The sequence below is a fragment of the Vulpes lagopus genome, chromosome 2 (genome assembly GCF_018345385.1).
Source record: "Vulpes lagopus strain Blue_001 chromosome 2, ASM1834538v1, whole genome shotgun sequence".
NCBI classification, from domain to species: Eukaryota; Metazoa; Chordata; class Mammalia; order Carnivora; family Canidae; genus Vulpes; species Vulpes lagopus.
Genome location: NC_054825.1, coordinates 165792931 through 165861441, shown reverse-complemented (window position 1 = coordinate 165861441; position 68511 = coordinate 165792931). Strand labels below are relative to the sequence as shown.

Below are 68511 nucleotides of genomic sequence, written 5' to 3'. Positions count from 1 at the left end.
AGAGAATAGAGTCACCACCCTCCATCTGTGGCAGACACATTCCAAGACAGCCCCCAGCGGATGCCAGAAAACACAGATAGTACTGAACCCCAGATATACTGTTTCTTCCTATCCATACATACCTGAAAGCAAGTTTAACGTATGAATTAGACACAGTAAGAGATGAACAGCAATAAGTAACAATAAAATAGGACAATTACAACAACATTCTGTAATAAGGGACGCCTGGGTGGCTCAGCAGTTGAGCGTCTGCCTTCGGCTCAAGGCCTGATCCTGGAGTCCCGGAATCAATTCTCACATTAGGCTTCAGGCTTCCTGCATGGAGCCTGCTTCTCCCTCTGCCTGTGTCTCTGCCTCTCTCTGTGTGTTTCTCATGAATAAATAAATAAAATCTTTTTTTTAACTCTGTAATAAAAGTTATGCAAATGTGGTCTCTCTCAAAATATCTTTTTTTTTAAAGATTTTATTTATTCATGAAAGACAGAGAGAGGCAGAGACACAAGCAGAGGGAGAAGAGGCTCTGCTTCTTATTGTACTGGACTTACTCTTCCTCTTTTGTGTGTGGGTGTTCCAATAAAAAAGTATTTGTGAACACTGAAGTTTGGATTTCATATAATTTTCTCATCACAGAATATTCTTCTGGTTTTTTCCGAGCACTTAAAAACAGATAACCATTCTTTGTTCCTGGGCAGTAAAAAAACAGGCAGCAAGCCAGATTTGGCCTGTGAGCTATGGCTTTCTGACCCCTGACCTAGGATATTAAGTATCAAGAAGGCAGGAACCTCACTCATTATATCTATTATTATTATTATTATTATTATTATTATTATTATTATTGGTTTTTTTCAGGCGGGGGAGGAGCAGAAAGGGAGAATCTCAAGCAGGCTCCATGCCAAGGGTGGAACCTGATGTGGAGCTCTATCTCATGATCCTGAGATCATAACTTGAGCTGGACACTTAACCGACTGAGCCACCCAGGCATCACTCCCCCATCCTTTAAGTTTTTTATTTTAATTCCAGTAGAGTTAACATACAGGGTTATATTAGTTTCAAAAGTATCACTCTTCCTCCTCTTGGGATGACGTGAGCCAATAAAATGTCCAGGTGATGAGACGAAGTGAAGGGGAATGAGCTAGGCACGTGATGTAATGTTAGGCTACTCTTGACCTCCGACAACACATCAGAAGGAGGATCATCTGCTTCTGGGTAAGAGGGGACTGCTGTAAACTGGTGTTGCTCCAAACCAGTGAATTTGTGGTAATTTGTCACAGCAGCCATAGGAAACTAATACAGGCCCCAAATGTCAACAGAGTCGGGAGTGAGAAAGTCTGTCCTAGAGTGGCACCCGGCACACAGAAAGATCCCCAAAGGCATGGATGATTGAAAGCTGGATCTGTACAAATGATTTCATTTTTGTGGCCAAATATGCTTCCCGGCTGGTCTCTTAGCCAATGGCTTGTCAGTAAGAGGTGCCACCCACCATAGTCACCCTGCTGGCATTTCATCTTTGACCTTGAGGCCAAGGACACCACAAAACTTGCTTCACACGTGTGCTACAGGGAGGGGTGTTTCATTATCGTGCGGTTTTGACAGGGACTAGAATTTATTCCTCCAGCTTGTAAGATTTAAGCCCTGATGGTATCATCACTAATCCAGTTATAATTAACTCGCCGCTCACAGAAATGGTGGAGAAGCTCCTGGAATTAAGTAAAGAACCCCTGAGCTGTCCTCCCCCGCCCCCTGCCCCATTATCAGTTTATGTAAGGAAACATGAACTTATGTTAAAGCAGTTTCAGGTTCATTGTCAGGTTTTATTGAGATACAACTCGGGTCACTTGGGTGGCTCAGCGGTTGAGTGTCTGCCTTCAGCTGGGGGCGTGATCCCGGGGTCCTGGGATCGAGTCCCACATTGGGCTTCTTGCAGGGGGCCTGCTTCTCCCTGTGCCTGTGTCTCTGCCTCTCTCTGTGTGTCTCTCATGAATAAATAAATAAATAATATTTTTTTAAAAAGAGATACAACTCACATCCCGTACAACCCACCCTTTGAACATGTACTACTCGATGGTTTGGGGTATACTCACTAAGTCGTGTAACCATCACAATCCATTTGAAAACATTTTTACCACCCCAAGCAGAAATGCCAAAGTATTCCAACAAAAACTGCAAATGTCCATGTTCTTAGAGGCATTATGCACGATGGCCAAAAGGTAGAAACAACTGAGATGTCCATCAATGGGTAAATATATAAATAAAGTGTGGTGCATTCACACAATGAAATATTATTAGGCCATAAAAAGGAGTGAGGCACTGCCACACGTGGCAAGTAGATGAATCTTGAAAACATTACACTAAGTGAAATAAGACATACACGGGGAGCCTGGGTGGCTCAGTCCGTTAAGTCTGCCTTCGGCTCAGGTCATGACCCCGGGGTCCTGGGGTACAAGCCCCACATTGGGCTCCCTGCTCAGCGAGGAGCCTGCTTCTCCCTCTCCCTCTGCCTGCCACTCCCCTTATTGTGTTCTCTCTCTCTCTCTGTCAAATAAATAAAGTCTTAAAAAAAAAAAAAAAGAAAGAAAGAAGACAGACACAAAAGACCACGTAACACATTATTCCACCTACATGAAAAATCCAGAATAGGCAAATAATCCATAGAGACAGAGCACAAGTAAATTAGTGCTTGCTAAGGGCTGGGGGAGGTGGGATGGGATGTGACGACTTCGTGGGTACAGGGGTTTTGGGTAGGAGTGAAGAGAATGTTCTAGAATGAGATAACAGTGAAGGTCATCTGAAATTGTACTGAATGACACTGAACTTACGCTTTAAAATGGTTAAAATGGTACATTTTGTGTCCTGTCGGCCTTCCCACTATACAACAGAGAAACGCTGCAGTAATTAGCAGTCCCTCCCCCACTGACCCCCACGGGTCTCCCACAGTCCCAGCCAACCACTAATCTACTTCCTGTCTTAACAGCAGTTTCATTTTTAACCACAGGGCAGAGCCTGGCACTCGGTAAATTCTACATAAGCTGGGGCTGCAGTTCTTGCCATGATTTTCATTTGTATTCTAACCAAAGGCACTCCTTCGGGAAGCTTTCAGCACCCACAGTGGCTGGAGATGGGAGGAACCCTTCCCAACATGGGAACTGGCTTTTCAAATCCAGTCGGATCTGGGGTGTTCTGGTTTCCTGTCTTTGCCTGGAAATTCCAGTGCAGCCCCTACCAGAGGCTCCCCCTTCTAATGAAAAGCCACACATTGCAGCCTCATGCACCAGAGCTGGCCCACAGATGAGTTTTTTTTGCCCATGCAGTGTTTTAATTTTTTTTTTTTAATTTCAAGATTGGGAGATGTCTCTAAAATGGGAAGACCTGCAACCTCCCAGTTAATTCAAGTACTCAGCTGGAGCAGCTGTAAACGAAACATGACTTCACTGTTAGCAAAATTGCTTCACTGTCTCCTGACCTCTAGAAATCATCCCCCCTCCTTTTTTTAAGATTTTATTTATTATTCATCAGAGACACACAGAGAGAGACAGAAACACAGGCAGAGGGAGAAGCAGGCTCCCTGCAGGGAGCCTGGTGCAGGACCCAATCCCAGGATTCCAGGATCACAACCTGAGCCAAAGGCAGATGCTCAACCACTGAGCCACCTAGGTGCCCCTTACCCCCACTTTTTCTCCCCCTTCCCCACCCCGACATCCTTTTCTCGCTCTTGCTCCATCAGCCCTCCCAACACTGTTGTAATAAATTCCCTGTGTTAAATTCCCTCTGTTTGAAATACCTAGACTAGCTTCTGTTCAGATGCTGTGGCTCCACAGAACCCAACTTCTGGGTGAGGATCTCTGTTCTGGGTGGCTGTTCTGATTGCCACAACCAAGGAAGAATTCTAGGCAAACAGGATGTTTATCTCAACCCTGCCCACTCAGGCTGATCTGGGACAACCTGGTTCCAGGCTGTGTAGGGGATGGCGGTGGAGGAGCTCTGAGCCCATAGGCAGAAGAAGGGGACCCAAGTCTTAGTCTTAGTAATAAAATACAATAGGCCAGGGGCCTTAGACAACAGATATTTATTTTCTCACCATTCTGGAAGCTGAGAAGTCTAAGATGTTGGCAAATTTGGTTCCCAGTGAGGTCTCGCTTCCTGGCTTACAGACGGCTGCCTTCTCACCATGTGCTCATGGGGGGGGGGGGGGCGGGGGGAATGAACCGTGGTGTCTCTTTCTCCTCTTATAAGGACACCAATCCCATCTGGGGATCCCTGCCCTCGTGACCTTATCTATACCAAATTACCTCCCAAAGGCCTCACCTCCAAATACCATCATGTTGGGAGTTAGGGCTTCAACCTATGAATTTGGGTAGAGTGGGAGGTGGGACACAAAACTTCAATCCATAACATTCAGGCAAATAGAAAGCAGTAATAATGATAATTATTGTTCAGTATGCCCAGACACTTCATGTATATGATCTCACTGATCACAGTCCTGAGTTGTGTGTCAGCGATCTCTTGCTATGTTACAAATCAGCCCGAGACTTGGCACTTCAGAGTAACAGCAGCAAGCATTTATTATATTTCTCAGAGTCTGTAGGCAGGAATTCAGAAGCAGCTCATTAAGGCAGATCCAGCTCAAGAGCTCTCACGAGGCTGCAGTCAGGTGGTGGCTCAGGCTAGGACTGTCTTGAAGCTTTCTTAATCCACCTGTCTGGTGCCAGCGGCTCCCTGGCGTCTCTCTTCTGTTCCCCATGAGGTGTCTCCAGTATAGCAGGGCTCCGAAGGCATAAGTCCTGAGAGAGACAGAGAGAGAGAGACCCAGGCGTGACTGTGTCACCTTCTCTAACCTAGCCTCAGAAATAGAGCAATCCTTTCTACTGCATTCTCTTTTTAAAAAAGATTTTATTTAAATGAGAGGGAGGGAGGGAGAATGAGGGCGGAGAGACACAGGGAGAGGGAGAAGCAGACTCCCCACTGAGCAGAGAGCCCAACACAGGGCTGGATCCCAGGAGCCCAGGATCACAACGTGAGCTGAAGGCAGCTGCTTAACTGATTGAGCCACCCAGGCATGCTCCCCAACACTGCATTCTATTCATGACAAACAAGTGAGTAGGGCCAGCCCATATTCAAGAGCATGGGGATCTTAGAGTCTGCCTTCTTATGAGAGGACTGTAAAGAATCTGTGAGCATGTTCCAAAATCCTCACAAAGAGGTACTATTTTATGCCCACTTTATAGATGAGCAAACTGAGGCCTAGAGAAGTTAAGTAACTTGCCCAACGTCACACAGCCCGGGATTCACATCATGAATCACATTGTGGCTCCAGATCCCACATTCTGTGGCATCTCACGTTATCTGGCACCTCTGCCTGTGGCCACGCTGAGCAGAGCTCTTCTAAGGAACAGTGAAGACAGTGAGGAATGACTGCATGGATATCTATAAACTGTTGAAAGAAAATGCTCAAAGGTCTGCCAGTAAAAGTGAGCTCCCCAGGCCTGCCTTTTTGCCTGTGATGCTAACAAGGAAATTCAGAAGGAGCTCTTTAAAATGCAAGACTCCAACTGTTACTAAAGGGAGAGCTACAAAGTGACTAAAAGGGTTCTTTTTAACAAAAATAATTTTTTAAATGTACAAAAGAGAGGGCACCTGGGTGGCTCAGTGGTTGAGCGTCTGCCTTCCGCTCAGGTCGAGATCCCAGGGCCCTGGGATCTAGTCCCGCATCCGGCTCCCCAAAGGGAGCCTGCTTCTCCCTCTGCCTGTGTCTCTGCCTCTCTCTGTGTGTTTCTCATGAATAAATAAATAAAATCTTTTTTAAAAATAAAATAAAATGTAAAAGAGAAGTGAAGGTGTTCTGTGTTCCCTGCAGCTACACACGACATACTATCGTGCATAATCAAGCTCTTCCACAAAAAAAAAAAAAAAAAAATCTGCCTCCTAAAGTAACAAACTGAGGACATTCCCAGCAACACCCATCTTGTGTTCCCGTGCAGTCCTCGGGGCTCGCGTTCCTGGCACCAGCCTGGTCTGTTCATCTAAGACTGTCCTTTGAAAGGCCCATTTGAACAAGAGAGTCTGGGAGAGTCTCCTAGAAATTGTTGCTATCTCTTGAGAAAAATAACTCCCGGAGAAGCCCGCAATTCTGATTGGTTGTCCTCTTTGATCATTTGTTGCCATGGTGATAACATCATCTTTCTATTATTAAAAGGCATAGATGCTTGTCGGGCCTTCCCCGCCCCCCCTTTCTTTCTCTCTCTCAGTCGGAAGAGGATCGTTGCACGTTTCTCCCACAAACACAATGGAAATAAGAGCCTGCGACTCTGCTCGATTTCTTATTTTTAACAAAGAGGGTGAGAGCCCTGTGTCGTTTAAAGCAACCGAAGCCCTCAGTCCTGAGCACAGTCAGATCCGCACAAAAGGTGCGAGGAGCTGCGATCTTACCGTCGCCAGAGCGCCCACTGGTGGGAGATGAGAGAACGACAGGGCTGGCTCTCCCAGGACTGCGCTTCCTCTCTGGGCGACTCGCCGCGGCCACCCACCTGGCCCGGCTTGGGGTGGAAGGAAGCCGGGGACAGAGATGCCTGGGAATTCTGCAGACAGTGGGGGAATATTCACTCTCTCTCCCAGCACACATTATGGACACGGACTGTATGGCGGGCACTGTGCTTTGCCCTCTACGCTGTTTCCATCCTCCAGAAACGGAGAGGTTAAGTCTCTTCTTGCCCAGGATCACACAGCCAGAAACTGGAGTTATTTAAACCCAGGTGTCTCTTGGGACGCCTTGGGTGGCTCAGCAGTTAAGCGTCTGCCTTCAGCTCAGAGTGTGATCCTGGAATCCCGGGATCGAATCCCACATCTGGCTCCCTGCATGGAGCCTGCTTCTCCCTCTCCCTCTGCCTATGTCTCTGCCTCTCTCTCTCTCTCTCTCTCTCTCTCTCTCTCTCTCTGTCTCTCATGAATAAACAAAATCTTTAAAAATAAAAATAAATAAAGCCAGGTGTCTCTAGGCAGAGAAATTTAGCATAAGCCAAGTGTGGGGGGACCCAGAAGTCTTCTAATCTTCTTTCAAGAGGGGACTATCCAGTACTGATTGGGTTTATCAGCAAGAGACTCTCAACATCCAGCTGCTATATCACAGTCAGGGTAAATCACGGTGAATAGTTACCGAGCTTTTTCCCCGTGTTCGTGGCCAAGCACTTTAGATGTATATCTCACTAAATCCTTTGGACAAGTTTAGGGAGAAAAATATTATAAATGTGTCAGTTTCACAGAGGAGGAGACAGAGAGTCAGAGAGGCCCTTTACATTGCCGAAGGTCTCACCACCAGAAAGTACTGGAACCAGGATTGTGAACTCCTGTCTTCCTGGCTGTAAAGTCTCTGCTTTTCTGCAAAATACTATTTAGGAAGAGAGGCAGGATATGAGGTTGGCCCTGACTCAGTGCAGAAAGTGTTTTCTGGGCCGGGGCAAGAGCTGTGCCATTTTCTGATGAAGCTACTTTGGGGGCTTTCTTCCCATCTGTTGCTGCATCACAATTCACCCCCAAAACCTGGTGGCTTATAACACCATTATTTATTTGACTCACAAATCTGCAATTTGGAGAAGTCAGTGATAGTTCTCTGCTCTGTGTGGTGTCAGCTGGAGAGCATCAGAATCCACTTCCCAGGGGTGCCTGGGTGGCTCAGTGGGTTAAGTGTCTGCCCTCAGCTCAGGTCATGACCTCAGAGTCCTAGGATGGAGCCCCACAGTGAGCGCTCTGCTCAGCAGGGAGCCTGCTTCTCCCTCTGCCCCTCCCCCTGCTTGTGCTTACTTTCTCATGCTCACTCTCTCTCAAATAAATAAGATCTTTTTTTTTTTAATTTTAAAAATAGAGACACCTGGGTGGCTCAGTGGTTGAGCATCTGCCTTCGTCTCAGGATGTGATCCCGAGTCCAGGGATCGAGTCCCACATCGGGCTCCCAGCAAGGAGCCTGCTTCTCCCTCTCTGCCTGTATCTCTGCCTCTCTCTGTGTGTCTCTCATGAATAAATAAATAAAATCTTTTTTTTTAAGTTTTTAAAAAATAAAATCTTAAAAAATAAAAATCAATAAAATATTTTAAAAAATAAATAAAGGCAGCACTAGTTAGAGAGAAACTGACCACTCAGTTTCTCCTTACCCATTTTCTGGGAGGAGGATAGGAGGCTGAATCCCCTGCATAGCCTTGGCCTCAGAGCTCTAGGAATACAAAAATCTAAGAATGGTTTTGGGAACAGAAAGTATCATTTGGGGAGAGAGTATCTCTTTGGGGAAGGTATTTAAGGATCCATAGGCTGGACCAGCCTCTTATTGGGTGACTTACCAAAGATCTTGTTAACTCAGTGGGTAATTCTGGAGGCAGAATGACACAAACCCAAGCTCTCAGCCTTTGGGGCCAAACAGGCCAGTGTCCAAATCCCAGCTTTGTCACTATCTGTGTATCCTTGGTCCATTGCAATTGCAGATTCCTCATCTGTAAAGTGAGAATCAAAATAATATCCAGTGGGAGTCAGGTGATGCCTGCAGAGCCAGATGTATGGACCAGAGCAGGATCCGGAACAGGACACAGAATCAGTGTTGCTGGCAGATGCCTCAGGCCCACTGTGGCTGGCATCTATTTCCACTGGTGCCAGAGCCACTACCTGCCCCTGTGGGCACACGAGCTACTACAACTGGATCACCCAGGCTCACAGTCCCTGTCCCCATCAGAACTGCCCACAAGCTGGGACTGACACACTGTGAATGGTATAAACTACATTAGTGTAACCCAGAACAGCACACACCCCAAGGTGGAACACACACAGTGAGCTCACAGAATACAAAGCCAATCTCTCCAGAGAGCTGGCATCTGTGACACCCTTTCTAGAAAGGAATAGGCAGGTAGCAGAAATCTGCACCACAGCCTCCTGGTCACAGACACCCATGGGGAGCCCTAGAGGCATCTTTGCTGACCACAGTCCCTGCCACCTGTGTGCGGGGAGAGGGTCATAAGGGGGTTGAGATGAGGTCGTCCTACATTTCTGGATGAAAAAGATATGATTGAGGGTTACAATTTATATAAAGTCAGAAAGGCACTAATGAGAGTCCTGACTTTGAAGAGCTCTGTATATTGGAGAACACTGTGTTTAGACTGGCTGCTTCTGGAGTAGCAATCTGTACAAGAATGAAGTCATCTGAAGTTAGCAGATGAAGGTTTGGTGAGAACTGATATTTGCACAGGGTTGGAGCAACCTCACAGATGACTTATAAAGTACAAAAGGATAAAGAATAACTTTAAGCAGAGAAGCTCACCGTCATCAGTAACGGGACAAAGTGACATCAACTGCCTGCTGATAAGATACAGTGAGGACTGAGTTATTTCTAGGATATTCTTTTTTTAAAAATGTATCAGCTGAATCTGGTCCTGAGAAAACATCAGACAAACGCAAATTGATGGACATGCTACAAAGTAACTGGTATAAGATTTTCAAAACTGTCAATTTCATAAAACAGAACAAAAGACTGAAGAACTGCTCCAAACTAAGGCAATATGACAGTTAAATGGAACAAGTGATCCTGGCTGGAGAAGAAGAAGAAGAAAGGAAGAAGAAGAAAAGAAGAAGAAGAAGAAGAAGAAGAAGAAGAAGAAGAAGAAGAAGAAGAAGAAGAAAGAAAGAAAGAAAGAAAGAAAGAAAGAAAGAAAGAAAGAAAGAAAGAAAGAAAGAAGAAATAGAAGGAGGAGAAGGGGAAGGAGAAGGAGGAGTGCCTGAGTAGCTCAGTGGTTGAGCATCTGCCTTTGGCTCAGGTTGTATCCCAGGGTCCTGGGATCAAGTCTCGCATCAGGCTCCCTGCAGGGAACCTGCTTCTCCCTCTGCCTATGTCTCTGCCTCTCTCTGTGTGTCTCTCATGAATAAATAAACTAAATCTATGAAAGAAGAAAGAAAGGAAGGAAGGAAGGAAGGAAGGAAGGAAGGAAGAAAGGAAGGAAGGAAGGAAGGAAGGAAGGAAGGAAGGAAGGAAGGAAGAAAGAAAGAAAGAAAGAAAGAAAGAAAGAAAGAAAGAAAGAAAGAAAGAAAGAGGGGCGCCTGGATGGCTCAACGGTTTGGCGCCTGCCTTCAGCCCAGGTCGTGATCCTGGAGTCCCAGAATCGAGTCCGATATTGGGCTCCCTGCATGGAGCCTGCTTCTCCTTCTGCCTGTGTCTCTGCCTCTGTGTGTGTGTCTTTCATGAATAAATAAATTAATTTTTTTAAAAAAAAAAAGGAAGATAGAAAGAAAGAATTCCTTTTCCTGTAAAGGACAGGGTTGGCACAGCTAGCAGACGTTGAATAGGCTTGTATGTTAGATTGTTATATCAGTGTTAAATTTTATGATTGTGATTATTGTACTGCCATTTGATAGGTGAATGTATTTGTTCTCAAGAAATTCATGTATAAGTACCTAGAGGTAACGTGGCCATGAGGTCTGCAACTTATTCGCAAATGATTCAGAAAACCTGATACGTCATCATATATATGGTTGATAGTGCCATATGTACTCAGTTCTCAGCTACTAGTTTTAGCATACCTGCTAGGGCAGAAATTATCCAACACTCATCAAATCTCACTTCCTCCCCACCTTCTTTTTTTCTAAGATTTTATTTTTTTATTTGTCAGAGAGAGAGAGAGAGAGAGAGAGAGAGAGAGAGAGAGAGAGAACAAGCAGGGGGAGGGGCAGAGGGAAAGGGAAAAGCAGGCTCCCGGCTGAGCAAGGAGCCCCATGTGGGACTCTATCCCAGCACCCTGGAATCACAACCAGAGCCAAAGGCAGACACTTAACTGACTGAACCACCCAAGTGTCCCTCATTTCCTCTTCTTGGACAAACAGCTAGTTACATTCCCCAGCCTCTCTCACAGTTATAACTGGCCATGGAGCTGGGTTCTGGATTACAATCTGCAATTAAAACGCATGATCAAAAAAACAAAACAAAACAAAACAAAAAACGCATGCTCTACATCCAGACAATTCACCCACATGGTCCTCGGATGTTCTTTCTTCCCCCAGGTTCTCACTAGGCCATGGATCCAGAAGAGAATTCTGAGTATGCGGGGGACCGCAGAACCACAAGAGAAAAGGAAACTGGATCCCGGAAGGCCATCTGTGTAAAAGGAACCACGAATAGACATTGTGTGAGTGAGATATGCACACTTTTTCGCTGTGGTAAGCCACGGAGATTGGGGAGCTTATTTGTTACAACAGCTCACATCACTTCTGTAAGTAGTGACAACAGTAAGTGTCCTTCTTCCTTACTTTCTTTTTTCTTTTTCTTTTTTAAAGATTTTTCTTGGGATGCCTGGGTGGCTCAGTGGTTGAGCGTCTGCCTTCAGTTCGGGGCGTGATCCTGGAGTTCTGGGATCGAGTCCTACGTTGGGCTCCCTGCATGGAGTCTGCTTCTCCCTCTGCTTGTGTCTGCCACTCTCTCTGTGTCTCTCATGAATAAATAAATTAAATATTTTTTTTATTTTTTTTAAGATTTTTATTTATTTATTCATGAGAGACATAGAGGAAGAGAGAGAGTCAGAGACAGAGGCAGAGGGAGAAGCAGGCTCCAAGCAGGAGCCCGATGTGGGACTCGATCCTGGGTCTCCAGGATCAGGCCCTGGGCTGAAGGCAGCGCTAAACCGCTGAGCCACCGGGCTGCCCTAAAATATTTTTTTTTAAAGATTTTTCTTATTTATTTGAGAGAAAGCATGAGTGGGAGGGGTAGAAGGGGAGGGAGAGGGAGAAGCAGACTCTACACGGAGTGTGTAGCCCGACTTAAGACAATCCCAGGACCCTAACATAATGACTTGGACCCTGGGATCATGACCTGAGCAGAAACCAAGAGTCAAAAGCTCAACTATCTGAGCCACCCAGGCACCCCTCGTGTTCGATCTGCCAGTGGGAAGTGGCTACAGCTGTAGCAGCTGCTTGGATGCGGACATGGAAGCCACATGTGGAAGATGGCGGGGCCAAGCCACCAGCCCCGGATGACCTCCCTGAGCAATGCTGGTGCAGGATCTGCTGCAGGAAACGACTAGAAATCATTACAGGAGAAAGGTGAGGTTTGAGGAAACTGCTTTTCAAGAAAAACTTGGGAGAAAGAATAGAAATATGAAAAGAGAAGGGGATTAAGAATGGTTTTCCAGGGATGCCTGGGTGGCTCAGCAGTTGAGCATCTTCCTTTGGCTCAGATCATGATCCCGGGGTCCTGGGATCAAGTCCCACATCTGGCTCCCTGGAGGGAGCCTGCTTCTCCCTCTACCTATGTCTCTATCTCTCTCAGTGCTCTCATGAATGAATGAATGAATGAATGAATGAATAAATAAATAAATAAATAAATAAATAAATAAATAAATAAAATCTTGTTTAAAAAATAAATAAATATAAATGATCTAAACACTCTGATTAAAATACAGAGATTGTCAGACAGGATAAAAGGGCAAGACCCAACTACATACTGTCCATAAGAAACACACTCTAAATATAGAGTCACATCAAAAATAAAAGGGTATGGGCAGCCTGGGTGGCTCAGCAGTTTAGTGCCACCTTCAGCCCAGGGCCTGATCCTGAAGATCGGGGATCGAGTCCCACGTCAGGCTCCCTGCATGGAACCTTCTTCTCCCTCTGCCTCTGTCTCTGCCTCTCTCTCTCTCTGTGTGTCTCTCATGAATGAATAAATAAAATATTTTTTAAAAATAAAACAAAATGGTAGGGACGCCTGGGCACCCAATAGAAGCAGTTGAGCACCTGCCTTCGGCTCAGGTTGTGATCTCAGGATCCGGGATCAAGTCCCACATCGGGCTCCCTGTGAGGGGCCTGCTTCTCCCTCTGCTTGTGTCTCTGCCTTTCTCTCTCTCAGTCTGTGTCTCTCATGAATAAATAAATAAATCTTAAAAAATAATAAAAATTAAAAAATAAAAGGGTAGAAAAAAATATACCATGCAAGGAGAAAATAAGAACCTGGGGTGGAAAATAAGAACCTGAGTCAGACCAAGCAGACTTCAGAAAAAGGAATATTCCCCAAAATAAAGAGGGTCACTTCAATACTTATGAAATCATTTGTCAGGAAGACATAACAATCATAGATGTAGATGTAGATGTACCAAATAACAGAATTTCAAAATACATGCAGCAAAATTTGACAGGTCTAGATAGGAAAATAGACAAACTCACAATTACAATTGGAAATGTTAACACTGCTCTCTCAGTAGTTGTTAGAATAAGTAGGCAAGAAAACAATAAAGACATAGAAGACTTGAGCAACACTGTCACCCAATTTTACCTAATTGACATTTATAGACTACTCCACACAACCACATTCTTTTCAAGTGCTCATAGAATATTAACCAATATATGCCATATATTGGTGACCCATAAAACAAGCCTCAATAAAGTTCAAAGATTGAAGAGTATATTCTCTAATCATCATGGATTTTTTTTAAAGATTTTATTTATTTATTTGAGAGAGAGAGACAGAGAGCACAAGTAGTGGGAGGGGCAGAGAGAGAGGGAGAAACAGATTCCCCTGCTGAGCAGGGAGCCTGATTAAGCCTGGCTTAATCCCAGGACCCTGGGATCACGATCTGAGCTGAAGGCAGACACTTAACCCACTGAGCCCCCAGGCGCCCGTCATCGTGGAATTAAATTAGAAATCAATAAAAGATACATGGGAAAACCCCAAATATCTGAAAATTACATGCAATAATAAATAATCTAGATATCAAAGAAGAAATCACAAGGGAAATTAGGAAGTGTCTTGGATTTGATAATACAACATGTATTAACATTTAAAATACAACATGCCAAAATTTGGAGGATGCGGCTAAAACAATGCTTAGAGGGAAATTTTATTTTATTTTATTTTTTAATTTTTATTTATTTACTCATGAGAGACACAGAGAGAGAGGCAGAGGGAGAAGCAGGCTCCATGCAGGGATCCTGATGCGGGACTCGATCCTGGGACTCCAGGATTATGCCCTGGGTGGAAGGCAGGCGCTAAACTGCTAAGCCATCCAGGGATCCTGAAATTTAATTTTAAATGCTTATCTTAAACAAAAACCTACCGTGGTTGGAAGTATAATGTAGTATTTATGAGCATGGAATCTGAAACCAAGCTCTCTGGTTCAAATACTGTTTATATTACTACCTAGCTGTATGACCTTAGGCAAATAACTCTTCTGTGCCTCTGTTCCTTCTTCTTTGGAATGGAGATTTTAATAGTACCTATCTCATAGGGTGAATATGTAGATTTAATTCATTTATATCTTCAGAGCAGTGCTAACAATGGAAATATAATGCAGCCACATGTGTTGTATTAAGTTTTCTAGGAGTCACATTAAAAAGTAAAACAAGAACACCTGAGTGGCTCAGTGGTTGAGTATGCCTTTGGCTCGGGTCATGATCCCAGGGTCCTGGGATCAAGTCCCATATCAGGCTCCCCATATGGAAACTACTTCTCCCTCTGCCCCTCTCTCTGTGTCTCTCATGAATAAATAAAATCTTTAAAAAAAAAACCCAGTAAAACAAAATACATGAAAGTAAATATAACAATATATCTTATTTAACCTAGTATGTACAAAATAATATATTTTCATTATGTAGCACTAGTGCCATTTCAAGAGATCAGTGACAAGGTGTGGTTAGTGGCTACCATATTGGACCCAGAGCTCTAAAGTACTTGAATAATCCTGGGCACATTGGAAAAGCTTTGTGTTTGTTAAATAAATATCAAGAAAGATGGGTGCACCTGCCTGACTCAGTTGGAGAAGCATGGGACTCTTGTTCTTGGCGTTGTGAGTTCAAACCCCATGTTGAGTGTTAGAGATTACTTAAAAATAAGACCTTTAAAAAATAAATAAAAACTTGAGATGCCTAGTTGGCTCAGTGGTTGAGCATCTGCCTTCAGCTCAGGTCATGATCCTGAGGTCTCAGGATTGAGTCCCATATCAGGTTCCCTGCAAGGAGTCTGCTTCTCCTTCTGCTTCTCTCTCTCTGTGTCTCTCATGAATAAATAAATAAAATCTTAAAAATAAGTAAATAAATAAATAAATAAATAAATACAAAAGTTCTCCTTCCTCTACATCTCAAAAAAAATGAAAAATAAAGAATGGGACACCTGGGTGGCTCAGCAGTTGAGCACCTTCGGCTCAGGGCGTGATCCCAGGATCCAGGATTGAGTCCCACATGGGGCTCCCTGCAAGGGGCCTGCTTCTCCCTCTGCCTGTTTCTCTGCTTCTCTCTCTCTCTCTCTCTCTCTCTCTCATGAATAAATAAATAGATCTTAAAAAAAAAAGAGTAAGTTCTGCTTCTGAAATATTTGTTTCACTATTTATATTCGTACGTAAAATGCATATATTAAGTATACATACATATTAATTATATGGTGGGTTATTATGCCAATGTAGTTCTTATTGTGAACCTCATTCAAAAAAAGCCTGAAAATGGGGATCCCTGGGTGGCTCAGCGGTTTAGCATCTGCCTTCCGCCCAGGGTGTGGTCCTGGAGTCCTGGGATCGAGTCCCACATCAGGCTCCCTGCATGGAACCTGCTTCTCCCTCTGCCTGTGTCTCTGCCTCTCTCTCTCTCTGTGTGTCTCTCATGAATAAATAAATAAAATCTTAAAAAAAAAAAAAAGCCTGAAAGTGACTGATCAGGATACATTTAAGAGTAGAATTGCTAGGTTTTAGCAAATGTACATGTTTGGCTTCCCTGGAGAAGTTGCCAAATGGTTCTGTGACCAAGACCATGGTGTGGTCATCAAATTCTGTTTCCTGTGTCTTCTTCTGGGGCACATGAGAAAATATACTTTCCTATCCCCCAACAGTGACATAGGAACATGTAGCTGGTTCTGGACAGTGACATGTGAGCTGAAATGAGAGGTGTCACTTCCAGACCAAGTAAGTCCATGAAAACTCCCTGGGAAATTCTCTGATCCCTTTCTTCCCCAACTGTGGCAACTCTTCTGAGGTTCCTCAGAAACCTTGGGATGAGACAAAAGAGCCCATTCTACTGAGTCACCACATGGAGGACCCACAGTAGAGTGGGTGAGTGAAAAAGAAACTTTAATTGTGTTAACTGAGATTTTTGCAGTTCTTACTGCACTGTAACCTAGTTACACCATAACCTAGTCTAACCTATACACTACACTCACTAAAGTGATTCTATCAACCTATACTCCCACCAACAGTGTAGGAGAGTTTCCATCTCCTCCTTTTTTATTTATTCAAAACATATTTCTTGAGCATCTAATACTTCCTGGCTTTAGTTTGGACACTGCAGATAACAAGAGTGAACACAAAAGACAGGAAGAGGGCAGACTGGGTGGCTCAGTGGTTTAGCGCCACCTTCAGCCCAGGGCGTGATCCCAGGTCTCTGGGATCCAGTCCCATGTCGGGCTCCCTGTAGGGAGCCTGCTTCCCCCTCTGCCTGTGTCTCTACCTCTCTCTGTGTGTCTCTCAAGAATAAATAAATAAAATCTTAAAAAAAAAAAAAAGACAGGAAGATCTAACCTCATGGAGCTTATATTCCAGTGGAAGATTCAAACTATAAAAATAATAACATACCATATTTGAGAAGGTGGTCCCTCCTGTGTGAAAGCCATGAAGTCAGGTAAAAGGGATTGGGAGCACTGGGTTACAATATTAAATGGGACTATCAGGATCATGTCATTTGGGACACCTAGGTGGCTCAGTGGTTGAGTGTCTACCTTGGCCTCGGGTCATGATCTCGGGGTCCTGGGATCTTGTCCCGCATTAGGCTTCCTACAGGGAGCCTGCTTCTCCCTCTGCCTATGTCTCTGCCTCTCTGTGTCATAAATAAATAAATAAATAAATAAATAAATAAATAAATAAATAAACAAACAAATAAAATCTTTTTTAAAAAAGAACGTGTCATTTACTAGAAAAAAACTTTTTTTTTTTTTTTTAGTCTCCATGCCGGGGGCGTGGGGTTTGGACTCAAGATCCTGAGATTAAGTGTCACATGCTCTACTGATGGAGCCAGCCAGGAGCCCTGAGAATTTGTCAAAGACTTGAACAAAGGAAGACTTTGAACAAATACTTGAAGCTAAGGAAGAGTTAATACCCTGTGGCTATTGTGAGATGAACATCTGAAGAAGAGGAAATAATACAAAAGCCCTGAAGGAGAAGCCAGACACAAGTGTTCAAGGAACAGCAAAGAGGCTAGTGTGGCTAGAACTGAGAGACTGAGGGGGAAAGCACAGGGAGGTGAAGTCAAAGAAATCACAATTGCCAGCTTGTGGCATGGGTCCACTGGACTCAGTGTGAAAATCTTTTTTTTTTAAGATTTTATTTATCCATTCATGGGAGACACAGAGAGAGATACAGAGAGAGAGAGAGAGAGAGAGGCAGAGACACAGGCAGAGGGAGAAGCAGGCTCCATGCAGTGAGCCCAATGTGGGACTCCATCCCAGGTCTCCAGGATCAGGCCCCGGGCCGAGGGTGGCGCTAAATGGCTGAGCCACCCGGGCTGCCCCTCAGTGTGAAAATCATTAAAAGAAAACCACACTTGATAGGATGAGCACTGGGTGTAATGCTATATGTTGGCAATCTGAATTTAAATAAAATATTAAATAAATTAAAAATGAAATGAAATGAAATGAAATGAAATGAAATAAAATAAAATAAAATAAAATAAAATAAAATAAAATAAGGTCCAGAGGCCAGAAGGGGGAGATCCTACTCCTTACCACTCTAATTGAGGACCTCATCAGGAAGTGAGTACTTTGCATTCCCAGCAGCCAGAAGCTTGTCTCACAACAGCAACCAGCAGAGGAAGAAAGATTCTCTCCTGTCCAGCAACAGCCCAGCCAATGAGAGCGCTCACACTCAGTTCATGAACAGCCTCTACACTTCAAACTCCTAGATTACTCCAATGGACTTTGAGGTTATAACAACCCCCCTCCCTCTGTAAAAGAGTAGTCCTCTCTTTTGTTCACAGGATGTGCCAAAACCATTTTGCTGAAGCTCCTACCTGGTAGCAATGCTGTGTTATTCCCAAAGAAACCCATTTTTGCTGTTAAAATAGCTGACAGTTTTAAGGTTAACATGGCATTTGCCTAGATGATGGATGTGAACTGGTGTGTTTTGATTTTAATTTGACTTCCCCTGATAATAATGAGGTTGACCCTTGGTTTATTGATCATATTTTTTTTATCATTACTTTTTTAAAAGATTTTATCCGTTTGTTTATATGAGAGAGTGAGAGGTGAGAGAGCACAAGCAGGGTGAGGGGCAGAGGGAGACTGAGAGGTAGGCTCTTCGCAGAGCAGGGAGCCCAATGCAGGGCTTGATCCCAGGACTCCAGGACCATGACCTAAGCCAAAGGCAGATGCTTAACCACCTGAGCCACCAGACACCCCTACTGATCATTCCTAAAGCTCAGGAGATTTGAAGCCATGACCCAGACAGTGTCTAGCCTGGCTGTAGCATAAAACAACCTGAGGCCTGGAAGCCAGGAAAATTCCTATAAAGTCACTAAGATCATTTACCAAGCCTGGAAAGGAGATGCTTTGAGACTAGGACCACCAAACTTATCAAACAGAAATACAGGATCCTTGGATGAATTTGAATTTCAAGTAAATAATAAAAAATATGCATTTTAGCCTAAGTATCTCCCATGCAACTTTTTTTTTTTTTTTTAAGATTTTGTTTATTTATTTATTCATGAGAGACACAGAGAGAGAGAGGCAGAGACACAGGCAGAGGGAGAAGCAGGCTCCATGCAGGGAGCCTGACATGGGACTCCATCCCAGGTCTCCAGGATCACACCCTGGGCTGAAGGTGGCGCTAAACCGCTGAGCCACCTGGGCTGCCCTCCCATGCAACTTTTGCTCGAAAACATTGCATTGAGCAAAAGAAGCCCAAGATTAAAAAAAAAAAAAAAAAAAAATTACATGCTATATGATTCCATTTCTATAAAACTCTAGAACAGGCAAAATTAATCTGTAATGACAGGAGCCAGAACAGTGGTTGCTTGAAGGGGACAGGGATTGACTGGGAAGGTCCACAAGGGAGCTAACTTCTGGGGTGATGGAAATGTTCTATAGTTTGTCTTGAGTAGTGGTTACTCATGTGTATGCAATTGTCAGAACTCATTGAACTAGTTCTTAAGATCTGTGGCATTTTATTGAACATAAATTATGCCATATATGAAAAAAAAAAAAGGTCACACAATCAGAGCTATCTGATTGGTTCAGAGGCAGGACAGTAGGACCCCCTGAGTGGCTTATGCCTGAATCACACTGTGGGCATTAGAGTCAGCTTCCACCAAAGCAAGGACAGTCACCTGGTGGGGGCGGAGGGGGCGCTGTAAGCAAGGGAGCATGGAGATGTGAGGCAACTGTGTGTTTGGCTGCTGTAACAAAGTGACCCAAAATAACAGTGGTTTAAGTGATACAGAAGCTTATTTCTGTTTTATTTTTTTTTAAGATTTATTTATTTATCTATTTTATGATAGACACAGAGAGAGAGAGAGAGAGAGAGAGGCAGAGACACAGGAGGAGGGAGAAGCAGGCTCCATGTCGGGACTCCAGGATCGCGCCCTGGGCGGAAGGCAGGCACCAAACCGCTGAGCCACCCAGGGATCCCTTTATTTCTGTTTTAAATAAAAGTCTGGCAGTGGGAAAGGAAGGATGAGCTCTGCTCCAGGAAATTATCAAGATCCCAGCTCACCATTGGTCTTGAGTTAAGGACAAAAGGGCTAGGTAGGGAGAGATAGGTAGGGGGCCAGGAAATCAGGCTCACAAAGATCCCAGAAATGCTGAGGTGTAAGGAAGCCAGAGATAAGGGGTCAAGCCAGACCACCCTGCCCTAGGTGTGGGCGGGGAGGGTGTCTTTTTTATGATAGTCGTCTGTGACCAACAAAGAATAACCAGAATCCCAAAGAAGAAGTAAGTCATTGAAGGTGTTATCACTAGTCCTTACTCAATGGTGATATCAATAGATAATGTTAAAAGGATTTTGGTTCTCTGGCTAGCTTTCAATAAAAGACCAACCCTACAAGCCCCTAGTGGCAACTCTGTCCGGACCCCTCTACTCCTGACAGCTTTCTCTGTATCTTTGCTTAATAAACTTCCATCACTTTACTCACTCTCCTTTGTCCCTGAGATTCATTCTTTGACTCTGAGACAAGAACCAAGCTGTCCCTTATCAGTATCTCATCTAACACCCACAATGGCTGCTCCACCAGAAGGCAAGAGAGAAGGAGGGCATGTGCCCTCCCTTTAAGAGTATACTCCAAAGTTGCATGCATCATTTCTGCTCACATCCTTTTTGGTCTTAATTCAATCAGATGACCACCCCTAAACGCAAGGAAGATTGGGAAATGCAGTTTTTATTTGGGGTGGCAATGTGCCCAGCTAAGCTTCTATTACTCTGGAAGAGAGGAAGCATGGATAATCGAAGACAAATACAATCTCTCCCACTGGTAGTGTAATAGTATTTAAGAGTGTGGGCTTTTCAACCAAATTGCTTGGGTTCAAATCCTGATTCTACATCCTCCTGTGTGACCACGGGCAAGCTACTTTAGTTCTGTTCTTGGTCAAGGCTTCATATTTCTCTGGCTTCTCATTTAATTTCTGTGGTAATAAAACAGTTTCATCAAGTCAAAAAATGGAAGTAACAAATCCATAGAGAGGCTGAGAATTAAATGAGCTAATGCACACAAAGTGCTTGGAATGGTGCATGGAACAGAGTTAAGTGCTCAAGGTGTTAGTAGTAGTTACTATATCATAACCCCAGGCAATTCAGGAGCTAAGATCTGCCAGGTAGAAATCCAGAGTCAAGAGACAGAGAGTCAGAGAAAAGGAGGAGAGAGCATGAACCTGCCTTCATTTTGCTTATTTATTCAGTAAATGTTGACTGAGGTCCTTGGCCTTCTGTTTCAGGGCCAGTGCTGATGACCAAGACAGAGTTTAGCCCAGCTCATATCCATCTGGAATTCTTTGGATGCGAGTGATAAAAATTGAACTCAAACTCATTTGGGATAAGGGGGAAATTTTAATAGCTCATGTACTCGAAATCCTGACATGATGGTGTGCAGCTGGCCTCAAGAGTACTGGAACCAGGGAAGTAAATGTCAGCAGGACTCTCACCCCATCACTTATTTGCTTCTTCCTGGTGTCAGTTTTATTCTCTCCTCCAGGAATGGCAAAATAGCCACAGATAGCTCTGGACCTATTCCTTCAAAGCGTCACAACCTATAAAGAAAGACTTTTTTTTAAGATTTTATTTTTTTAAGATCTTATTTATTTGAGAGAGAGAATATGAACTGGGAGGAGGCGCAGAGGGAGAGGAAGCAGACTTCCTGCTGAGCAGGGAGCTCTACATTGGGCTGGATCCCAGGACCCCAGGATCACGACCTGAGCCGTAGGCAAACGCTTAATCAACTGAGCCACCCAGTCATCCCTAAGATTTTGTTTTTAAAATTTTATTTATTTATTCATGAGAGACACAGAAAGAGAGAGAGAGAGAGAGAGAGAGAGAGAGAGGCAGAGACACAGGCTAGCCAGATGCCCCCATAAGGAAAAGACTTCTTGCCCCAGACTCCAGATCCAAAAAACCCAGGGAAAGACTCACTGATTCAACCTACACCTAAAGGAACAGCAGCTCCTATTCTTTTTACTCATTTTTTACTTTTATTTATTTCTTTTTACTTATTTTTTACTTTTATTTACTTATTTTTTACTTTTATTTATTTACGATAGTCACACAGAGAGAGGCTGAGACACAAGCAGAGGGAGAAGCAGGCTCCATGCACCGGGAGCCCGATGTGGGATTCAATCCCGGGTCTCCAGGATTGCGCCCTGGGTCAAAGGCAAGCGCTAAACCGCTGCGCCACCCAGGGATCCTGGCAGCTCCTATTCTAAACAAAATAAGCTTGTTTCTGAGCTCCAGTAAACAATTTTCACCTAACCTTCCTACTCTTTTTCTTCCTATGGCTGGAACCTGGGAACAAGAAGTGCAAGAATCAGGTGGGTCTAGGAGATACTAGGAGAATGGTTGGGAAGTATGGCCTCCCGAGCCCAGGCCAGCCCAGCCCAATACAGGTCCCTGCATACAGCAGGCGCCCCATTCATGCTTTTTGAATGAATGAGTGAATGAATGAATGAATGAATGAGTGCCCTGTTCCCAGAGGCTGTCCTGTGACGGCCCCAATTGCACAGACTCTGAGCTGATCGAGCGTGAAGCGGGGACCGGAGTCCCGCACACCTGCGGAGTCTCTCAGGGCGCAGACACCCGCCTGGACAGGTGGAAACCTCCCTGGAGGAGCAGAACCTTGAAGACCCCGCCACCTCCTAGGGCCCAGTTGGGGGCGGGGCTTCCAGGCCCCAGAATTTTGGATCGCACCATCTTCCATCTGTTAGAGGGGAGAGCCCGGATAGTCCTCCTGCATCTTCCGCCAGCCCTTTTACCACCCCCCGACCACCGAGACGATATATTTGCATCTCTAACAGCCACAAAGCGTCTCCCTTCGCCTCGTTACATCTCACGGCTTCTCGCAGCCACACACCTCGGGCTTCCCCACCACCACCACGCAGTGGCTCGCCCCAGTTTGACGCATTGCAGGGAAGGCCGGACCAATCGGCGCCGCGCTCTCATTTCCTCCGCGGCGCGGACCCAATAGCGGCGCGGCTCACACAGGGACGCGTCACGAGGCCGCCGAGAGGTGCCCCTCCGCCGGGGAGGCGAGTGGAGGGGACGCAGGGGGCGGGGCGCGCGGCGACGGAAAGTAGTCCCGCGGCGGGGACGCGCGCGCGCGGGAGGGAGGGACTGAGGGGGGCAGGGAAGGGGGGTGCGCGCGCGGCCGGAGGCAAAGCCCAGCCCCGCGTGGAGCGGGCGCGAGAGATCCGCGGGCCCGCCGGTGCGCAGCGGGGCGCGGAGGGATCCGCGGGTCCGCAGTGCGGCGGCACGCGGGCAGGGCGGGGCGGGGCCGGGCGAGGCGGGGCGCGCGCGCGGCGGCCGTTGAAGGACCGTTGGGGCGGGCGGCGGCGGCGGCGGCGCGCGCTGCGGGCAGTGAGTGTGGAGGCGCGGACGCGCGGCGGAGCTCGAGCTGCTGCAGCTGCTGCCGCCGCCGGAGGAACCTTGATCCCCGCGCTCCGGACACCCCGGCCTCGCCATGGTGAGTGAGGCTGGGGGCCACCCAGGCTGGGGGCTCTGAGGCGGGCACGGCGGGCAGGACTCCCGAGCGGGCGAGCGGACCCGGCGTGGGGGTGTCGCGGCCCCCCCAGTCGGAGGGCAAGGCGTTCGAACCCAGAGCGGGACGTTTGGATCCCAGAAGAAGGTTAGGGGCTTCAAAAGCGACTTTTACTACCAGGTGGGGTGTCCAGACCCCAAAATGGGCACGCGAGCTCTCAGAGGGGGCATCTGAAGCCAGGATGGGGCATCGGGACCCTCAGAAAGGGCTTTTGGACGCAGGGTGGGGCGTTCGGTCTCTGAGGTGCGGTGTTTGCACCCCTTGAGAGGCGAGATAGGAAGCACTGGCCGGGGAAGGGGGTATTCGAGCCCTAATGAAGACTTTGGGTCCTAAAAGGATGCGGGGAATGGGGATCCGAGGGAGGCCAGGCTGCCGGGGAGCTCCCCAGAGGGCGCCGCGTGTAGCTGGACCTGGGTGGGGAGAGGGGCAGGGATGGGGGCGACTTCTGCAGATCAGACCCTGGAGAGGAGGGGGGGTGGTTCTCAGAAAGACCAGCATTGCAGAGGAAGGAGGAGGAGGGTGAGGTGCAAGCTCAGGGAGGAAAAGCCCGGGGTGGGTGGCAGTGGAGGTTAGAAGATGCTCTGGAAGCCTGCAGGGACTGAAAAGGATTGGGGTCGGGGAGGTGGTTAAGAGGGAAGGGCGAGACTGGTGTTCGCCAGTGGTGGGGGAACAGGAGGCCTCGTGGTTGATTTGGGGGGCAGCCAGAAAAGGTTCTGAGGTTACTAGTAGGGTTGAGGCTGTTGAACTAGGGAGGTTGGTTTTCGTGGGAGAGGGCTGGGACTGAGTGTGGTGTTGGGTCCATGAGAAGGTAGGGGTAGGAGAGGACTCACTGGCTTGGGTGGTGGGAGGTGAAGTGGAAGGAGGGGGGGTGGTTGTTGGAGAAAATGAATGGCAGCCAAGGTGGGCCTACATTTGGAGGTGGATGTGGGCAGCTCCCTGGAAGTCTCCAGGGAAAGGCTAGGACAAAGACTGTTCAGTCTAGATGGGGAGTGGGCTGCAGAGGCCGAAGGGAGTGGCCATATGGTCCCCCTTCCCCAGGAAGAATGGGGCTGGGCAGGAGGCACCCCAGCAGTGGGAGCAGGTGGGCGGAGTTGTCGAGGCCCCTATTGCGCACTGAAGCCGCATGAAATGGGGGGTGGGGGGGATCAAAGTTTGGGATGCATCAAATGAGCCAGCCTTTTAAGCCTCGAATCTCACCCACCCCCTTGCTGCCCCTTTCAGACCAAGAGAGCGGCTTTTTCCAAACAGGAGTGCTGCTTTTCTTGTGGTTTCCAGCCCCGTGCAGTGTTCTGCATCTCCTCACTTGTGCCAAATGACAGTGCAGTACAGTGTGGCGTCGGTGACAATCGGACGCCTGTTCCTGTGGCCTCGGGGTGGGGGCTGCAGAGCTTGAACAGAGAGGACCTCCAAAGGTACCCCTTCATCTGCCTAAGGGCCACTTGTTCTGTTCAGGGCCCTCACTGAGTGCTTCTGTTAATTCACACAGCTGGAGCTTTGAGAGAAAACCAGCAGCCTAGTTCTTTCCTGCTCCCTGCCACCCACAACACCCACAGCCCCCCCAGGCTCAGCTTCGGAACCGTGCGCAGCCATCCTCCCTGGCAAGGCTGGGGAGAACAAGCAGCCGCTGCTGTGTATCAGATCTCATACTTGCTGACACAGACCTGGTGGCTCCTCTTGCCGCTACCCCATTTTCCCCCAGCAGGATCTCAGGGGGCCCTGAAGTCCTGGCAGGGGCCAGGTGACCCCCCACTTCACAAATAGGACCTGAGCTTTGGCCCCAGTTAGTTTCTCTTCCCATTTGTAATCAGCAAGGTATGGGTGGGACAAGTCACTGCGAACCGGACTTGGACTTTGGCCCTGAGCTCTGTGGCTCCTCCTTGGCCCGGGTGAGGGGCCCTGGCCTTGGTTTCTGATCTCATCTAACACTGCTCTCTGGCATTGGCTGGGGGCTGGGTCAGGGCCGAGAAATAATACCCTCTTCCCTCCCCCACCCCAGGGTTTTTTTTTCTTGTCCGGCCCCTTGCTGGAGCCTAAGATGAGGGATGAGGAAGCAGTAGCCCGGCTGGGTTATTTTGGAGACAATTTTTATGAAAGCTGAAAAATCTTCAGATTTGGAAAGAGAAGAAATCCTGAGAAGGGGTCCCCAGTGATGGTAGTTCCTGGGGTGATCAGTTCTGTGAGCAGCAGCCATGCCTTGAGATCTGTAGCTCGGAGCTGGAACCTTGCCTGCACCATGCCAGGGGAGAGGGTCTCCTAACCCGGAGGGAGAGTGTCTGACGGGCTCCCTAGGCAGAGCCACGCCTATTTGCAGCAGCTCTGTTACCCAGCGTGGCAGACCGCATCTGTGCCTGTCGGCGGGGAATGGCAGACACAGGCCTTCAGAGCCACTCCTGGACATGTGGGCCAGCTTGTCCAGCCCCTAACGTGTTGCCCAGAGGTGGGAAGCAGTGGGCTTCTTGCGGAGTGGTGTGGTAGGGGTGGGCAGGCCCCTGATTGGGCTAGCCTCTTCCATTCTAGGCCAGGGGAAGAGAATGGGAGAGAAGCAGATGGAATGGCAGCCCTCCTCCCCAGACCGTTACTCTGGGTCTCTCTTCCCTCTCCCCTGGCATGATGGCCTGGCCTTGGTAACCAGAAGCCCATCCCATCTTCTCACTTTCCCCCCGGCAGCTTCCTCGGGTGTCAGGAGCAGGCCGCCCCGTCCATGGGAGCCAAGGGAAGTGGCCAGAGCAGGGGGCTCCCCGGCTGAAGCCGACGGATTGGCATTTAGAGCCCAGCAGCCCCAAGTCTTTTTTGAAGGCAGTGCAGAAGTGTCTCCATTTGGCCTCCTCACCTTCCCTTTAGACTTTGGACTTTTCCAGAATATGTGTGTGTGGTGTTTTTCCTTCTCTACTTTCCTTCTTCCCTCCTTCCTTAGCCGTCTCTCTGTCATCATCACTGATTTCCCCTCCCATTCTGCCTTTCTGGGGCTTGGGCTCAAGTTCCTTTTCCCTTAGATTAAAAAAAGGGGGGGTAAAGGACATTTTAGATCAGTTCTTATGTGACCAGTTCTTAGTATTTGGGACGGAGTGGGGGTGGGAGGGTCATTGCTAGCTTCCATGGAAGCTCTGGAACCACTATGCAGATAGTTTGCACTAGTTTTGAGGGCTCCCAGCCTTAAGGCTAGAGCCTTTCTCCTGACTGTAGAAGGAAGTAAAGGAGGAGGCAGTCATCTGGGCACCAGGCAGGGTGGTGCCTTCTTGGCAGCATCCACCAAAACCTAAGAAAATTCATGTACTTGCTGCCTAATGCTAAACGTTGGGACTCAGCCCCCCCCCCCCCCCCCCCCCGCCCCCAGCTCCTCCAAAGGATCCCTATACCTGGCTGATTCCCAGCACACCGGTGCAGAAAAATCTAGTCTTTGCCTCTCCTCTACCCCACCCCCAAACCCCGCATGCAGCAACGGCTGCCTGCCACCGACTGGCCAGTCCCCGGAGTGGCCAGGGCTGGACAGGGTTAAAAACTGCAGCGGCACCCAGGGAACCTCACTTCAGTCCTACAGCCTTTGCAGCCATTGGGCCATGGGCCATTGCTGCTGCCTCCTGCAGCCCTCTCCCCAACATTGGCCCTTCCAGCCCAAAAGAAACAGAACAGAAGAGTACCCCATGGCTGCCTCTGGCCTGACCAGGGTTCTTTGAATTGGAGCATTCAGAGCTGCTGGTTAGGAGAATTTTTGCCAGTTGCATCCACTGTTGCCTGGACCTGGTGCCTCCAAATAGATGACACAGAAACTAGCAAAGAGCCCCAGACATCTTCCCTCTGTCCTACCCAAGGACTGGCCTGTTTCAGTTTGGAGCCTTCTAGAGCTGCTCGATTAGGCCTCTAGGGCAACTGCTCCCTTCACTCAGCCTCTGGGACTCCTGGTGGCAGCGTTGACACTGAGACGCGAACCCGTGCTGTGCCAGCACAGCTGGTTTGGGACTGGAGCAGGATGTCTCCCCACCCACTGTGGCTCCAAAGTACTGGGTTGGGATTGGAAGCCCTTGGGTCTGGGCAACTGAATCACCCTCGTGTCAGGCAAGCCTGGGTTGCCAGCCCATTTTAGTTCCCAAGCTTCCTGAATCACCAGACTTTATCCCAGAACCTGGCTCTCCTTCAGACCCTGACTCTGGCCTGCACCTCCTTTGCCCAGGTGCGTGGGATGCTATGTGAAACTGGCCTTACCAGCAGTGGGGCTGGGCTGAGCCTGCAGGATGTACTGACCACGGCTGGCTAGCCCAGTGACTGACTCTCTCCTTCTTGCTTTTCCAGGCTGACCAGCTGACTGAGGAGCAGATCGCAGGTGAGCCTGCCTATCCTACTCCTCCCCGCCCTGCTTGGGAAGGCCTCTGCATCCCCAGGCAAATCTTAACTCTGGCCGGGAGTAGCAGCTGACAGATGAGCACGTGTGCCCCCTCCACCACTTAATGCTGTGCCCTGTGCTTAGAATGTTGGGAACTGTGGATAAGAACACATTGCACCCCACTCAAACCAAAAACCCCCATGGTCCTAATACAGGCATTTCCCAGATGCCAGAACTCTGTTCTTCTTCTGGCCGTGGGTTATCTGGGGGCCTTTTATGAATCAGTGGCTGCAGGGTGAACCCAGCTCTGTCCCAGCTTCTGCCAGCTGGGCTCTGAAGGTGAGCCTCCCTGTGGGGCTGCTGAGCTCCTGTCCCACTTTCAGAGCCACCCAGGAGATGGCTTGTCACTACCACCTCTGCACTTGCCTATGCTTTGCACTCCCCTTTGCACGTGCTTACAGTCACTTTTCTCTGCCAGCAGCGACTCTCCCCAGCTCCTCCTCGTCCTCTGGGCCTCCAGTCAGATGTCACCTTGAAGAGGCCTTTCCTGACTCCCGCTCTGTCCCGTCACTCTGTATCTCCTTTGTAGCCTTTCTCACTCTCTGGAATGGTTTTGTGTCTTCACATGCTGTCTTGAGCTCCTTGAGTCAGGGCTTGGTTTTTGCTGGTCCCTGCTGTATCTTCAGTGCCCAGAATGTATAGTAGGCACCCTGTAAATTTTTGTTGGTCAAACACAGGAATTGTTCTCTATCCCCCAGTAAACTAAAAAAATCCTGAACTTGCACCTAGGTCATTTTTTTAGCCACCTGGCCCCTTAGCCCCAGAAAGGCCAACTGTGTGACTGAATGGGCTTTCTCGGTATTCCTCTCTCAAGATCTGGAGCTGCTAAGGATAGAACCCAGATCTTGGGGTATCTCCAGATCCACGGGCCAGCACAAAACAAACAGGAGAGAGGACTCGCAGAATGGGGCCCTGGGTCCTGGCAGCTACCCCAACCCCAGCTTTGCTGTCAGGTCTGACAGGCTCCACGATGAGTATCAAATGCCCATATCAGGGAGGAGGCAGAAGGGGACTTGCCTTCTCTCCTTTCCTCCACCGCCCCCCGACCCCCCCACACACAGTCACACTTTAAATTTCTAAACTTTGGCCCCCAGTGACTGTGGAAACCCACCGAGGAAAGCTGGAGAACTGCCTCATTTTCAGTGTTCATGAGCTCGGTACCCCCGTGACCCATGCCCTGCCCGCCACGAGAACAACAGGACCTCAGCCCAGGGAGTTGCTAGTATCCCCAAAGAGACTTGTCTCCCCATCTCCCCATGGCCCAGAGGCTCGGGGATACAGCTTCTCGGCTGTGTGTGTGTCTACTGCTGCACCTGCCACCCACGCCCCAACTCTGCCCTTATGTGACACAAACACACACTACGCTCTCCACCCCGTCCCCATTAGCAAACTGTCCACCACCTCACCCCCAGCCCACACTCTCTGGGAATAGGCTGCCAGGCATCTGTTCTCTGAGGGTTTTGGCGGGGAGGGAGCACCAGGTGCCAAAATGGGCCCAGTGGGAGGGCCACAGCCACGTGCTTCTCCTCCCCGCTCCTGATGCGTCCCCAGCTGTGGTCTGCCCACTCAGCGCCACTAGCTCTTCATCCTGGCCTGGCAGCCGTCCCCTCTCCCTCCATTCCCCCCCACCTACCCCAGGCTCTGCTACCTCCCACCCCTACGCCCCACCACACACGGGCCGCTCAGCTCCTCTCTTCTGGAAGCCAGTGGCTTGGGCACTCGGGGAACTGAGCTAGTAGTAGCAGCCAGGAGGGACATGGCCCCCGCCGAAGGCATTGTACAGCCTCTTAACCCTTCCCAGCCAGTTGACCTGGGCTAGCATACTGCAGGTAGAGATTTCTCTTGGCTGTTGTCCACATCATGACATAAATGCCAGGGATCAACAAAAAATGTAGAATTATCTGAGGACAGCTGTCAGCCTGCTTCCCCTCGGTCCTCACCGAGCAAGGTTGGCTGAACAGGTAGCTTTACTTGACACAAAGTAGGTGCTTAATAAGTGTTGACAGAAGAAGGGGTCTGTCCCAAGCACCGATGTGAGGGGCTAATACTGGGGAGTCTTGTTCTGGCTTCTTCAGGAAGGACTCTGTCTGCCTTCTTGCACAGAGGGCTTTCCCTGTGGCCCTTGACCTCTGCATCATTTTCTCTCTTACTCCAGAGTTCAAGGAGGCCTTCTCCCTCTTTGACAAGGACGGAGATGGCACTATCACCACCAAGGAGTTGGGGACAGTGATGAGATCCCTGGGACAGAACCCCACTGAAGCAGAGCTCCAGGACATGATCAATGAGGTGGATGCAGATGGTGAGCCCCACGGAGTGGGTGGGCAGCCTCATTCTCCGTCGCTCCTCGCAGCCACTGGGAGCCCCCCTTGGGGCGATGGATGAGCCCAGATCTCCCGTGCCAGGGCTCCAGGGTGATCTCCCAGGGCCCAGGCCTCAAGCATTCCCAACTCCCTTCCCCGCCTTCTAGGAAATGGGACCATTGACTTCCCGGAGTTCCTGACCATGATGGCCAGAAAGATGAAGGATACAGACAGTGAGGAGGAGATCCGAGAGGCCTTCCGTGTCTTCGACAAGGTAAGCAGTCCTTTGCCAGACTGGCTCTGAGGCTCCAGCGAGGGATGGGACAGCTGCGGTCCCAGGTGCCCAGCATGACCAGAGCCGCTGAGTCACCACTTCCCACGAGGCCCAGGTCCCTGTGCCAGCTCCACTGCCAACTTGCCCCACAACCTCAGGAGGTCCCCTCCTCCGGACAGAGCCTCAGGCTCAGAGTCTTCCTCTGTCCCCGCACCCAGGATGGCAACGGCTACATCAGCGCTGCTGAACTGCGTCATGTAATGACGAACCTGGGTGAGAAGCTGACCGATGAGGAGGTGGATGAGATGATCAGAGAGGCTGACATCGATGGAGACGGCCAGGTCAATTATGAAGGTGAGCAGCCGCCAGGCCCCGTCTCTGGTGAGAGCCCCAGGTCCCTCGTGTCAGGGGCGCTGCTGGCTCGGCCTGCCTGCCCCGCTGACCTGCTCTTCTCTCATTTCGCTTCACAGAGTTTGTACAGATGATGACTGCCAAGTGAAGGCCCCTGGGCAGCTGGTGATGCCCATTCTCGTGATCTCTCTTCTCGCGCGCGCGCTCTCTCTTCAACACTCCCCTGCGTTCCCCGGTTCTAGCAAACACCAGTTGATTGACTGAGAATCTGATAAAGCAACAAAAGATTTGTCCCAAGCTGCATGATTGCTCTTTCTCCCTCCTAAGTCTCCTCCCATGCTCCTCATCTCTTCCTTTTGCCCTCGCCCCTTCCGTTCACATCTTCCAAGGCCTGATGCATTCATAAGATGAAGCCCCATTCCCCTTAGGGGAGCCTCTGCCCTCCTCCAGCCCGGGTGGCTCTCCTGTTTTGATTTGTTTCCTTTCGTGTGTCATCTTATTTTGGGTGCTGGGGTGGCTGCCAGCCCTGTCCCAGGACCTGCTAGGGAGGGGATGAGGCCTCGCCCAGGCAGAAGAGCATGCCTTCTGCTGTTGCATGCAACCAGCCCTGTGATTCTGTGTGCATATCCCAGCAGCCTCTTGGGGCAAGGGTGCCGAGAGAGGCATTCCAGAAGGACTGGGGGGTGGGGGAGAATTGAGGAGTTATGGTGTTGACTGGATATGGTCCAGGACTGGGTCGAGGGGCAAGGGAGTCTTGGAAGTTGGCATTCTTTCTACCACTTGAGGGGGCTGACTCACAGAAGGGGACAGATAGAATGAACAACACTCAGATCCCATTGGCTGCTATTCTGAAACCATTCGATTGACTTCCTGAGGTTGGGCTGGGTGGGGGCTGCTCAGCTGGCCACTGCAAATTGTACCTGCCCATGTTTCTAAAAGCGATTTCCAGCTGTTCTGTAAATACCTGGTGCTAACGTCCCATGCCGCTCCGCCGTGATGCACCTGCCCACCCGCACGAAGGTCCCCTGTTGGAACAGATGTGGGGATGTTGCTTTGTCATGTACAGGTTACCCTTTGGTTATTTTTTTCTTTATGCCCCTTGAAACTAATCCTGTCAAGAAACCATACCGGGCTAGCTGAAGGGTGGGGAGAGGGCAGATGAGCCCCACCATGCTCTGGAGAGAACATAACCTGCAATAAAACAGTCTAGAGGGCTAGCTGCCTGGGGGGTGGTGGCCAAGGACAGCTCTGCTCCCTGGTCAGCTGGCCCCTCCTGCTTCTCCGTGGTGATTTGGTTGGCTCCTTAACACCTGTGCTGTCTCTGTGCCCTCTCTCCCCACGCCCACCTGCCTGCCCCCCACACTCCCCCAGCGGAGAGCATGATCCGTGACCTTGCTTCTGGTTTTCGCCTCTGGGACAAGTAAGTCAATGTGGGCAGTTCAGTCGTCTGGATTTTTCTTTTCCTTTTTCTGTTCATTTCATCTTGCCCTCCCCACCCCCGAACCCAGGTTGTGCAAGTGGCTTTTCCTGAGACTTGCCCAGCTTTGAGAATCTCCTCATCCGCCCTCTGGCACCCAGCCTCTGGGGGAAGGGAGGGGAGGGATGGGCGTAGTGGGAGACCTAGCTAAGAGCTGAGGGTAAGGGCAGGTAGGTGTGAGGCTGTGGACATTTTCGGAGTGTTTCGGTTTTGGTTTTGGTTTTTTGGTTTTTTGGTTTGTTTTCTTTTTTTTTTTTTAAAACCGGGCAATATTGTGTTCAGTTCAAGCTGTGAAGAAAAATATATATCAATGTTTTCCAATAAAATACAGTGACTACCTGACATGGGTCTTCCCCTCTTGTCTCTGTTTCTGGGTGTGCTCCCTGCATGGGCCCTGCAGCCCTGCCCTGGTTGAGCCTGTCCTCCATGCTCACTCAAGAGCCTTTTCCTTGCCATGGCAGCCGAGAGGACTTGTGACCCCAGCCAGGTTTCATGGTCACTGAGGGCATGATACTGATTGGCGATGCAGCCAATCAGCTTTGACGCTTGCCGTAGTTAAGAGGGGGTGCCCCTGGAAGACCAGTCCCAGCCCAGGTGTCAGTCACTTGAATGAGTGCATGATGAGGACTGGCCAGGCCTGGGGCCAGTCCAGGGCCACGAGAGCAGCCCATTGTGCCAAGACCTGAAGGCGAGCACTCCCTATAGTTGAGGGGAGGAGGAGTCACCCAAGGGAACAGCAAAGAAGCAGCTCCTGGGGGTGAGACCAGGTGGGGGATTCTCAGGGTGCTCTGGGGAAGGGGTGACATTCACTGAATGAGTCAGTGTCAGTCAAGCGGCCCACACGCCAGACGGTCCCAAGCTCACAGAGCTTTAGTCAACTCCCTATGAGGGCACGAGACAAGGAGATTTGAAACAAAAAGCCCCTTAACTTCCTTGCTACAAGTGAGGTTGTGAAGAAGAAAGGCCTGGGGTCCAGTGGTTCTGTAGTGGAGGCATTAAACAGAATCCTTAGGGGCTTTCCTCAAAGTATAGGCGCCCTGCCCCCAACTGCACATCCCACCTGCTTGCTGTTCAGGGGTGCAGTGAACGAACAGTTAACAGACACCATCTAACTTGTGACCTGTACCCTGACCACCACAGGGGCTAGGCAGGAGGGAATCAGAGCCCAAATCCAGTGGAATAAAAATAACCTTGCTTTGGCTTATCTTCACCTGGCCTTAGAAGGGCTGAGAAGCCCAGCCCCAGGGTTCTTCCTTGTGGTGGAGACCTAGGCCCAGGTTGGATCTTCCTGGTGTGGGCCAGTTGCTGAGCCCAGTTCTGTGGGTGGGGAAGTCCGGAGCAGCAGGCCATTTTTCCGGAACCCCAGCTCCTCTGTCCCCTTTTTCTGCCAGCTGATTGTGGCTTGCCTCTCGGTTGGTATAGCAGAAGTAGAGCGTAGGGACGAGAGCTGTGGGCCTGGCATGCCTGGCTGCCTCCGTGACCTCAGGCAGATGGCCCTGTCCATAAAATGGGAGTGGTAGCACTGGGGCTAGCTGAGGCCTGAGGGAGCCCACAGGAACTAGGCCTGGGGTCCGGCGAGTGCCGGCCATTCTTTACTCCGCAGACTCTCTTCTCAGCTCTGCCTCCATCTGGGGGAATCCTGCAGGCAACCATTTGGGCTGGAGGCGTGAATCCAGACTAGGAAACAGAGGCCTAGAAGAGTGAAGAGATTACTCCAAGACTATTGAGGCAAGCCTCAAATGGCAGAGCTGGAGTTTGAACCCAAGTCAACCCCAAAGAGTCCATGCCCTCAGCTTCCTGCCTTCAGAGTAGATGTATTTTTTTTTAAGATTTTATTTATTCATGAGAGACACAGAGAGGCGGAGACATAGGCAGAGAGAGAAGCAGGCTCCATGCAGGGAGTTTGATGCGGTACTCGATCCCAGAACCCCGGGATTATGACCTGAGCCAAAGGCAGACACTCAACCACTGAGCTATCCAGGTGCTCCTAAATAGTCTTTTTTTTTTTTTTTTTTTTTAATAGTAATTTTAAAACTGACTTCAGGCAAGCCAGAGCCAGCAGGAAGCCTAGGCTGAGTCTGGGGTCACAGTGGTAAAGTATAAGATGGGAGCTGCCCTCCTGGCTGCCAGGACACCTATGGAAAATTCTAGTCTCACAGTTGAGAGAAACACAAGTCTCGGTGACCCACAGAATTGGGCTCCAAGCCCAATGTGAGCACTTGCTCCAGCGAGTCTGTGCACTCCCTAAACTTCAAGGTCTGCTTCTGCCACTTCCTACTTTGACCTTGGGGTGGTGACTTTACTTCTCTGGGCCTCAGTTTACCCATCTGCAAAATGGGGAATAATAATGACACTGTTAGAGGAAGATCATAAAAATACCCACTTTGGAGGCTTGTGCCAACCACTTTCTAGATCTACTGCATTTGACTGGCACGCAGGCCAGATTGAATCCTAACAGGATGCAACCCCCATGGAGGGTGCTCATAGGCATGGAATAATGATCAAGATCTGACACTAAAGAACTGGAAGCCCCGGGCAAATAAAGCCTCTTGCACCACACTTCTTGGAAGTGGCTGAGCTGAGTCTCAAAACCCCAGATCATTTGGATCCCAAACACCCATGCTTTCAACCGCTGCCTCACGTTGCCTGCACTGCTCTACCGCCTATCATTATTTCCCCGCCTTGGGCCCTATGTTTTGAAAGACTTTTACTCCCAGATAGGCTGCTTTATTAAATAATCATGACTTCTCTTTCCCGTTCTTTATTAATCAAAGATGCATAGATGGCACTCTGAGCTTTTAATGGACATGGGGCAGGCCCTGAGAGGGCTGACTCCAGCCCAGGGCAGGAGGCTGAGAGTGGGAATCACATCCAGTTCTGGCTCTCGGGTCCAATAGACCAGCTCACACCTCTCCTTAGCGGTTGACTAGCCCAGGGGCACAGCGGGAGGTGCACACCCAGGGCCCCTCACTTTCCCCAGAGTAGGGACCACTTCTAAATGCCACTCCCAGTGTGGCCAGCAGGTGGGGCAATGAGTACAGAAGGCCCGGAGAGCTGCCACTCCTGGGAATGGGCCAGAGACAGAGAGAGAGAGAGAGAGAGAGAGAGTGTGTGTGTGTGTGTGTGTGTGCCCGCGCTGGAGTCCCATCTGTGGGCCAGGCCCAGTTCTAGGAAGTCCAAAATGAATAGAATGAAGTTATAAATGAACAGGGGCTTCCTGATGCTCCGCCACACCGGGCAGGCCCCTGGGCTATGCTCTCTCCGCTCATCCTGGCTCACAAATCTGTCTTTTTTTCTGCTTACTGGAATATTTAGTTCTGTGATTATTAAGTTGTCATCCCGCTGGAATGTGAGTGAGATAGGGCCAAGGCAGTGTCAATCCCCGCTGTATCCCCAGCAGGCACAGAGCAGTCCAGGGCCCCGAGCAGATTCCAGGGACTCTGGAGTTAATGAAATGAACAAGAGGGTAAGAGGCCGGAGGCAGAACTGTGAGCACGACGGGAGCACCCCTCCATCCTGAGCTCACTTTCTTCCAGTCCTCAGGTCCAGCTCAGCCATCCCCTTCTCCAAGAAGCCCTCCCCTCTCAGGTGTCCCCTCTCAGCTCTGCCCGTTCTGGACTGTGAACCCCAGGAGAGCAGGGCCAGGGCTGTGTGTGTCACCGCCATGTCCCCAGCATCAATAAGAGCCTGCTGAGTGAGCAAATGTCTGTGCCAGGGCAGGCTGCAGGGAGCACCACCATGGAGCTCCAAAGTGCCTGAGATAAGTGAATAAATCTTTAAGGAGAAGGAATAGGGGCGCCCGGCTGGCTCAATCAGTGGGTCAGGCGCCTTGATCTCAGGGCATAGCGATTACCTAAAAATATAATCTTTAAAGGAAAACTAAAGGAGAAGGAATAGTTTAAGTGGGACCTGAAAAGCTAGGGCACGCTTTTGACAAAAGAAGGAAAACACTGCTCCAAGAGGGATGGGCTCAATGACCAAAGAGGTGGAAGCCCGACAGGTCATGCACAGGCCCTGAGAGAGACCTCGGCTGTCTGCTGTGGCTGAGCAGAGAGCAAGGGAGCTGGCCTCGGCCTCCAGGCGGTGGGACAGCTCCCAGCTTGGCAAGCAGGGGAGTGACCGCTTGGATCGGGCTCCGGAAGCGAGCAGGGAAGACAGTCAGGGGTCAAGACACCAGCTAGGAAAGGAGTTTCTAAATCCTCCCAAAGGGGCTGCAGACAGATAGATGGGGCAGGAAACGCTTGAGAGCCTCTGACCTGGAAGATAGTGTACACATCCAGGCCAGAGGTGGTGGGAGTCTGCAATGATACAGCGGGATGCAGAGGGTGGACGGATTCTTGAGATGTCAGGCCTGGTGGGTCACAGCCAGCGGAAAACCAGCTTGCGGGGCCCCTGAGTGGCTCAGTGGGTTAAGCATCTGCCTTTGACCCAGGTCATGATCCCAGGGTCCTGGGATCCAGCCCCACATCAGGCTCCCTGCTCAGTGGAGAGTCAGCTTCTTCCTCTCCCTCTGTACTCGCTTCCTCTCTCTCCCTCAAATAAATAAAAATCTGGAAGGAAGGAAGGAAGGAAGGAAGGAAGGAAGGAAGGAAGGAAGGAAGGAAGGAAGGAAGGAAGGAAGGAAGGAAAAGAAAAGAAAGAAAAGAAAAGAAAGAAAAAAAGAAAAGAAAGAAAAGAAAAGAAAAGAAAAGAAAAGAAAAGAAAAGAAAAGAAAAGAAAAGAAAAGAAAAGAAGAGCAAGCTTCCGTACTGAATCCTCACTTCCCCTTCATCCAAATCTGCAAAATGGGAATGATAATAGCACCCACCCCAGGCTTGGATGGGGTAGGTTGGAATGCCCAGCCCTGTGCTGCCATAATTTAGCGAGCCCTAAGAGGCAAGATAGACAGACTGACCCACTTGCTGGGACAGCACAAACGGCGGAGGAGAGCGCCCCCTTGGGGGTCCTGCCTGGACAGGCAGGCAGGCTCCCTTTCTCATGCCTCCCACCCAAAAGGTCCCTCTGGGATCCCTCCACCCACCCATCCTTTTCCACTACCCTTGGGGCTGGGGGAGAGTCCCTCTGGATGGGTTCCCACTGAGGCCGGGCCAGGTTTGCTGACAAAGGCCGGACTCCACTTGCCCTGTTTGTTTTTTGTACAGGTCAGCTTATTTTTTATTACTAAATTCAACCAATATGTCACTCTGGCAAGAGTCATAAATGTCAAAAATGTCAAAAAAAATTCTAAACACCCTTAAATTTTTTTAGGGTTACATATTTTTTTATTGTGGCAAAATACCCATAGCATAAAATTAACCATTTAAACGTGTATAATTCAGAGATATTTAGTATATCCACAATGTGATACAACACTGAGCACTATCGAGTTCCAGAACATTTGCATTACCCCAAAAGGAAACCAGTACCAACTAACTCAATCATCTTGACTATTTTTGACTCTCCCAGACACCCTCTTGTGCTGTAATATGATTTGATCATAGTGGTTGAAAAAACAAGGTAGCAAAATGTTGGTTTTTTTTCTCCAGCCCACCTTCGCCCAGCTAGCCACAGATAACAATAGCAAAGACAGGATGCAGTAACAGTAACATTTCTTGTGATATTTATTCCAGGCAGGCCCTCTACTCAGCTGCTTATCAGAGGGAATCAGTTAATAACCCCACACAACCCTGTAAACTGAATTCTAGATTATGATCGCCACTCTGCACAAAAGGAAGCCAAGGCACAAAGAGCCAAAGCCACTAGCCAAACAAGTGAGCAGGCTTCTGGAGACAGAACGTTCAGCTTCACCTACAGACTGCTGTGTGACTGAGGGCTGGCGATTACCCTCTCTGGACCTTGATTCTAGTTTCTGTGGAAAGTCTCCAAATATGAGCAGGGCGGAGGACTCACTGATGTTAGCTGCTGTCATCTCTACAGAGGCCTCCCTACCCTGCCTGTTCCAGGGTGTACATTTACCCTTTTAACACTGGATCCCGTGCTTTTAACCCTAGAGCAAGTGTGAAGGGGAACTAGGTAGGGCTGGGGGTGGAGGGGATGGGCTTTCTCGTATCCCCTAAACACCACTTCCTTTCCTGCCAGTCAGCTCACTCTCAGAGCACTGCTAATCCTAGGCCTCTCTGAGGGCAGAGGATGGCACCCAGAGTCCCCAAGGCTGGAAATCACCTCTGTGGAGCCCAGGAGGGTGGGGCAGAGACTGGTCTGTGTCTCCAGCACCTGCAGAGTCAGTGCCTACCAGCTGTTGAATAAATGAATGAAATTTTTGCGAGGGCTCGGACAACATAGGTGGTTGAGGTCAGGCTTTGTAAGCAAGCGACAGCTACTCATCCAGGGACAGGCTCAGGACTTAGGGCTGTGTTCCCAGGTGGTCCCTGGGATCCGTAACTCCCATGCCTTTGGGAGGCCTGGACGCGGCCACTCCATCTCCCCCCACACCTGGGTCCCCACAGTCCACATCTTGCCGCCCACCGAGCCATGCAGATTCCCCGGCACATGTCCAGCAGTGCCACCTACAACGTAGCAGTCTCTCCTTCATCTGTCCTCCCCCTGGGGGGCCAGGGCTTCCAAGTCTGATGGGAAATCAGGAGTGAAGGGAGGCAGGGAGCTTGTCCAAGAATCTCTGGCTCCCAGGAGGCCACTTTCGGAGTGGCCTGGGAGAGGTCAGGGCTGTCCCCTGGGGGCTTGGGGTAGGCAGCCAGGCACCCTGAATGAGTGCGGGTCAGAGCCAGAACCCGGACTAGAGCAGACCTGAGTGCACAGAAGCTTCTGGGAACTTTTCTGCCTTCTAAATATTTAGACAGTGAGATGGATGGGCAAGCGAGGGCCAGACTGGGCCGGCCGGGGCCCTGGTTATTTTGAGAGAACCGTTCTTTTTGGGATCCAGGATAAACGTTCCCTCTGTCCCGCCCTCTTCTCCCAGAGCCTGTCGTGGCCATCCTGAAAGAGGAGAAATAAGGAAATAGCAGCTGATCACCCCCTGGCCCCTCATTCAGGGGGTAAAGATCCTGGCAGGCAAGGACTCCGGGACTCATCTCCGTTCATCCTCCACCAGCCATGCCCCTGAGCATCTGGCTCCTGCACCCAGAAGACAGGACAGGAGATGATGGGTAGCCGATGTCAGCAGAGGGAGCAGGCTGCTGCAGACCCCACCTTGGATGATGCTCCCACAGTGCTGACCGATCGCTGTGCCTGGGGCAACGGTGCCCCCTGCCCCTCGCCCCAGACTGACAAAGGTACCCAGCTCCCCTCCGTCCCCCCGAGAGCAGCGGGAGACCTTGAGTCCTTCCTGCCAGAGGCAAGCCTGGAGAGGGTTGTCTGCGAGTCACCGAGGGTAGGCCTGGGGCCCGGGCAGCAGAGCCAGAGCCGGAGCTTCTGGAAGACAGCCTTGCGGAAGAGGATGAAGACCCAGGGGTCCAGGATGGGGTTGAAGGCGTTGAATCGGAAGGCAAGGAGGTCCCCCATCTCACTGCTGTCCGGGGAGATGGCCTGCGTGAAGCCTCGGATCTGGGGGCAGGGTGGGGATGTCCAGGGGTTCCCTTGAGTCCCCTGCCCCCACCCCACATACACCCCAACCCTCCCTCCCCTCCTTGCACTTGATTACTGGCAGGAATGAGGGAGGGTGCCGTTCAAAAGGGGAAGGAAATAAAGATGAGATGAAAAGTAAGTAAGAGATGCATCCGGGGAGCAGAGGGAGAGAAAGCCCCAGGAAACCACCAGCCTGGAGGGACGGAGCAGAGGTCATGTGGGTAAGTCCTGGGGCTATGGCTGGGTGTCTCCACATTTCCAGTCTGTGAGTCATCTGTAATCCCCCCCAAAGCTTTGAGGAGCAGCCCTTGCATTTTACAAAAAGAGAAGCTGAGGCCCAAAATACAGGGCAGGGTGGGGGGTGGGGATGACCAGGTAGGTGCCACAGTACCGGGGACCAGGTGACCAACCCACTCCAGTTCCTGGGAGGCAGGCAGGAGCTCTGCAGCCAAGGGGCAAGGCCAGGCGAGTCCCAGGCAGAGGCGGGGTGGGGCTGCGGTGGGAAGTGATGGGGAAATCAGACTCTAGAGTCAGAGAAGCCTTTGGACCAGACCTGGCTCTGTAAGACCCATCACCCTTCATCTGTAAAAATAGCGACAGGACAGGAACTTCGTTCCTTTCCTTGCTGGTGCTTGTAGAATGGGTGCCTAAGGTCATTTAAAGATCACGTGAGAGAGAATTTGTAAAACCGCAGGGCAGAGGGTGGACACACAACAAGTGCTCAATGAATGGTGGATCTTATTATCGTTACAGGGGTAGGGGAAGGCTGGGGTGTGTTGCTGGGGTAGCTAGAGATAGAAAAGGTGGGGAGACCAAGGGGTCAGGAGGAGTCAAATGGGCCAGAAGCAAATGGGGAGAGACTTCCCCAGAAAGTCGGGGGCTGTTTGATGGTGGACAGAGCCTCTGACCTCTTCAGGCCTCAGCGTCCCCATCTGGGAGATAGGCACTGCCCCCCACCCCGCCCCAGCCGCAGGGGTACTCACCGTGAGAGGCAGGGAGCACACGGCCATGATGCCCGTCATGAGGGCCAGCAGGATCAGATGGTCCACCTCGTCCTCTCCTGCCCGGGGGCCGGGGACCAGCGAACCCTGGTGGCGCCTCTGCTGGCGGTACATGCGGCAGAGGCTCAGGGTGACGGAGCTGTTGCACAGGACGATGGCGGCCACCAGCAGGGCCACGAGGCTGGCGTAGGCCAGCGAGAAGGCGCAGCCGGCCAGCTCGGCGGAGCGCATGCGGATGAAGCACCAGCTGCCCGGGCAGTACTGCTGGTGCTGGCCCAGGCCCAGCAGGGGCAGCGAGCAGAAGAGGGTGCAGAAGGCGTAGATGGCAGGCAGGGCCAGGCGGGCGCAGCGCGGCCCGTCCAGCTGGGCGTACAGGTAGGGGTGGCTGAGCGCCAGGCAGCGCTCCACGGCCATGGCAAAGAGGATGAGCGTGGAGGCCAGGCCGAAGAAGGTCATGGCGAAGGCGAAGGCGTCGCACAAGGCGGGCCGGCCCCGGGCCAGGCCCAGCAGCGAGCTGTTGCGGGCGTAGGCCACGAACACGGCCGGGCTCAGGAAGCAAGTGCCCAGCAGGTCGGTGACCGCCAGCCCGGTGACCAGCACGGCGAAGGCCGAGGGGCGTGACCGGCGCCGCGCCCCCAGGATGCCCAGTGCCAGCCCGTTGCCCACCACGCCCGCCACGAACATCAGGGTGCTGGTGGCCGGGCCTACCGAGTCCCGCACGTAGGTCAGGTTCCTGCAAGAGTCCGCCATCCGCACCCCCTGCCTCCGGGTGGGGTGCGGGCTGGACTAGAGGGGCCCGGGTGGGGGGGGCGAGCGGGGGTGGGGAGCCGGGCCGCCCCTGAGGCCCACTCAGATGCCCACCGCCCTCCCCATGGTCACACCCCCTCCAGTTCTCCGGGCCTGCTGTCCGGCTGTCTCTCTCCTCTCCCTCTCTCCTTCGTCCTTCCCTCGCCCTAGTTCCCTAGTTCTGCACTTCTCCCCTCCTTGTCCACCCCGTCTCCCCCCTGCCTCACCCTCTCACTCCCCAGCACCCCTCCACACCCTCCTCACCACACCTCTGCTCCTGTCCCTGTCCCCTGCTCTGTCCCCTGCTCTCCGCTCTGCTGGCTGAGCTGCTCTCTGCGCTGTGTCAGCCTCTCAGCCTCCTTCCCTCCCCCGCCCTCCCTCCTTCTCATCTAGCCCGCTCGCCCGGGCTTTTTCATTTCCTCCGGCTGCCCCGCCTTCCCTCCCCCTGCCAGCTCCAGAGCTGCCCCCCTCCCCCGGGGCTCCCTCCCCACTTCCCTGGCCTGCTCACTCCCTCCAGCTCCCCAGCCCAGTGCAGCCCAGTCTCGCCTCTGCCTCCCCTCCCTGCTTCCTCTCAAAGTCCCATCCCTGAGCCACCTGCCACTTCCCCACATGTAGGTCTCTCCCAGTGGCCCCACATGGGGATCACTGAGTCATCCCGCTCTGGAGCACACCAGGACGAGACCTGAGGGGCACGGCTGACCAGTCCGAGAAACTGTCTGGGGATGGCCTGTGAGATCTATTCCGGGCTCCAGGCCCTGGGGTTAGGACATTGCCCAGGGATTGAGAAATGACTAGGAAATTCCTCCCGGATGGAGTGTTTTACAAGCACTACTGAGATTTCTGTTCCCCCCAACACAATTCAGTCCTTCCAGAAGGCTGGGGAAGGAGGTGGCCAAGCTAGAGGGGAAAAAAATGCCTGTCCTTGTGTGCAAGCCCATCCACCCAGTGGGAGCGTTGGGAGGAGAGATTCCAGGGAGGATGGACTTGGTGTCCAAGAGTCTGTTGGGGACAGGCCCCAGGACTTCCAAGAGCATCAAAGGGGACTGCCCTCCCACCCTCCTGCTTCTCACTCCGACAGTCCCAGGCCCCAGGCCAAGCTCTGAAGACCTTGACTTCCAGGAATAATATTTTGGCCACGGACAGCAGTTCAAGACTCTAAGATCACTGTCACATCCATCTCTCCCACACCTCCCCAGACACACCCCCAGCCACCACCCTGGGGGCCAGTGCGGTCAGCCCACACGTCCCAGCTGCCGGCACAGCGGTCACCAGCCCCGGTTCCCACTGAGTCAGTGGCTTTCCATACAGCCTCCCCTCACCCATAAGGGCCAGATGCCCTCTCAGCCACCTCTTATTTTTGAGGGAGGCAGTTTAAGCAGAGAAATTACAAACTCGGGGGCTCACTCATTTGACTCGAGTCCCTGTGCCCCCATTCCACCCCGTCTTTGTGGCACGACAACCTGGGTGAGAATGAGAAGCCAGTGTGCCTCAGTTTCTTCATCTGTACAATGGGGTAATCCCGGCCTCCTGGGCCTGGTGGCCATCCATGGCCACATGTTGTATCATGTTCCCAGTCCCAAGGGCTGGACAACACTGGGTAGCTGCAGACTTCCCCTCTCTGGACCCATGCCCCTCGGTGACCACAACTCCCTCACCCCTTCCCCCCTCTCCCTATCACCCAAGCTCAGCTGGCATCCCCAGCTTCCGGCCTCAGTTCCAGCCATACCGGGAGCTTAGAGAGGTGCCTGCAGCCCCGTGGGTCTCAGGCCTCCTGGCTGAGTGGTTCCCCCACCGCCCTGCTCTGCAGTCCCCAGGCTGCAGAGGGAACTCAGGGCAGAGGGAACTCAGGAAGTTATATCATATTAATGAAGGATGATGCCTGGCGGGCTTATGTCCTGTGGCAGCATCAGGGGAGTTGTAGGGTGGGGTGGGTGGGGGGATAGCTTTGGTTCCTGAAGCCTCCTTCCCCTTCCCCCCCCCCCCCGCCCCCCAGGCTTCCTGTCCCTACCAGGGACTGACTGTTGAGCATTCAGGAAGTCCACTCTGCTCCCAGGCCCAATGTGGCCTTAGGCATCCTGCCCCCCTTCCAGGCCTCAGTTTGCCCACCTATGCCACTGGGAGCCGGGAGCCCTTGCAACCCTGCTTCAGCTGTAGGCTTCGCACAATAATGGGAGGTCCTTGGGGCTGGGTCAGTGACCCACACCCTTCACCCCACTTTCTGGGAACCCTGTCATCCTGCCCAGCTGTGGCCACACCCACAGCCAGGGCCAGAAAGGGTTCCTCTTCCTTCAGGTGCCTTGGGTTGAGAGGTTGCCCCAGCTGGCCTATGAGGGGGTGGCCTCCAGGGTGGCAGAAGTTGGGAGAGGAATTGTTCCGGGTGGGGGCATCAGTCTTCCTCCTTTCCCACTGCTTGGACAGGACTCAGGTGTCCTCAGAAGGACCAGGGACTGGGGCAGAAGAGGGAGGACAGCTCAGAGATGATAGAAGCAGCCAGCCCATACCTGGGAGGGGAGGGACATGGGCTCTTGGGGGATTGGTGCGCAAGGCGCTGTGCTGACATATGAACTTCATGTGTGGGTCTCTATGATATTGTGGGACCTGTGTCACCGAAGAGAGCATTGTTTTTTATTTTTATTTATGTATTTGTTTATTTGAGGCAGGGGAGGCGCAGAGGGAGAGGAACAAGCAGACTCCCTGCTGAGGCTGAGTGCAGACCCCGAGATCCTGACCTGAGTGAGCCAAAACCAAGATCAGATGCCCAACGGACTGAGCCACCCAGGCGGCCCAGAAGTGAGCATGTTACCGTGAGGGGGTGCGTGCGCGCTGTCGCAGCAGGTGGGCATTATTTGCGCTCCAGCCTGTTTGTACATCTGTGTCTATTCACGCATCTTGTGTGTCTGTGCATGTCTGTTTATTGTGGGCTCATTCTCATGTGCTTCTTTATGGCTGTGTCAACCCGTGGGTGTCCACTCGCGGACGGGCTGCCCAGCGCCGTGGGAAGAGAGCGGAACCTCCCCTCCAGCCCCCTGCCAGTCGCTCACCCACTGTGTGACCCTAGAAAATGCCTTCCCCTAGCTCAGCCTTGATGTCCTTCATCAAGTGGCTGCCATGCCCGTACTGGGGTGTGGTGTGCGGATCAGACACAGAATCCCCCCTGCCTGCCCTCCAGGAAGCCCTCAAATACTGTTATCATTATTATTCGTTCAACAAACTGTCACCCCCTTACTGTGTGCCGGGGGCGAGGGGCGCAGAGGGGCTCGGAGGGCACCATCTGATGGAGGCATGTCCCCAAGTGGCATGCCACAACGATGGGAGAGGGAGGTCAGGGTGGGAGCCTGGGCAGCCAGGTCGTCCGCTGAGTCATCCACAGCCCTGGGTCTGTCCCACGCCCGCCGGCTGGCCTGTGTCTCCAGCTGCCTGCCCGGGCCTGCATCTGACGTGCTGCTGAGCGAAGGCCTCACTTTGCCCGGGTCCCGACCCTCTCCTGACTCCCTGCTGTCCATCCTCCTGACCCTGCCCTGGGAAGAGGCTGGCCCCACCTTGTACACACACACTGGCCCCTCCCCATACACACACACACACACACACACACACACACACACACACACTGGCACACACCCCATCAGCAGCTCATACCCGCTGAGCCTATCTGTCCACCCATGCCCTCCTGCTGCTGCAAGAAGTTGCCTTGTGTCCATCCTGACCTGTCCCTCATTGGCAGGTGCCAAAGCCTTCAACCAGGGGCCATTTTTGTGGTGCCTACCACCCTTTCCTGAACCCCAAATGGGCCCTTGCCTACCTACCTTTCTGCTTCTCATCCCTGCTCACAAGGGCTTGGCCCTGCCATCCCTCCCCTGCCTTTGGGCCTGTGCTCGTCACCTGGGATACTCTCACTTCTGTCCTTCCAGCCCCCCCAACACCTCCAGCCCCCCACAACACTCATCCATTGGCCCACTCCAACCTCAAGCCCCAGCTGGCCAGGTGATGTCATTTCCCTATACCTGATTCCATGTCTGTAAAATGGGGATAAACAGAGTCCTTTTGGGGGTTATCTGAAAATTAAGCGAGGTGGGGCTTCAGAAAGACTCCAATAAGTGATAGTCATAGCTGTGGCTCCGGAGGGGGGGGGGGCTGCCCCTCCCCCAGGCCCCCTGGGCAGAGCCAAGCACTGCTAGGAGCAGGTGGGGTCCAGAGGGAAGACAGCATGGGAGGGCCAGCCAACAGGCCCTCAGCGTTTGGGGATGCTGGGAGGGGACTGCTAGCAGCAAACACTTCCTCAGGCGGTCACCCCTTTGCCTCTTGGCCTGGCTCTGACCCCAGAGCTGACCTCACAGCTGAGGCTGGCCGGAAGGAATAGCAGGTAACCAGAAGCTGGTGCACTACAGAGTCATACCCGCTAACAAGATTATCCAGGTTTGCATGCATGGATGCTGGCCACCCAGGACCTGCCCTGTCTAGCTCATCTAGCACTGCCCTTCCCCACCTCCCCGCCCCACCTCCTCCAGGTGAACCTCCTTCCTGCCCACCCTCCCTTCCCCACACAGGGTCAGCCAGTCCCCTTGCTTCTCCTGACTTCCATCCCCCAAGACCAGGAATGTGAAGGAAGTTGGATCTACACTACACAGCCCAAAGATTTCAGGGCTAAAAGGACATCCCAACAATTGAAGCTCAAGAAATCCTTACACTCTCGAAGTGCAGAGCTCTGGATCCTCACTGGACAAAAGAACAGGATTCTGGCCCCATAAAACTGAAAGACTCCAGAATTCCAGCCTTCTGAGGTCCTGTGATTCTAGATTGATGCCTATGCATTTCAGGTTCTAAGATGCAAGGATGCTGGGTCTGAGAATTCCAGAATCCTCTGGCAACTTCCCTCCCAGCATCCATCCTCCCCAGCCCCCCAGCTCATCCTTGGCTCTCTCTGTCCCCAGTCTCCCCCGGGGCTCCCACAGACATGATGCAACTAGGCTGGAGCCGGCTGAGAGGGGTGGGAGGCAGGAGGGAGATGTAATTACAGCTGCTCCTGCCTCAACCCAACAGGAAGCTCAGAGTTGGGGCCCAGGGGACCCTAATCCAATGTGAATAATGGAGCACTCGCCAGAAGCACACATGGCCCGGTGAGCCAGCTCCATCCAGATCCAGGGGCCCAGCCCCTGCTAGCCCCAAGCTGGGGAGCACAGGTTTTAGTCTGGAGGAAAGAGGAATTTGGGGTGAGGAGATGGGAGGGGGAGGTCTCTAACTTGGTGGCCCTCCAGCCAACCAGGTAAGATGATTGACCAAACCCACAGCTCACTCAGTCTGCATCTCTCTCTCTCTCTCTCTCTCTCTCTCTCTCTCTTTCTCTTTTTAAGATTCTATTCATTCATTTATGAGAGACACAGAGAGGCAGAGACGTAGGCAGAGGGAGAAGCAGGCTCCATGCAGGGAGCCTGATGTGGGATTCAATCTCAGGACCCTGGGATCACGACACAAGCCAAAGGCAGACGCTCAACCACATAGCCACCCAGGCGTCCCTGCATCTCATTTTCAACAGACATTCAAGAACATTACACGTTCCACTGTAAGAAGCCCCTGACACAACCTCCATGGTAAATAACAACTGGCACCCAGTCTTCTTAGCCAGGAGACAATAGGGCACGGTGGAGACTTTAGTGAGCTAGAAAGCCCAGATCCCATCTCCCAGCCTATGGTCACCCAGAGGGATAGATGGGCTTGAGGTCACCCAAACTTCCAATTTGGGAGAAGCTGCAAATAAAGACTTTTAAATGAAGTACTCCTGTTTTTCCGTTTGGGAGCCAAGTCAAGAATATTTTTAAACATTATGTAGGCCAAAAGTAGAGAACCCAAAAAAATAAATAAATAAAAGACAAAATAAAATAAATAGAACTGCAGGCTATAAATGTCCTGCGGGGCACCAATGTGTGAAGTGAGAAACATAGGGCAGGAGCCAGAGCTGTCACAGTCACCCTTGTGTCCCCAGAACAAAGAAATTACTATTGAAGGAAAGAACGGTGCACATTAACCTGTCTCCTCTCTCTAGCCACATTTCTCTCTCCTCCTGGTCCCCAAATTTTATCACCACTCTGTCCCAGCTCAGATGTACCCTCCTCCAGGAAGCCCTCCCTGACCCCCTAGGCTGAGTCAAGAGCATCCTCTGAACTCCCACACCCCAGCCCAGCCCACTCTGTGTCATCATTATCTGGGGATAGGTCTGTCTCTCCTACTGGATACTGAGCCCCAAGAGGGCAAGGTCAGGGCTGTCTCCGTGACAATTATGTGCCCAGCTTCACTCAGCAGGGGGCTGGTCAAGAGCAACCAGAACAACAGAGATCAGTGCTAAGGACAGAGGTAAGCAACCCTGTGGCAGGGCGTGGAGTCATTCAGGGGGTGAGAAAGGCGGGATGAGCACAGAGGCTCCTAAAAATCGACAACCCAAGAGAGGAGAGAGGCCAGTTCAGGGGTTTCGGGGTTTCAGTGCTGGATGCCACAGTCTTCACCCCATTCCCTCCTAGCTGTGTGGCTTGGAGTAAGGGAACTCCTTTGGCTGTTTCCTCATTTGCAAAATGGATACTATACTAGGAGCCCAGCTGCGGAGCTACTGGAATGATTAACAAATTCAAGATCGTGGCGGGCTCAGTGGAGGTCGGAGCCCAGAAGGCTCATTTCCCCTCCCTCGCCCCCCTGCATCCACACCGCACACCCTACACACTCCTGCACACCCTCACCTCCCAGCACGCTCCACACACACACACTCAGAAGGGATGAGAAGGGACACAGGTTCCCCCACGATGCCCCAAGCTCCGGGCGTGCCTCAGTTTCCCAGAAAGCACAGGCACTACCACAGTCACCACGTTTATTGGATTCATACTTCGGCCCCGGGAGGGTAAGCTGTCGGGAAGACTCAGAGCAGGACGCAAAAGAGGCGCTTGTCGCGGAAGGGGTTCTCTGCGGCCGGCACCGGCGTCACCAGCGGGTCGTCTTTGGCGTGCGTCTCGCAGAAGGCCAGGAGCTCGGCCGCCGCCTGCGACACCTGCGGGCGCCCGCGCGGAGTCGGTCCTCGCCCGAGGCCCCGCCCCTCCCGACCACGCCCCCACCGAGCCCCGCCCCCGGGTCCACCCAGCTGGGAAAGGAATCTTCCCGCGGGCCCCACCCCCAGCAGCGCGGGGTGCGGTCCCCCGCCGCGGAGCCCCCGCCTTCCACCCCACCGCGTCCCCGCACCTTCATGCGGTCGAGGTTCACCTCCAGCTTCAGCTGTTCCACCGTCTTGCGGGCCTCCGCGATCTTGGCCATGTTGTTGGACATGGCTAAGGGTGGGAAGAGCTTAGAAGCCGGCGGGAGTGGGGGGCTGAGAGCGTTAGGCTCGGGCAAGCCTGGGGCCCCAGGTGAGGGTGGCTGCGGTGGTGGGGCCCGCGACGGGGATGGGGATGCCAGAGCGTACGGAGGGGGTGCCCAGAGATGGAGGGAGGGACAGGAAAACAGAGGGGGTGGGGAATGAAGAGACACGCACAGACGGGGGGGGGGGGGGGGGCAGAGGCACGCCAAGCAGGACGTGTGGGAGGAGAGGGGTAAGACCGGATGGTGGACGGTGCCTAGGATGGGGTACCCAGGGCCAGGTGCAGGGAGGGACAGGAGGGGCCAGGGGAGGCAGGAGGGAAGCACGGATGCGAGGCCGCCCCGCAGGTGGAGGGAGGGACCCAACGAGGCCACAGGTGCTGGATCAGGATCCAGGTGTCCTGGGCCCCCCGGGGACCGAGCAGGAGCCAGGAGGGGGGCCTCCCCAGGCCAATTAGCGGTGGCTCCGGGGAGAACAAGGAATTAAGATCGCGGCGGGAAAGGCGCAGAGGGGGCCTCATTAGGGCCTTGGCAGCAGCTGCCCCCTCCGGCCCCCTCGGGGCGCTCCCCCACCCCAGCCCTGGCCACCTCAAAGGCTCCTCTGCTCATTAGCAGCCGGAGAGAGGGCTGGGGGGTGGGGGGCGGGTAACCCAGCCAGGACCGGGGAGACGGGCAGGGAGGATGGAGGGATGAAGCAATGGAAGGAGTAGAGGGAGGGGAGGACAAATTGAGGCATAAAGAAAGGGATGGAGTGATCCAGGGGGACAGAGATACAGAGGGGACGGTGGGGGGACAGAAAGGGGAGGGGGGGTCCGGGAGGGATGGAGTGAGGGGGTGGGAAAGGAGAGAGGGACGATCGGAGCGGCAGAGAGAGGCACCGCGGGCATAAGGGGACAGAGGAGAGGAGGGCTGGGGGACAGGGAGAGGGAGGTGGAGGGCCGGGGGCAGAGACAGGCTGATGGAGACGCCAAGTAGAAAGTCATTCATTCGCTCACTCATTCATTCATTCCCAGGCGGACAGACCATGGCTGCGATCTGGGGCAGAGGGATTAGCTGCGCGGTGGGGAGACCCGAGCCTCCTACCTGTTGCAGCTCCGGCCGGGCTGGCGGGCAGGTGGCGGCGGCTGGGAGACCGTGTCTGGGTGTCCCCCGCTCCCAGGCCCGCCCCGCCCCCTCCCCCGGGGCGCAGCCCCTGAGGCCCGCCTCCTCCCGCTGCCACCGCGCCGGCCCGCACCCTGGCCCCCTCCCGATGTCCTTCCCCTTTGTCTTTCTGTGTCTCTGTCTCTCCCTTTCTCTCTTTGTCTCTGTCCCTCCGGAACACGCACGCACACTCACTCACAGGTGTGCCCCACACCCCACACTTAGGCCGGGTCACACACACCCCTCCTGTGAGGCTCCTGCTGCTTGTCCCCCCATCACATGTGCTCTCCCACCCTGTCACAGCTGCCCCCCCGGGGTCACCCCACCACAGACGGCCCCCCTCACATGCAGGTGCCCACCACCTCACTGTCTCACAACACCCTTGTGTTCCCCACACAGTGTCCTACAGTGCCACAGTCACGCGGCCCCTCAAAATGTCACACACGGCCCTCACAATGTCTCAGATGTCACGTCATCCCCAATGCCACCTGGCACAAGCACAGATACACTATCTTAGAGTATCAAAGGTGCAAACGGAGGTTCGCCCCGTGTCACACACAGTCTCTCAATGTGTGTCCATCACACACATTCACTGTGTCAGGGTCTCACACTGGGACATGGAATTACTCACAAGACATCTTTGTTGAGCACTGTCACACAACAGCGCATGGTGTTACACGGTGACACGCAGTCCCACGTCCAGGGATCCCGACATACACACTCATGCTCACTCTTGCACAGTCTCCTGGTGTCACACACAATCTTACACCGACCCTCACAGAGTGTCCCCCCCACACACACACCGTCATGCAAACGAGCTCCTGCTGAGCCCCTCACAGTCCCCGTCACCCTCAGCTGTCACCACCCTCACCCAGCAGTCTCGTGTATTGCACACTTACACGGGCACAAGGTCTCTCACTCATCTTCTCATCTGCTTGTGCCCTGCATGGTCACACAACCCCTGGAGGGCTGTCACAACGCTGTGAGTGTCTCACTATCCCACACGATCTGTGTCACACAGAGTCACACGGCTTCTCACAGTTCACCAGTGTGGTTGACATATGCTCACACTCACACGGTCCCTCTGTCACACCTATTCCCCCTGGGGCCTGTCACACCGACTTCCCACGCCCCTTCTGGGTGTGTCATACTCATTCTGTCTCACCCTCTGTCACACACGTTTGCCCGCATGACACACACAGGCCCTCATGTCTCCCCACGTTGCACACTGTGCCACACAATCTCTCGCTCCTACACAGTCTCGATGTCACCACCAACCCCCCGAATAGTGTCTCAGGCAGAGCCAGCCTCTCAGGGTCCCACGCAGTCACCTGCATGTGATCTTTCCCATCTCACAGGTACAGCCGCACACAACCTTTCGGCGTAACACGTGGTTTCAGTCACACCCTGTGTCTGGTGGTCACAAAATCCCCCCAGGTCACACAGCCACACAACAACCTCTAGCGTCACGCACAATCCCAAGGTAGTACACGCTCATACTATCTCTCGGCGTCTCACGCCATTCCCCGGTGTCACCCAGGGACACTCAGTGTCTCTCCTTGCCCTCGCACACCCCTGTGGGCGCCCACACTCAACCCTCCGGGCCTTCTCGCGACAGCCCCCGGATGACCACACGGGGGCGCTCGCGGCCCGCCGCCGCCGGAGCCGTAGGCGGAGGGATATTAGGGCGGGCGGGAGAAGCACCCCCGGGAGGGAGAAGCACCCCCGGGAGGGAGACCCGGACGCAGCAGGGCGCAGGGGGCTGGAGGCCAGGGCGAGAGACTGAAGCTGGGCTGGGACAAGAGAAATTCAAAGAGAGGTGGGGAGAGGCAGAGAGAGTGGCAGAGAGAGACGCAGAGACAGAAATGTGGAGAGATAGAGACCTAGGGACTAGGTGAGACAGAGACAGGGGGTTGCAGAGACAGAGACGTGCCGGGTATAGGAGAGACACACAGGAACGTAGAGAGCCAGAGACAGCCAGAGACACAGAGGCGGACAGACCGGCTCGCACACCGAGCAGCCCACAGGGGCTGGTGGCGGAGGCGGGGCCTCGGGGCGGCCGGGGCGGGGCCTCGGGCGGGGGCGGGGCGGTCGGGGCGGGGCCGAGGGCGGGGTTCCGAAGGGGCGCGTCCGGGGCGTACCATTGGGGGCGTGGGCCGGAGGAGGCGTGCCCCGGGGGGCGGGGTTGGGGGAGAGCCGGAGGTGCTGCAAGGAGCGTCTCCACGCAGTCAGCCCGTCCCAATTCGCTTTTTATCGCCTGGACGGGGAAGCGAGAGGGGCGGGGAGGGGACAGCGGGCCGGGTGCCTGGTAGCGATTCCATCTGAGAGTATCGGACCCTGACTCCCCCGCCGCCAACCCCGCAGGAGACACGGGGCCAGGTGGGGGAAGGGAACCGGGCCCACATCTGGAAAGCATCAGGCGCGCCGGACGTGCCAGGGCCCCGGGCCCGGCTGCGGAAGAGGGGGAGGGGAGCTGGGGCGCCCTCGTCCCCCCCCTTAGCGGGGTCTGCCGGCGCCGGGGAGGGGCCTGGGCTTGCGCCGAGCCTCTGCGCCTCCCGCAGCTGGTTTCCATCAGCAGTTTTTTGGCCCGGGCCGCCCCCAAGGAGGAAACCCAGCTTAGAGTGGGGGAAGACAGGGTGACGACCCAGGATCCTATTCCCCTCCCAGACGGCAGCCAGACGCTGGGGGACGGGGGAGAACCGACGGACGCTGCTTGAAGCGTACACAACCTGCATTTCTCAACCGAGCTGCAGACCCCAGCCGTCTCTCCACCCCACGCATGACTTTAGTTTCCAGGTGTGCAGTGCGGTGTTGTACTGCAAAAGAATCGCCCCAGCCTCGTGACAGCCTAGAATCAGTGGTATTATTGTGACCATTTTTTGGAGGGGGAGACTGAGACCCTGGACTCGGCTTCAGTTCTGGCTTGAATTATTCAAGAAATGTGCAGTGAACGCCAACAGTAGGGTCAACTACCCAATCGCCTGCTGTATATTCCCAACTGGATGTCTGGTGGGTCTCACACGGCACCGACACTGAGCTCCATCGGTTGCACCCGCCAAACCCTCTTCTGCAGCTTCAGCCATCTGAGAGTATCTTTGGGGTCATTCTTGACTTCCCTCCCTCCCTGGCACCCCTAACTGACATAGTAACAAATGCCATTAACTCCGGCTTGGGACTGTCCCCGGTGCCCAGTCACTTCTCACCTCCTCTGCTGCTCGCAGGCTGGTCCAGCCACATTCCTCACTAGCTTCCCTCATCCTGGTCCCCACAAAGCAACCAGAGGGACCCTGCTTGAAATAATGTCCCCAGATAATAGCAAGTGTTAGCAAGGAGGTGAAGTTGGAACCCTCACATACCGGTGGTGGGAAGTAAAATGGTGCAGCCACTGTGGCAAGCTGCCTGGCAGTTCCTCAAAAGGTTAAGCTCACCATGTGGCCCAGCAATTCCTTCCCAAGGTATCTACCTAAAAGAAACAAAAACATACGTCCACCCAAAAACTTGTACGTGAACGTTCATAGCAGCATTATTCATAACAGCTCCCAAGAGGAAAAAGCCCAAATATCTATCAACTGATGAGTGGAAAGACTAAATGTGGTCTGTCCAGACCATGGGATAGCTTTGGCAATAAAAAGAAACGAAGCAGAGACGTGCTGCCTCGGAATAAACTTGGAAAACATCATGCTAAGTGAAAGAAGGTGGTCACAAAAGGCCACATATTGCATGATTCCATTGATATGAAATGTCCAGAATGGGCCAATATATAAGGACAGGGAGTCAGACTAGTGGTTTCCAGGGCCAGGGGATAGTGGAGGATTGATCATGCTGAGAGTTGCACAACTCTGTGAATCTACTAAAAGCCACTGAACTCTATACTTTTTTTAAAAAGATTTTATTTATTTATTCATGAAAGACAGAAAGAGAGGCAGAGACATAGGCAGAGGAAGAAGTAGGCTCCCTGTGGGGAGCCCAATGTGGGACTCGATCCCAGGACCCTGGGATCAACCCCTGAGCCAAAAGCAGATGCTCAATCACCTGAAGCATCCCTGAACTCTATATGGGTGAAGTCTATGGTAGGTGAATTATATCTCAGTAGAGCTGTTAACCTTTTCACCTCCCTCCCTGCCCACCCCCCAAACCTAAGTCCCTCTTGTGCTCAGCATTCTCCCTCAAAGTAAAAATCGAAATCCTCGCCAAGGCCCATGCAGCCCCACACAATGTGATGGACCCTACCATTCTCGGGCCCCCACTCTAGCTACTCCCACCACTGTTGTCCGACCCCCAAGACCTTCACAAGCTTCACTCCCCACATCCTTCAGATCTCTTTTCAAATGACACTTTCTCAATTAGACCATCCCAATCACTCTACGTAAAATCACAGACTCCTCTGCTCCCCCATCCCACCCAATTCCCTCATATCTCTGCTCAGTATTTCCCCATAGTCCTTACCACCTTCAATAAATCATAGAATTTATTTATTTATGTCAACACCCCTGCCCCCCTCCCCAGCTCCCATCCCTGTAAGCAGTTCCTTTTGTACCCTTCTAGGGATAATCCGTGTAGTGAATAGGCTATGCAGGTCAGTGCTTAAGAACATGGATGGGGATCCCTGGGTGGCCAGCGGTTTGGCGCCTGCCTTTGGCCCAGGGCGTGATCCGGGAGACCCGGGATCGAATCCCATGTCGGGCTCCTGGTGCATGGAGCCTGCTTCTCCCTCTGCCTGTGTCTCTGCCATTCTCTCTCTCTCTCTGTCTCTCTGTGACTATCATAAATAAACAAAAATTTAAAAAAATTAAAAAAAAAAAGAACATGGATGGACTCTTAGGCAGCCTGAACTTAAATCTGGCTTTGCTACTTACTGATTTACTTCAGGCAAGTTACTTACCACCTCTGTGCCTCAGTTTTTCCATCTGTAAAATGGGCATAATAGTATCTGTATATCTTTTTTTTTAATTTTTTATTTATTTATGATAGTCACAGAGAGAGAGAGAGAATGGCAGAGACACAGGCAGAGGGAGAAGCAGGCTCCATGCACCGGGAGCCAGATGTGGGATTTGATCCCGGGTCTCCAGGATCGCGCCCTGGGCCAAAGGCAGGCGCCAAACCGCTGCGCCACCCAGGGATCCCCAGTATCTATATATCTATCTAATATGTTGTCCACGTCGTGAGGATTAAATTAGTCACTGAGATTACACTCTGGCATGCAATAAATGCTCAATTTATTGGGACGCCAGGGTGGCTCAGTGGCTGAACATCTGCCTCTGGCTCAGGTCCTGGGGTCCTGGGATGGAATCCCACATCGGGCTTCCTTCAGGGAGCCTGCTCCTCCCTCTGCCTCTGTCTCTACCTCTCTCTCTGTGTCTCTCATGAATAAATAAATAAACCCTTTTTTTTAAAAATGCTCAGCTCAATTTATTGTTAGCTTTTTTGTTTTATTTATTTATTTATTTTTAAAGATTTATTTATTTATTTATTTATGATAGACACAGAGAGAGAGAGAGAGAGGCAGAGACACAGGCAGAGGGAGAAGCAGGCTCCATGCAAGGAGCCCGATGCGGGACTTGATCCCTGGACCCCAGGATCATGCCCTGAGCCAAAGGGAGGCACTCAACCACTGAGGCACTCAGTCGTCCCTGTTTTATTATTTATTTATTTTTATTTATTTTAAGATTTTATTTATTTATTCAAGACAGACACAGAGAGAAAGAGAGACAGAGACACAGGCAGAGGGAGAAGCAGGCTCCATGCAGGGAGCCTGACGTAGGACTCGATCCCGGGTCTCCAGGATCACACCCTGGGCCGAAGTTGGTGCCAAACCGCTGGGCCATCGTTGCTGCCCCAACTGTTTTATTTTGTTTTGTTTTGTTTTATTTTTAAAAGTAGGCTCCAGAAAACAACAACAAATAGGCTCCATGTCCAACGTAGGACTTGAACTCCCCACCCTGAGATTGAGTCACATGCTTTACAGACTGAGCCAGCCAGGTGTCCTTATTTTTTAATGAGTAAAAAATTGCTACCTTATTTTTTAATGAGTAAGCACTAAAATCTTAAAAAAGAAGGAAGATCATCCTTTTGTAATTCAACTATTTTGGCTGAGTGGCCCAGTAGCCTTACACAAGTCCCTCCCCCTTTCTGAGTACAGTTGCCTCCCTTATGGAACGGAGATGGGGCAAATATTCCCAAAGGCCTGACAAGCAATCACTTTTCCTGGCAAATGTTCAAAACTGACTTCTATTGATTGGTACTCTACAGGAACTTTTTGTTTTGTTTTGTTTTGTTCCTTGCTATTTCCCCACTGCCTCCGTGGGCACTAGACATGCAGGTGAGCATAGCAGGTCTGCTCTCTGCTCTCTGAGTTCAAAGCTACAGAGAGGTGGACCCACCCGTGTAGACACAAAGGTCAAAGAAGCACAAATACCATTCTTCAGACTGTAGTGTCAGGAGGAGTTTGGGTCCTAGCCTTAGCTCCCTCCTCCTTGCTGTATGATCAGGGTTCTAATGGACCCTCCCCAAACTTCTACTTACCCATCCATGAAATCGGCATGATTACTGAACTTAGCCAATAGAAATATGGGCAAAGGGTGTGAACAGGCAATTCATAGAATTAAAAGTGGTTCAATAAACATACAAAAGTATGTGTTGCCTCAAGAAAACGGGGAGTGAAGGGCACCTGGGCGGCTCAGTGTTGAGTGTCTGCCTTTGGCTCAGGTCGGATCCTGGGATCCTGGGATCGAGTCCCACATAGGGCTCCCCTCAAGGAGCCCACTTCTCCCTCTGCCTGTGTCTGCCTCTGTGTGTCTCTCATGAATAAATAAATAAAATCTAAAAAAAAAAAAAAACAGAGGAGACATGCTAATTAAAACAACACAGTTTTCCCCCATAAGATTGGCACAAATGTTTGGTAAACAGGTGGGAAAATGGGCATCGCAGGGGCGCCTGGGTGGTTCAGTCTGATTAAGCATCTGCCTTCAACTCAGGTCCTGATCTCAGGGTCCTGGGATTAAGACCAAGTTGGGCTCCTTGTTCAGTTGGGAGCCTGCTTCTCCCTCTCCCTTTCCTGCTCCCCCTGCTCATCCTTGTATTTATTTGACATCCTTGTCAAATAAATAAAATCTTCAAAAGAAAGAAAGAAATGCCCATTTTTTCTTTCTTCTTTCTTTCTTTCTTTCTTCTTCTTCTTCTTCTTCTTCTTCTTCTTTCTTTCTTTCTTTCTTTCTTTCTTTCTTTCTTTCTTTCTTTCTTCCTTCCTTCCTTCCTTCCTTCCTTCCTTCCTTCCTTCCTTTCTTTCTTTTCAGAGACTTCAGAAATTGCTGTTGGAAATGTCAATTGAGGGCCCTCTTAGTGGAAGGAAGTGTGGCAGTGTCAATTAAATGTTCTTAAATAGGGGCACCTGGGTGGCTCAGTCAATTAAGCATCTGCCTTCAGCTCAGGTCATGATCCCAGGGCCCTAGGATGGAGTCCCACATCAAGCACCCTGCTTGGCAAAGAGCCTGCTTCTTCCCCTCCCTCTGTTGCTCTTCTTGCTTGTACTCTCTCTCTCTGTCAAATAAATAAACAAAATATTTTTTAAAAATAAAAGTTTTTAAATGAGCATACTCTAATGACCAAGCAATTCTATTTCTAGGAGTGGAGCCTCTGGAAATGCATACATATATACACAGAAGTATGTACAAGGACATTATTGCAGCAAAATCCTTAACAGCAAAAGAATTGGGAGAGCTGAGATTCTCACAGTGGATTCCTATGGAGCTATTGATAATACCGTGATGGGAGCACCTGGCTGGCTCTATTGGTAGAGTACATGACTCTTAATCTCAGAGTTATGAGTTTAGGCCCCACGATGGGGGCAGAGATTACTTAAAAATAAAATTTTAAAAAAGTGGCAGGAAAATATGTCATCTAAATTTAGATGAAATGGACAAATTCCTAGACAAATATAACTTAGTAAAAACTGACACAGGAAGAAATTGAAAAGCTAAATACTGCTATAACCATCAAAGAACTCCATTTTTTTTTCTTTTGAGAGAGAGAGATAGAACAGGAGTGGGGGTGGAGGGGAGGCAGAGGGAGAGAGAGAGAGAGAATCTTTTTTTTTTAATTTTTATTTATTTATGATAGTCACACAGAGAGAGAGAGAGAGGCAGAGGGAGAAGCAGGCTCCATGCACCGGGAGCCCGACGTGGGATTCGATCCCAGGTCTCCAGGATCGCGCCCTGGGCCAAAGGCAGGCGCCAAACCGCTGCACCACCCAGGGATTCCCGAGAGAGAGAATCTTAAGCAGGCTCCATGCCCAGTGTGGAGCCCAACTCCGGGCTCAATCTCACAACACTGAGATCATGATCTGAGCTGAAATCAAGAGTCAGACAGTTAACCAACTGAGCCACCTAGGTGCCCCTAAAAAATCCAATTCTTGATCAAAATCCTTCCCATTAAGAAATCTCTGGACACAGATGACTTAATCCCACCAAAAACAGCGATAAACAATGTAAATATATAACTCAATTTATGTAAATATATATGGTAGAACTATACACATAAGTATTTAATGGTTAAATATTCATAGAGTTATTCAGATTCATATATGTAGGCAAACAGATAAACATAATCAACCTGATGATGAGGACTTTGAGAGAAGGAGTTTGGGGTTGTCCCTTCACCTATATTTTTATGAAACCATGTTTATACTCAAACACAACTGAATCAAAGGTCAGATTCGTTGTAGTAAAATAGCCGGTGGTAGGAAAATGAGGTTGAGACCCACCCTGAGATCTGCCGTCTGGTTTTGGACACTACTATATTCAAAGCAAACAGGAGTCACTCACTTAATGTTAGTCCAAAGGAAAACCACATCTCTCATTTTACCACAGAAGAAGAGCCCACCACATATGTAACACTGTGCATTTATTTACAAAGAGGTTAGAGAAACACACAGAGTCTGGCCCCCCTGTGCACTGGGGAGTCACCATCGTCATAATAAATACAGTAAGTTTAAAAAAGAAAAAAAATACTGGATTGGAACAGCTGAGGGTCTTCCTGGGCTCCCCCACTCCCTCTCAGCAGGGGAGAAAGGGGGGGCACCGAGATAGAAGCCATCTTCCTTCCCCTCTCCTACCTCCTAATCCCCTACAATTGTCCAGGGATAGAGGTGAAAGAGTCTTTTTTTCCAGGTGTTACCACCTCCTACTTGACCCTCAAAACCCCAAAGTCAGTGCTCCTTCCTTTTCCAGGGCACTCTGCAGGCACCACCGGGGTCAGACACGGAGTCTCTGACCATGGTGCCAAGGGGATATCCCAAGAATCCAGGGACGTGGACGGGGGCACTTTGTGAATGGGGGGTTGGGGGAGGGACACCGCATCTGGGCATGGAGAGGAGGAATAAGAGGGTTCAGTGACAGAAGTGAACGGGAACAAACGGACTAAGCGTCTAAACTAAAACGGGGAAATTCAAACTGAATTGCCCCTTCTGCATACCATAGTACACCCATTGTACAGATGAGGAAAGTGAGGCCCAGACAAAGGGAACTTTCTTGCCCAAGGGCTGCAGAGCCAGCAGCTGACTGTGTCAAACAGGGCTCCTCCCCCATTCCTCCCTATGGTGGAGGGGGAGCCTTTTCAACCAAGACTGCAGTGGATGGGGGGCAGTGAGGAAGGGTCTTTGGAAGCAGAGAAGATGGTGGTCTTTGGAAGGGAGGTACGGAAGGGCCAGTGACTGGGAGCGTGGTGGTGCAGAGGCCATGAGGGGGGAGCCCAAGCGAACTCTCAAACTCACACCGTAGTCATGACCTTGAGAGAACCCGAACGGAAACGCAGTATCTTTTTCTTGAGTGCGTGAGAAGCCTTGATCTTCACGAAGACTTTGGCGGGGCCCGCGGGCGCCCCTCCACCTGCGCCACCCCCGGGCCCGGAGGCGGCGGTGGCCGCCACCAGCTGCTGCGGCCACACCAGGCCACCGCTGCCGTCCGAGTCGCTGGACGCGGAGCTGAAGGCCGGCGACTCCCCCTCGCTGGCGCTCGACTCGCTCTCCCCGTAGCCGCCGCCAACGCCGCCCGCGGGCCCCCGGCGTCCCAGGGGCCCCAGGCGCCCCGCGGAGCACTCGGAGTCGCTGCCCGCGCAGCCGTAGAGGAGGCGGCGCGGAGGGGCTGACGGCGACGGGCCGGGCCCCGGGCCGCGGGCCGCGGGGGCTCGGGGCCGGCCGCGGCGCCCGTCCGCCGCGTCGATCTCGGCCGTGGAGCGCCAGCGGCGGCAGGACCCCGCGGCCTGAGCCGCGAGCGTGGGCGCGGGGCCGCGGCGGGGCCTCGGCGGCCGGGGCTCTTCCCGTTCGGCCGTGGGGTACTTGGGGGGCCCCGGGGGCGCCGCGGCCGCGCGGCCCAGCAGGCTGGTCTCGGACTGAGAGCGCGCGGCCTTGCGCGCCCTGGGCGAGCCCCTGCGGCCGGAGGCCTCCGTCACGCGTCCGCGGCGGCCGGCGGCCCGGGGACGCTCCCGGGGCGGGGACTGCTCCACGCTGCGGCCGCGGGTCAGTGGCGGCGCTTTGCGGCGCGCCGCGCGCCCGGGGAGGCCGCGGGTGGCGGCCTGCGCGCCCGGGATGTACTGCGCCTTCACCAGGCGACCCTCGGCCGGGCTGTCGGGGGGCGACGGAGCGGCGGGCGGCGCGGCGGGCTCGGGCGCCGGCTCCGACTCCCACGGCGGGGCCCAGCCGCGGCCCAGGGCGGCCGGGCTGGCGGGGCGGCCCCCCGCGCGCTCCACCGGGGGCTCGGGCGCGGGCCGCGCGCCTCCGGGGGGCGGGGACACGTCGGGCGGCCTCTGGCGCACGCTGTTCTGGCGCCGCGGGCCCCCGTCCGCGCCCCCGGGACTGGTCCGGGGCTGGCCCGCCCCCCGGCGGCGGCGCCTGCGCAGGAGCGCCGAGATGTAGCCGTCCAGGGGCCGCCCCGCGCCCGACGGGTCCGGAGAGTCCGCCGGGGGCCGGGCGCAGGGCCGCGGGCTGCGCAGCGCCACGGCGTGCAGGGGGCTGGGCGTCAGGAAGGGCCCCGCGCGGGCCCGCCGCTCCGCGGAGGAGCAGGCCTCGGGGCCCGCGGAGCCCGCCGCCGTCGGGTAGGGCGCAGAGTACGATCGCGGCACGGCGGCCCGAGCGCTCACCGCCTCCGGAGCGCTGGGGCTGGCGTCTCCTGGGGAAGGAGGCAAAAAAAAAAAAAAAAAAAAAAAAAAAAAGAAGGAAGAGAGTGGAGGGACTCGAAGCCCTTGCTCCATGAGCCTACGAGGGTCAAGTGGCCAACCCCCGTCCTCTTCTGCTGTCAACCAAACCTCTGCTCTCCCTCTCCGCCTTATACCAGGTTCATGACAGAATCTTCCCGAGGCCCTGAGTGGTCTGTCCTGTCTCTGCCGCTTGCCCTCCATCTCTAACCCCTCTTTTCCATAATTACGGGCCTTCAGCGCCACTGACCTCCTGGAAGCACCTGCCGGTCACGTTCCAGCCTCACGGGCCTTTGCACTTGCTGTGCCCGCTCCCTGAACACTCTTCCCCGAGGATATCTGTTTGGCCCCCTCCCTCACGTACTTTAAGGGCGCCACTCAGGTGTCACACTCTCAGTGACGCCCTCGCTAGCCATGTCTCCTAAAATTGCATCTTCGTCCCCCGCTCAAAAGGGGACCCCCGGTTGCCTGGGAGGCTCAGCGGTTGAGCATCTGCCTTCGGCTCAGGTCGTGATCTCAGGGTCCTGGGATCGAGTCCTCCATCAGGCTCCCCGTGGGGAACCTGCTTCTCTCCCTCTGCCTGTGTCTGTATCTCTCATGAATAAATAAAATCTTTTTTTTAATGAGGGGTGCCCTCCCTAGCCCCCTTCCCTAACTTTCCTCTCATCCTACACTTCTATATCTTATTTATCTTGTGGATTATTTGTTTCTCCCACTGGGAAGTCAGGTTTATGAGGACAAGGGTGTTTTTTTTTTTTTTTCTATTCCACCGTGGTATCCCTCACAGTGCTAAGCTGGCACAGAGCGGGAACTCAGAAACTTACTTGCACACATGAACAACAGCAGTTTCTGCTTACCGAGGGGCTACCATGTGCCAAGTCCAATGGCAATAAGGGCTGAGGCTCCCTGAGTATGCAAAACTTCCCTCTGAGGTAGGTGCTGTTATTAATCCCATTTTAACACATGGAGAAACAGAGGCCCAGAAAGATGCAACATGCTCAAAATCACACGGAGAGCGAATGTCACAGCCAGAATTTGAATCCAGGTCAGCCTGACTCAGAAGCGTGTGCTCAGAACCATTCTCTTACTGTCCATTCCCTGGCTCTCGGGGCCCAACCCCACCCACCTTACCTAGGGACTTGGGCCTCTCGCTGGCATAGATGCCCCGGGGTTCAGAGGGACCCAGGCGTCCATAGGAGCCAGATCCAGAGAAGCCACTGTCCCCACAGAAGGTTGAGGGTGGTGAGTCTGGACCTCCTGTGGAGCTGGGGTCTTCATAGAAGCCTGGATTCCAAGGAGAGGAGGAGAGAGAATCAGGGGCCTGGGTGGGGAAGCCAGTGGTGTAGAAAGAGGCAGAGACGGGAGCCTAGGTCGGGGACAGTAGGAAGGGTGGGGGTGTCCCAGGCAGACCCTGCTCCCTCTGCACCAGCTCACCTGAGCTGCGCCCGCTCTCCTGTTCCAGGCCCCCAGACTCCAGGCTCAGGTCTCCAAGCTGCTGGCCCAGGTCCCAGATGAGCCCGGGCAAGGCCTCCTGAGGGCATGAGGAGAGCAGGATGGTCACAATACCCCCCATCCTCTGCCGACTGGTCCCCCACATCTACCCACCGATGGGCAGAGCTTCACTTTGACAAATGAGGCTCTGATTTCCAAAGTGTAAAAGGAACACTACCCGAGTCCCAGGACCCCCCTCAAGATCTCTGTCCCTTCATCCCCTAAGAGGTCCTTCTGACTGTCTAACTCGAGCCCTTCATGCTGCAGCAGCTACATCCTCCTTTCTTAGGCATGATAAGTTTCCGGAGGCCCCACCCCTTGCCCCCTCTCTGTCAGGTGTTCCTTCCATATGTGCCCAGGGCCCCTTAACTCTGGTGAGCCTAAGTTCCGAAGGTCTTGCAGTAAGGGCAGTTTGCTGCTAAAAGTCGGTATCCAGGACCTAACAGATCCCTTAGCCATTGGCCTGCGTCCTCCCAGTCCTTGGCCTTCTCCTCTCCCTTATCATCAGCAAGTCCTTCTGCAAGTCTTCCTTGAGTCCTTCCTGCTGCAGACCGATCCTTTCCCTCACAAGGATATAGTAGGCTGACCACGACTCATATTAACTCTTTGCTCCTGCCCTCAGGAAGAAACCACTGCCCCCTCCCATGCCTATTGGAAAGTCCTTCTGCGAGTCTAGCCTGTCTTGGTACTACACCAACAAGCACCAGCAGGTTGTTTTGCCCCAGGAACCACATCTTCCTCTTGCCTTTGCTTCTTTCCCACCACGAGGCCCCCAGTGTCTGCCCTCTGCATCCCCATGAGAAATTTCTGTTGAGTCTATCCTGGATCCTTCTTGCTGCAGGGAATGACCATTTCTTATCAAGTGAGAATAAATGAAGGTGAAAACCCTTTAAGGGGAGCAGCAGTGACTAGGGATGGGGGCGTGCGGCTAGGAGCTAGAATAACACCGTGGGGCCTCCCAGACCCTAGGATTTGGAAAACCCCGTTTTGGAAAACAGGGCCAGATCCAGGAAGAGTCTCACATGGGTCTGGGTGAGGCCAGAGGTGGCAGCAGCCACAGGCTGACGGTTGACCCTCAGACAAAAGCGGTTTGTCTGGACGGCGGGAGGGAGAAGGGAGGGAGGGAGGAGGGGCTGAGGGGCCAGGCGCCCAGCCCTGCCTATTTAGGGCAGAAAGACTGGCCGGCTCCCCCGCAGACGCCCCCCCTCCCCCGACTTCCTACTCTGTGGCTGCTCTGCCCATGCTCACCCCTCCCCCCCAGAACAGAAGCCCCCATCTGGGCTTGTTTATGGGAGGAAAGTCAACAAATCATTCCATTTTGGGCTCCTGCCCTGAGTGCGCAGAGATGCTCAGTGTCGCGTCATCTTTGAGCAGAACCCAGGAAAGCGGGAGAAATGTGCAGTTTCGGGTGGCCAAAAAAATTCACAGACCGCCCATATGCCCCGTGTCAGGTCCCCCACTAATCGCCCCCTGGCCGGCCCACTCTGCTTTAGCCCCGCTGGCCTCCGTGCTGTTCCCCAGAACACTGCCTGGCCTGCTCCTGGCCCAGTCTGGATGTGCCGCCCCTGCATTTCTTCCTGGCTCACTCCCTGGCTTCATTCAGATCTTTGCTTACCCGAGCCCTCCTCTGACCAGACTTTCCAAAATAGCTCCCCTGTCACTTGGCACCCGTTGACCTGCTTTGTCTCCGCCTCTGCCACACAGCGGTAATGACCTCCCAGCTCAAAACGATGCATCAGGTTGTCATTTGGTTATGGTCTGTCTCACTAAATGTCATCCCTGGAAGGCTGAGATTTTTGTCTGCTTTGTTCATTGCAGTTTCCTTCTCCCGACCCCACCCCACCCCACCCCCAGGGTGCATAGCACAGTGCCTGGCACAAGGCAGGTGCTCATGCAAAGTTTGATGAAAATGAATGTAGACTGCAGAATACTATACAGTTGTCAAAAAGGAAGGAGGCAATTTCTGTCATCACTAAGAGGGATGCCTGGGTGGCTCAGTGGTTGAGCATCTGCCTTTGGTTCAGGTCGTGATCCTGAGATCCTGGGATCGAGTCCCACATCAGGTTCCTTGTAGGGAGCCTGCTTCTCCCTCTGCCTACGTCTCTCCCTCTCTGTGTGTCTCTCATGAATAAATAAATAAAAATCTTAAAAAAAAAAAAAGAATCATCACTAAGATACAGCATTGAGCAGAAAAAGAAAAAAGTGCATAGTTCGAGCAGGAGTCAGAATTACCTGAAGGGCCTGGGGTCCACCTCCAGAGCTTCTGATTCCTGTCTGAAGCTCATGTTTTATAAATTCTCATGTGATGCTGCTTAGTCCAGCAGCCGCATTTGGAGAAACCACTGGCATTATCGCTGAGATCTCACCCAAGCAACTGGAATTTGCAAAAAGCAAAGCCAAACTCTACATTTCTTGGTATGTAAACTGCATTGGTAGAGGTAGATGCATTGGTAGAGGTCTGGAAGGATTTACACCAAGGTGACGGCAGCGGTGATCTCTGACGAGACCCCTGTCCCTGTGTGACCTTGAGCAGGTTACCCCAGCTCTCTGGGCCCTGGTTTCCTCATCTGTAACATGGCATCATTCAACTCTCTCTCTTACAGGGCATTGTGAGGATTCTATGATTTAAAACAGCAGCTCCTTTTAAGCTCTTAATAAATGCTAGTTTCTATCATTACATGAAAACTATGACTTTCTAACAAGGAAAATATAAAGTCATGTTTCACTTGTGTAAATAAAAATAAATATAGAAGGATAGATGGGGGGTGCCGGTGTCTCAGCGGTTAAGGGTCTCCCTTCAGCTCAAGGCCTGATCCTGGAGTCCCGGGATCGATTCTCACATCAGGCTTTCTGCATGGAGCCTGCTTCTCCCTCTGCCTGTGTCTCTGCCTCTCTCTCTGTGTGTCTCTCATGAATAAATAAATAAAGAAAATATTTTAAAAAGGGGAGGGGATAGATTGTGGGGGGTAAGTTCTGCAGGTCTAATTTCAGTTCTTGTTCTGTAAGGGAAGAGCAAGGGTGAAGGGAACAGACAGAAGAGGCCTCCTCTTCCCCCATGCCTGGACCATCCAACACGGCCCCAGTCTACACACTCCCATTGTGTGTAAGTTTGACCCCGTCCCTTCCAGGTGCAAAGCAATGACTCTTCAAAAGACCAGAAGGACCTTGGCCTGAATCTGGCTCCCTGTGTACCCACAATGCTCCTCATCCCTTTCTTTTCTTTCCTTTCCTTTTCTTTTTTTCTTTTCTTTTCTCTCTTTCTCTTTCTTTCTTTCGCAAGCCCTTCTGCTGGTGGCCACCCAGTTCAGGCAGGTTTAACATCCATGTGGTCAGGACCCCTGAAGACCCCTTTGCCCAAACTTTTCCAGACCTCTCTTCCTCCCCTGCTCACATGCCCCTAGTCTGTGTCCAATTCCCTTTATCTCTATTAGGAAGTCCTTCTGCCAGTCTAACTGAAGTCCTTCTTGCTGGAATGGGACTCTTTTCCTTGGTGAGAGAGAAAAGAACTCCTACCCCTAACCAGGATTCTTACCTCATTTCTCTGAGATATCCCTGGTCTTTCCCTGCCTCCCCACCATTCCTATTAGAAACTAATCAAGTCTGGCTTCAATCTTTCTTGCTTCAAAGGGAGTGTATTCCTGGGCAGGGTCTTTGGGGTGGGAGGGGTAAGCACCGTAAGACAGAGGCTCAGGGATCCAAGGAGGTGCCCGCACCCTCTTCAGAAGGACCCAGGAACCCCCCATCAGCAGTGGAGTTTATATTTAGCGCTTCTCTATTCCTCCTTCGGTATCGCTGTCTCCCTCCCGCTGCCTGCCACCGCCTCCTCCCTGACGCTGGGACGGAGCTTTGCCTGGAGAGTGTGGGGGGAAGAGGCCTCTCCACTACCATCTCCTGGGGGGGTGGGGTAGACAGAGGGGCAGATATGGGGGGGGGAGACTCAGCAGCAGGGATGAGGAAGCTGAAGGGCAGAGAGGGGAAACTGAGGCAGACAGAGGGAGAGCCTGAGGAACAGAAGGAAGGACACAGCTCGCCCATCCCCATGCTCTCTCCCTCTCCTCGTGCGTAGGGTGGGAGGTGCCTTCCCAAGCCCAGCCAGCCTGGGGTGGGGTGGGGTGGGGTGGGGGAGCTGGTGAAGGCCCCCACATCGCGTCTCTAACTTTGGGAGGGGGTGGGGCCTCCCACAGCTGTTTCTGTTTCCCGAGAAGAATGTGCAGGGTCCCACTCCCGGTCGGGGGAGGGGCTGTGCGTGCAGCCCCGGAGTCTGGCGGCAGCCCCCCCTCCCCATTCCCCATGTGGGGAGGGGGCAGTGGAGGTCAGCAGCAGGGAGAGCCCCCTCCCCCGCCGCCCGGGGTCAGGTTTCCCCAAACGGGAAGCTCTGACCACACACAGGCTTGGGGATGGGATCTGCAAGGGGAGCCAGGGTCTGGGGCCTGGCAGGCTGGGGGGAGGGGAAGAGAGAGACAGGGACAGGGACGTGGGGCGGGAAGAGGGAGAGAGATGCCGAAATGCCAAAGGAGGCCAGGGAGACCGAGATGGAGAGACAGAGAGAGAGATTAAGAAAGAAACAGGCACTGAAAGTCACAGAGATGTGGCAGTAGGGAGAGAGAGAGTGAGAGAAATCCAGGAAGAGCCGGGGAGAAGCAGAGAATGACAGAGGAGAGAGGGGTGGTGCTCTTGAAGTCGTTCTGGAGACCTCTGCCTCCTTCTCTACCATAAGAGCACTCGGGGAGTTGAGAAGCCAGCCCCCCACGCCGCCTCGACCTGCCTCATCTTGGGTTAACCGAGGCCGGGACCCGCTAGGGAAGGAGGGAAAGTGTCACCGGGGAGTAAAGATCACCGCGGGGTCCTCAAGGACTGCAAGCTTCCTCTCAGCAGGGATCCCTCCCTCCAGAGGCCCGAGGATCCCCTCCCCCCACCCCGCCCCCTCCAGAGATCTCCAAGCACACCGGGACTTAGGGAAGATGGAGCCCTGCTGGCGGGGCCGGAGGGGGGCATGTTTGGATCCCGGCTGTGTGACCTTGGGTGAGTCGCTTGCCATCTCTGAGCCTCAGCTTCTCTGTAAAATGGGGACTATCACCCCCCCTTTCCTCCAGGCTGCAAGAAGACAACGCATGCCGAATCCTCGGCCCAGGCTTGACACACACTTAGCACCCAGAAGAATTTTCTTTGGGGAAGGGGCCTGTGCATTTCACGAGGCTCCGGCGGAGGCGATGCAGTCCCCCTTCCCCAGTTTGGGGGCGAGGAGGCCAGATCCCGCCCGCCCGCCGCCCGTACTCCTGGGTCTCCAGCCCCACCCCCTGTCCTCTCCCCCTCCCCCACCGGAACGGGTGTCTGAGCATCCGACCGAGACAGACAGACAGATAGACACAGACGGGGGCGGAGGGATGGACGGACAGGCAGCCCCTCACCAGCTGCTCCTCCAGGGCCGCTGCGGCCCGGCGCGCCGCCGCCGCATCTTCGTCCTCCTCGGCGTCCTCCTCGTCCTCGGCCTCGGCGCCCCCCATTCCGGGCTGGGCCAGCCGCAGCGCCTGCTGCACGCGGTACTCCTGCCTCTCCCGGAGCCAGTGCAACTCGCAGAGCCCGGCCAGGCTGCCCTCCAGCCAGCCCCGCAGCCGGCCCCGCTCGGGGCTCACCGGGAACGAGAAGGCCCGGATCATGGCTGCGGCCCCCCACCCCAGCCCGGCCGGGCCCCACGGCCACCCCTCTCCGGGTCCCACCTCCCCGCCCCAACAGCCCGCCTGCCTGCCCGCCCGCTGGCCCGGCTGTCACCGTCTCATCTGCATAGGCGCCCGCCCATTGGGCCGCCCACCCGCGCCTTATCTGCATGGCCACGCCCCCGGCGACAGAGCAACCGTCGCCTATTGGCTGCTACCCTCCCTGACGAAGATGCCCGGCGGTGCACCCGCGCCCCCCAATGCGACGCATGCTCGCAGCTTCCTACTCGCTCGGCTTCGGGGCGGCCTCGCCACGCCCCACCGCTTGCCTGCCTTTGGGGCCTAGTCACGCCCCCTCTCGCGTCACAATGAAACAAGTCCGCCCTTGCTCCAATGTCATTGGTTCGCGCCCCG

General features: G+C 52.7%; 4 protein-coding genes and 1 long non-coding RNA gene across 6 annotated transcripts; 2 read left to right on the top strand and 3 right to left on the bottom strand.

Annotated features, from left to right (window-relative positions):
- The first annotated feature begins 22967 nt into the window (after positions 1–22967).
- On the top strand, positions 22968–32333 carry CALM3 (calmodulin 3). The gene is made up of 6 exons (XM_041746367.1): positions 22968–23136; positions 27499–27529; positions 29745–29888; positions 30057–30163; positions 30382–30517; positions 30634–32333. Exons 1-6 carry the CDS (start codon positions 23134–23136, stop codon positions 30660–30662), a joined length of 450 nt encoding a protein of 149 aa, XP_041602301.1. The 5' UTR covers positions 22968–23133; the 3' UTR covers positions 30663–32333.
- Positions 32334–36603: 4270 nt separating this feature from the next.
- On the bottom strand, positions 36604–41599 carry PTGIR (prostaglandin I2 receptor). 2 transcript variants are annotated; one of them, XM_041746725.1, is made up of 3 exons: positions 40496–41599; positions 39923–40005; positions 36604–39491 (listed from the first exon to the last, which is right to left on the bottom strand). In XM_041746725.1, exons 1-3 carry the CDS (start codon positions 41261–41263, stop codon positions 39026–39028), a joined length of 1317 nt encoding a protein of 438 aa, XP_041602659.1. In that variant the 5' UTR covers positions 41264–41599; the 3' UTR covers positions 36604–39025. The 2 variants fall into 2 exon arrangements, with proteins under 2 accessions (XP_041602659.1, XP_041602660.1); XM_041746726.1 differs by lacking the exon at positions 39923–40005.
- LOC121485867 lies at positions 39358–47039 on the top strand. Its single transcript, XR_005986382.1, has 3 exons — positions 39358–39733; positions 43956–44134; positions 45844–47039. It is a non-coding gene; the product is annotated as an uncharacterized LOC121485867 (long non-coding RNA).
- Positions 47040–48135: 1096 nt separating this feature from the next.
- On the bottom strand, positions 48136–50970 carry GNG8 (G protein subunit gamma 8). The gene is made up of 3 exons (XM_041745535.1): positions 49712–50970; positions 48515–48600; positions 48136–48326 (listed from the first exon to the last, which is right to left on the bottom strand). The coding sequence occupies exons 2-3, from the start codon at positions 48596–48598 to the stop codon at positions 48198–48200; spliced, it is 213 nt and encodes a 70-aa protein (XP_041601469.1). The 5' UTR covers positions 48599–48600; positions 49712–50970; the 3' UTR covers positions 48136–48197.
- Positions 50971–58653: 7683 nt separating this feature from the next.
- Positions 58654–68298, bottom strand: DACT3 (dishevelled binding antagonist of beta catenin 3). Its single transcript, XM_041746553.1, has 4 exons — positions 67852–68298; positions 62387–62483; positions 62084–62236; positions 58654–60927 (listed from the first exon to the last, which is right to left on the bottom strand). The coding sequence occupies exons 1-4, from the start codon at positions 68098–68100 to the stop codon at positions 59531–59533; spliced, it is 1896 nt and encodes a 631-aa protein (XP_041602487.1). The 5' UTR covers positions 68101–68298; the 3' UTR covers positions 58654–59530.
- Between the last annotated feature and the right edge of the window lie 213 nt (positions 68299–68511).

What these genes read in the sequence shown, in the direction of transcription:
- DACT3 (XM_041746553.1), bottom strand. Translation starts at nt 68,100, where the DNA reads ATGATCCGGGCCTTCTCGTTCCCGGTGAGCCCCGAGCGGGGCCGGCTG. An exon ending in GGAGAGCGGGCGCAGCTCAG is followed by an intron (nt 62,237 to 62,386) that starts GTGAGCTGGTGC and finishes CTTGGAATCCAG; the next exon opens with GCTTCTATGAAGACCCCAGC. An exon ending in CGAGAGGCCCAAGTCCCTAG is followed by an intron (nt 60,928 to 62,083) that starts GTAAGGTGGGTG and finishes CTCCTTCCCCAG; the next exon opens with GAGACGCCAGCCCCAGCGCT.
- CALM3 (XM_041746367.1), top strand. An exon ending in GACTGAGGAGCAGATCGCAG is followed by an intron (nt 27,530 to 29,744) that starts GTGAGCCTGCCT and finishes CTCTTACTCCAG; the next exon opens with AGTTCAAGGAGGCCTTCTCC. An exon ending in CAATGAGGTGGATGCAGATG is followed by an intron (nt 29,889 to 30,056) that starts GTGAGCCCCACG and finishes CCCGCCTTCTAG; the next exon opens with GAAATGGGACCATTGACTTC.
- PTGIR (XM_041746725.1), bottom strand. Translation starts at nt 41,263, where the DNA reads ATGGCGGACTCTTGCAGGAACCTGACCTACGTGCGGGACTCGGTAGGC. An exon ending in TGTGCTCCCTGCCTCTCACG is followed by an intron (nt 40,006 to 40,495) that starts GTGAGTACCCCT and finishes TTCCCACCGCAG; the next exon opens with CCCCACCCCGCCTCTGCCTG. An exon ending in CCTCCCAGGAACTGGAGTGG is followed by an intron (nt 39,492 to 39,922) that starts GTTGGTCACCTG and finishes CCCTGCCCCCAG; the next exon opens with ATCCGAGGCTTCACGCAGGC.
- GNG8 (XM_041745535.1), bottom strand. Translation starts at nt 48,598, where the DNA reads ATGTCCAACAACATGGCCAAGATCGCGGAGGCCCGCAAGACGGTGGAA. An exon ending in TGAACCTCGACCGCATGAAG is followed by an intron (nt 48,327 to 48,514) that starts GTGCGGGGACGC and finishes GGGCGCCCGCAG; the next exon opens with GTGTCGCAGGCGGCGGCCGA.